At 38.5% G+C, this 65,555-nt stretch overlaps 2 protein-coding genes across 14 annotated transcripts; one reads left to right on the forward strand and one right to left on the reverse strand.

Annotated features, from left to right (window-relative positions):
• The first annotated feature begins 4,157 nt into the window (after positions 1-4,157).
• On the forward strand, positions 4,158-30,398 carry LOC129775603 (gamma-aminobutyric acid type B receptor subunit 2). Of its 13 annotated transcripts, XM_055780521.1 has the most exons (9): positions 4,164-5,175; positions 13,724-13,894; positions 14,097-14,606; positions 26,790-26,933; positions 26,998-27,273; positions 27,581-27,646; positions 27,708-27,893; positions 27,949-28,493; positions 28,551-30,398. In XM_055780521.1, exons 3-9 carry the CDS (start codon positions 14,181-14,183, stop codon positions 30,211-30,213), a joined length of 3,306 nt encoding a protein of 1,101 aa, XP_055636496.1. In that variant the 5' UTR covers positions 4,164-5,175; positions 13,724-13,894; positions 14,097-14,180; the 3' UTR covers positions 30,214-30,398. The 13 variants fall into 13 exon arrangements, with proteins under 13 accessions (XP_055636507.1, XP_055636496.1, XP_055636498.1 ...); XM_055780532.1 differs by lacking the exon at positions 13,724-13,894 and having other exon boundaries at positions 4,158-4,259; XM_055780523.1 differs by lacking the exon at positions 13,724-13,894 and having other exon boundaries at positions 4,164-5,024.
• Positions 30,399-38,414: 8,016 nt separating this feature from the next.
• Positions 38,415-39,173, reverse strand: LOC129773075 (proto-oncogene c-Rel-like). The gene has a single exon (XM_055776625.1). The coding sequence runs from the start codon at positions 39,171-39,173 to the stop codon at positions 38,415-38,417; it is 759 nt and encodes a 252-aa protein (XP_055632600.1).
• Between the last annotated feature and the right edge of the window lie 26,382 nt (positions 39,174-65,555).

Genomic DNA, 65,555 nt, shown 5'->3' on the forward strand with positions numbered 1-65,555 from the left:
AAGTTGGGTGTCAAGAAACAAATTGTAGAGCAGTTAGAGAGCTTTAATCTGATCGATAAAATCAAACAAGTTAAGTACAGACGTAGCCAGTAGTTTTCATCAAATATGATCCTCTATAACCCAAGAGAATACAGATTTTTCAGATGTGAAAGGTGTTTTCTGACTTGAAGAGGATGAATCAATAATTTAATTCTTCTTTTATATTCAGAAACAAAAAAAAATATATGTATATCAAACAAAAAAAAAATGTTTTGACTCGATTATATACAGTCAAACAACTTAAGGGGGTGGTACACCATGAACATCATAAAAAATATGTGATTTTCGCGATTTTTTTCAGCGAGAAAAAAAATTACTATGATTAATCTGATATCACAGTTTTATAAGGTATATATTACTTAACAAACAAAAAATAAATTGGTGTCAATTGGACTGTCCCCTGAATAACCGTAACCGGTTTGTTGAGCCCTTGTAGCCAAAAACATGTTAACTGGTGGTAGTTGTATAAGTTTTTCTAGATGACCGATTTCAACCAACGATTTTTTTCACGTAATCTTGGATATATTTCCTTACATCGTACGTAGGATTTTTTCAAAATATTGATTTTTGACGAAATGATGACATTTTTCGTAAAAAAATGCGTTTTTGCCTCAAAAACGATACAGAAACATTCACCAAAATATTATTTTTTTAAATATCAAAAAGATCCTACGTACGATGACAGGAAATTCTTTCCTCCTGGTGTTTATACATGGTCTTGCAGAATTAAGCCTGGATGTCGTTCGGCAACTGTATTCAGGCACTTTTCCCCGGATAATAACAAATAACTTCGATTTGATAGTTGCATTCACAGTTTCTGACGGTTTCAAACTTTTGGATTTGTTCGCATTATATTGCGAAATGATTTTCATCGCTACTATGCACTCTGTCCAACTTCTATAAGACCAGACGAACAATGTTTCAGTTTATATTCTAGTGTGTAGGTATTGGTGACTACCATACATTGCATAATTTTCATATGTGTGTGTGCAAGCGCTGAGCGTAAACGAATGTTTTTGAAATTTCCAAGTGTGAAGTTTCTAAGTATTTTCCATTGTTTTAGTTGTTTTTATCAATAAGCAGGAAATAGTTAGAACAGCTTCGAATACCTCAAAATCGCTTATGCAAATAAAGCAATATTTTAATTTGAATGTCAATTCAAATTAAAATATTGCTGACAATTCGTCAAGTTTTGGTAAAAAATCCTCACATAAAATGGAGGTTTAAAAGGTTAAAGCTCCTCATCTCACACCATCTCACATCGGGAAAAAGTTCAATTTGGATGGTCCTGATGGTTTCAACGGATACTGGCATGATTTACGGAAGAAGAAACGGTAATTTTCAACCAGTAATTTTGGTGGAGGCTCGTGCATGGTTTGGGCGCGATTCTATGCAACCGGAAAGCTCAAGATAGCTTTCACATCATTCAAGGATTACATACATGTTCTGGAATTCTCTCTCCTACCATTTTTGCCGTGGATATCGGATATCACATTTCAGCAAAACAATGCTACTATTCATACCAGCATGGAAACTAAGCAATGGATTAAGGACCAAAAACTTATTTTTTGGACTGGCTGGCTCGCTCTCCAGACAGCTGTTGAAAATCTTAGGGTGATCTTTGTACGCAAAATGTACACTGAAGGAAAACGGTACACCACGATTGAAGAGCTCATGGTCGCAATTTTTGAAACATGGAAAATTATGGAGAAATCCGTTCAGCAGGATTTGGTAAATAGTATTCCTACACGAATTTTCCAGGTTATTAGCTGAAATGGCATGTTTGCCAATTATTGACATGTAAATCAGCCGATCATTTTAAATTTTTCATTGATAATACTTATGAATTTTGAAATGGTCTTATAGAAACTGGACAGCTGAAATTATCGTATTTAAGCACAATAAATAAACATACAACTCTTTTGAACGAAATTGACGTTGAATATATTTTACTAGCTGACCCGACAAACGTTGTTCTGGAGGCGATCTGGCGTAGTGGTAACATCCATGCCTCTCTCGCTAAAGGTCACGAGTTCAATTCTCACTCCAGACATTCTTCCAAAAATGGAAGTAAAAGTGACGAACCAGCCAAATGAGTTGAAAGTCACTATAATACAGATAAAAAAAACGTTGTTCTGCCATATAATTTATTTTTAGAGAATATTTCGGTTGGTAAAAACAAGAGAGTTTCTATGTTATCGTACAGATCTGTAAAATTGATCTAAATGATGATTTTCACAGCGAAACATAGATATGCGCACCTCTTATTTTCGAATTTTCCCTTTTTATTTTAAATATCCTTCTTTTATATACAATAATATGCACAGTCAATTTTTTCGAATTTTTCTAATCATCTCATGTACTCTATCATATTAATTTGGGTGAAGACAAACTCAAAAAATATACTGACCGTGTCGATCTGATCAGCCGTTCTCCTGTGATGATATTTTACACGTAGGTGGGAAAATCCTTCTTTTATATATAAAGATATGCATAGTTAATTTTTTCGATTTTTTTCTAATCATCTCAAATATTCTCCAAAGTAATCCATCATTGTAATTTGAGTGAAGATAAGCTCGCAAAATATATGGATGGCGTAGATCTAATCAGCCGTTCTCCCGTGATGATATTTTACACGTACGTTGAAAAATCTTTCTTTTATATATAAAGATTCTAAGCATTCAACAGTGTTTGAATGTATCTTGTTGAAATGAATGTATCTTGCTGAAACTGTTTGTGTTGCAATGAAATAGAATCAGGTTGGTGTTATAGAAGTTGGACAGAGTGTATTTGACACATTTTGATGGTAGCAAAAATAGTTAAGTTCAGTACTGTTCGAATTGTCTGATTTTGTTTGTTGATTGTTGCGTAAAATGATCAAATATTTAAAAATTGTTATTGTTACAAAATCTGTATAAAATCTGCATGGATATCCAATAATCTGTTATCTGTATATACAGATTCTTGGCCAAAAAACATGCAGAAAAGCATTACAGAAAAATCTGTATATGTGGCAACACTGGTTTTGAGCCAAGGTATACAAGTTTAGATACCGCGTCACTAAAATTGCTTTAGCACGTTGAGTGCCACGGTTTTATAGCGATTGGATGGACAAAATGTGTTAGGACCATCGTTTCTTGTCGTAGTGGAAGGTATTTCTGTTCGAAAGGGGATGATTATGAGCTTATGTGCTTATATTATTTACCTTTATTATCATATGTTATACTGTCAGTCTACGTGTTAACTCGGTAAATGATGTAGAGGCGAATGAACTGAAAAGTTTAAACACTCTTAAAGCCAAGAAAGAAGAAGAAGAGGTAAATGATGTAAATTTTGAAAAATCCAAGGGTACAATTTTTTTCGAATGTTCAGAAGGTAATAAGATAATTCCACGCATCAGATTTGCATAAAATAATTTAATAATTAGTTCGCAATTGATTTTTTTTTTCTTTATTAAAGAGATTTTCAGCCAAAGGCTGGTTCATCTCTAAAGAGTTCGCAATTGATTAACATCAATAACGTGTGAACCGATTTCCCACAGCACTGTATTACTTCAATGGTATTATATTTTTGATACGACACAGAACACAAATAGCTCTTCAAGCGTTTATTTCTTTCATTAGAGTTTTATGATCGTTTATAAAAGATAAAATTAAACCCGGGTTGGTAACCTCTGGAGCAATACATCGAAACTAGAATCCAGCTCCTTCTTATATTTTCATCCCACTGACCGACCGTAAATATTTCAACGTTTTCTCGTTTCAAATCAGCTGACCACGCTTACGAAATATCCCGCCCGCTGGCTATGTTTACAAACAAACCTGTATGAATCCCGCCGGCGGGAGTTGTAGCAACCTGTCCGTAGGCATTTCCCCACCCACCTAGAGAGAGAGGCGCCTGCGCATGCCTCTCCGTTAACTCTTCCTCAAGGATGCTGCTGAATAGTTTATCGCTGTAAACGAGAGCGGATAGTGCGAGAGTGCATCTGGAGGTAAACAAAAAGATGTAGAATTAATCACAATAGACGGGGGAGAAATATTCTCCCGGAGAAAGAGAGACATCGAATTCGTAAGGATTTACTCCAACACGGAACGGGTGATTGCGTTCCAGTTGCATTGAGGAATTCGGTCGCTTCGGTTTGGTTTGAAACTGTGTTCGCGAGCTAATGGTGCGCTTCACGGTTTGGCCGGGGTTTGGCTGAGACTCAAGTGGATTAGCAAGTGAGGCGGAAGGGCGTAGGCTTCCGGAGGACATCAAGTGGTTCAACTTTAAAGCTTCAATTTAATGGTCATTACGGCTGAACAAGTGAAACTCAAGCGTCCTCGTGGGAGCAAAAGCCAATTTGGGTTTGCCTGTGGGTGGGAAGAGATTTGGTGACAGTGGAAGAATGATGAACATTCGAGTGTCTTTACCAGCACATTTCGGATATATTGGAGTCGAGTCCCTGCTGGGAGAATTGCTTGTGTGAATGTAATCGTGATGTGCATGAAGAGTGACAGATTCAAGATAGAAGCATTAAAGGCTATAAATAAATCAAATCATTTCGTTCCGTTTTGGAGGGCTTTGATGGGGAGTCGGAAAATCGAAGAATGTGAATAAAGTGAAAACTCCGGGGGCTTAGTGCTTTGCACTGGATGCACCTTTCTGGATGGTAGAGATGGGACAAATTCTAACTCAAGTGCGTCTCTATCGTACACCAAGCGGATGGGTTTAACGAGCTGCACTGGAGAAGTGTAGTATCTGACGAAGGCATTAAATTAAAATTCAATTACAGAGGAACAGACATTGCTCAAGGGTCGATAGTAAAATCGATAGCCGGTTTTATCGCACTGTAGCTTCATCATTTTCGGTTAAATCTATGAATGATTCATAATGCGGGCCAGATGGGACCAACAGCTGCACAGCTGCAGCGTAACCATGAATGTGTGAAGCATCTGTGAAATGATTTCACAAGAGCACAAAGGACCACCCAGAACCACCCCCTGGTAAAATTATCTGCTCGTTATGTTTTCGTGCTTGTTTGCTGATTGAGGAAGCTGTGCATATTTTGTTGCCGACCGACATTCACTACCTTGAAACAAAAGTTTTCTACAGGAGCCATTACTTACCTGGGTGGGGACGGCAAACGTGGAAAAGGTGCGCTGGGATGGCTTCTACACTAGTTTATGTTTTAAAAATAAAACCCTTTTCTGGTAAATCGCGCGCACAAAAGAAAAAAGCCGATGCCGATACTAGGAAAGTTGATGGACGGAAGGACGGGTAGATGGAGGGATGAAAGTTCGCCGCATCACGATCTTGTATCTGTTATTTTTACCAACTCAAGCAACCACAACAAAGAGAACTGAACTGAACTGTGGGCTGCGTTGGGACTGGGGTTGTGGAGACGCCCATCAAATATTTGATATTTGTGTTACCCATCAAATATCTTCCTTTGTGCATTTCGTTTTCATTTCATATTGGATTGGAATGTTATGTTAGCCTCCTTATTCTAGGGCTCCGTGCTGAAATGTTCGAAAGTATAGTCACAAATTTCTTTTCACAGACAATCGAGGAACGTTTATGAGGAGTAACATCCCAACAAAGATGAAATGATTCATATGTTTGAGATTTCTTAAAGCAAATCAATGCTCGTCATATTGCACTTGAGGACATAAAGATTGAAATCTACAGGGTTCGTGCAAAAAGCAATTTAATTACTTTTTTTACTGAATAGAGGAGAAGCGTCCATTTATTTCACCGAAAAGGTGCAATAGCTGCATCCCAAATGTTGTGAGTACATCCCAATGGCGTGAACGCGTGTCAGACATCTTCGTAGGAAATTTCGAGAGTCATAAACGGTATTACCATCAAAATGTAGTCAAACAAGAATCGAATTGATTATACACTCTGTCCAAATTCTATAAGACCACCCTGATTCTATTTCGTTGCAACACAAACAGTTAGAATTTCAACAAGATATATTCATACATTGCAGAAGGCTTAGAATAATGTATATTTAACATCAATTTCCTTCAAAAGAGTTGGTTGTTTATTTATCTTGCTTAAATATGATAATTTCAGCTGTCCAGTTTCTATAAGACCATTTCAAAATTCATAAGTATTATCAATGAAAATTCAAAACGATCGGCGATTTACATGTCAATAATTGGCAACCTTGGAATTTCGGCTAATAACCTGCAAAATTCGTGTTGGAATACTATTTACCAAATTCTGCTGAACGGATTTCTCGATATTTTTCCATGTTTCCGAAATTGCGACTTTGAGCTCTTCAATCGTGTTATACCGTTTTTCCTTCAGTGTAGATTTTGCGTACAAGGATCCCCCTAAGATTTTCAACAGGATTAAAGTCTGGAGCCGGCCAGTCCAAAAAATTATGTTTTTGGTCCTTAATCCATTGCTTAGTTTTTTTTTGCTGGTATGAATGGTAGCATTGTTTTGCTGGAATGTGAATGTTTTGTGACGATATCTATGCAACTACGGTAGGAGAGAGGATTCCAGAACATATATGTAATCCTTGAATGATGTGAAAGCTGAGCTTTCCGGTTGCACAGAATCGTGCCCAAACCATGCACGAGCCTACAAAGTTCCAGGTTGAAAAATACTGTTCCTTCTTCTGTAAATCACACCAGTACCCGTTGAAACCATCAGTACCATCCAAATTGAACTTTTTTCGTCACTGAAGATAACCTTTACATTGAAAACTTTTCGTTATGGTATATAACAAAATGTATTCTTTTAGAAACATTCTGTGTCTTAACATACCATGCCCCACTGTCGGTTCATGTGAGCTTCAGCAAAACTCAGACGTCTTCCGATGTGAGATGGTGTAAGATGAGGAGCTTTAACCTTTAAAGGCCTCTGTGAGGATTTTCAACCAATCATGCAATGTATGGTAGTCATCAATACCTACACACTAGAAAATAAATTGAAGCATTGCCTGTTTACAATGACACGTGGCAGCAAAATCATCACCTGGTCTTATAGAAGTTGGACAGAATGCTGTACAGCCTTCTCGTTATAATCGGTATGAAATTGAATTGACTTCCTTTGTGTGCACGCAACTAGTACACACAACCCTATGTTCGACACGTTTTCCGACGTGTATTGGCGATAGACAACATGCTTAAAGAACCACTGTTTTGAAAATTCGAAGCTTCGTCGAATTTGTACAATTTGTTATGCCCGAAGAGTGAGCTAAAGGGATCGTTCATTTTTCATTTTTTCGTGACTGATTTTCGTAAGATCTGTCGTTGTTACGGTTTCAACCAAGCGATGAACGTCTCTGGTTATCCCGAGTCAGCCGTCATGAGAAGGCTGTCGCGAGAAGGCTGTCACGAGCAGGCAGTAATCGTAAAACGCATTCTTACGCAGTGTATGCATCCGTTCTTTTTCGGCAATAAGCTTCGGGAAGTGTATTGAACGTATGATTGTGAGTACTTATTGCGTGCACACAGAAAGAGTCAATGAGAGAGCTTCAGTCAGTACGAAACTGAAGCGATAAAGCTGTACTATTCGGACCGTTCATAGAAGCGTTTTTTCCACCCGCACTGAAGAAGCTGACATAGGAAAAACAAGGTGACAGACTACTGTCATGAAGCAGTGCTATCTGAGATTTTCTCATCCGGTTGCCGTAAAAAACTCCTGCCGAGGGATTTGATCTGTCTGTCTCGACGTGAATTTCGTCATCCGCCACCACCCCATCGAACCCACCAGCATGGTCGTGTGTTGGAAATCGGGAATCGTATCTCAACCATCTTGTTTGTTTTGAAATATCGTCACGATTTTGGAATCTCTACCATCTTATAAGTCTAGGGTCTGGGTCATTTTTCAGCTTGATGCATCTTCCAGCTTGTTTGTAACACCTCGGACTGGAGGTTGGAGTTCCGCTTGAAAACGCTGCCCACTCATTTTATCGACTTTTGGCTTTCGATTTTTCCTGATTCAGGAGACATGAGAGTAGTTCTGATTTTCGCAGTACGCAAGCAAAATTTTGATGTGTTGCTCTTCTTGATTGGACGCCATTCCGAATCTTGGTAAGCCGACGATTCATGCTTATGCCTCGCCTACAGTCCGATCGCGGCTGATAATAAATTTCAAGAAGATATCTTTCGTAACAATCATATATCTCTTGGGTACATTATCTTTCAAATGAAGTTCTTCGTTCAGTCGGCAAACAGTTTTTAACACTTAAAACCTTGCACCTCTGACGTAACACTTTTCGAAACTTTGAACTTATATCCCAGTACAGAAACGAAGGACATAGTCTTAGAAAAAGTAGCAACGCAATAAATACTGCCTCTGCTGCAGCCTCGGGATGCGCAAAATCGCAAAATGCCATCTCAGTATTTGCACAAAGCATGGTCAGTGCAGAGCTTTTTCTATATACCACTGCGAAGCAGGCACGCGATAATAGCTCGCTCGAAATACTGTGTCCGTTCTACGGACACTGAGGAAGAATGAAATAAGCACTGCCCCACTTTTTCAACTTATTAGAAGATGTGAAAGTATAAAGCATTGTGATTGCAACTTCGATTATACAGTCTCGCTCCAGCCGGAAGTTAACAGTCTGATATCATACACAGCGGCTTACTTGATACAAAGTGCTGGATGAAATGATGGATATTGCTTGTGTATGTTTACACCACAAGCACACATTGTTGTTGTTTTTATACGTTGCCAAATGTAGATTAAAATAGCTAGCATTAAGTGGTTTTAATGTTTTGTTTATTAGTAATGAGGAATAATGATAGTGGTGAAACAATCATATTGCTACATATGGCCGGCTTGTATATTGTTCTTGCGAGGACACACGCATTTGATGCGTTCTGAAAATTTCAACTCAATGGTATATTTTCGTAGTCCTGCGTCAACAATGCGGTTTTGTCCTGGACACAACCTTCTACAATTTTTCTTTGACAAAAACCGTTTCGTAGCGATACTTTCCACAGAGTTTATCATTGCAACCAAATAGAAGCTGTTGTGCATTTGGTAGCAATATTTTATTATATGTGGAAAACAAATTAAACTCTTTGGCTTCAAAGCAATTCAAAGTTCTAAGAATTGGATTCTTCACAGTAGCTGTTTTCTTCACCTCGTTAGCAGCGATGACAAGGTTTCGGTTTCTTCTTGGCGGCTGTCTTCTCGCTCGACGCTCGACGCCCGCCGGCAATCGATGCTGGGGAGGAGGCGATCTGGCGTAGTGGTAACATCCGTACCTCTCACGCTCAAGGTCACGAGTTCGAATCTCACTCCCGACATTCTTCCAAAAATGGAAGTTAAAAGTGACGAACCAGCCAAAATGTGTTGAAAATCACTATAATACAGAAAAAAAAATCGATGCTGAATCGATGATTACCAAACGAAAAGAGTATCGTGTGTGTGTGGCGGTTGTCTCATTGTCCAACCTATATCTCCTTAAACGGAAATTCCTTTTGGACTTATAATCAATAATATAATTATCAATAATATTGAATATTTTGAATATTTTGGTTTGCCAATATAATTGTCGTCTAGAGGCTTCAGTCCTAATCCCTCTTTTGTTTGCAGTTGTTTGCTGCACACAACTCCCTATAATTTTTTTAGGCGTAGGACTACGTCTTTCATCTCTATACTGGGGTGTAAGTTCAAAGTTGTGGTATTGATGACTTTGAATTACGAAATTGTTCTACTCAAATATCAGTTCGGATATTTTTTTTTCTCTGTATTTTAGTGACTTTCAACTCATTTGGCTGGTTCGTCACTTTGCTTCCATTTTTGGAAGAATGTTGGGAGTGAGAATTGAACTCGTGACTTTTAGCGTGAGAGGTATGGATGTTACCACTACGCCAGATCGCCTCCACTGGTTCAGTTCGGATATAATTAACTCTTATATATCAGTTCGGATATAAATTAACTCTTTTGTCGAAATTTTGGGGGTTCTGAAAATGACTGATGGTTTGTGTGACTTCTTAGAATCAGCAGAAGAAAATGGTTGATTCACAATTCTTTCTTGGCCTCGCACGAACAGTACAAAAGCTGTTAATTATTAGAAGACGATTTGTCAGTGAGAGTGACTTTGTGGAACCCGAAGTTCAACACCGGATTGTTCTTACTGCGCTTTCCATTCAGTCCACATCAAGAGCATTTGTACAACATCGATGTCGGTCCCCGAACCCAAATATATTTATTGTATGATAAGAAAACAGCCGGGAATTCGACTAGAAAGTAGTCATATATCGCAAATCATCCGAAAACAAACCATGTTCTTTTTTATTTCTTTATTTTGTAATTGTCAGTCTCAGTAATTAATGTTTTACTTACAAAAAGTTCTTTATCAGTCCCTAGGGCTCAACGTGTAGCCGAAACATTTTTTATTTGAATTATTGAACTGGCTCCCTGGCCGAGTGGTTTGCTTTACTTTTACCGGTTTGAGAGTTTCGGGTTCAATTATTCGTTAAAATTCTTCGTTGAAGTTTCATGCTTCACTAGCTGACCCGGAAAAGTTCGTCCCGCCCAAAATTTGATTTTTTGTTATCAATACCTTCAAACATTCACGTTTTCTTACTAATCGAACGTTCTTGGGTCCAATCGCAGAACTATTCATTGATTGATCTTCTAATTGACCCTTAACAATTTCCATTTAATGTAAATTTGCTGATACTTATACCAAAACTCGTCATCATAATATAAAATTATTTTCAGTCACAATTCTCGTTCATGATTCTTCAATCACTTGCGAACAACATGTTTCTCCGTTACATGGAATGCATGTTTGATACAGGACATATAATAAAAAACAACAGCTCAAATTGGATGATTGCTTCCTCGAGTTTTGCGCTCACTAACACATTTGGCGATCCATTTTTTTATATTGTAGTAAGACATAAGAGTGCGTGTTTTCGCCTGATTACCATTTCCATTTTGAACAAAGATTAATTTCGTTAGCGCAAACATCAAATGGATGCTTGTCACGATGTAATTGTAGAACATATGGTAATTAAATTTCAGAATTTTCCCATTTTTCTTTTCCGAAAATTTGTAATTGTCATGTTTGATTGGAATATGGTTGGAGAGGAGGAAGGGGCGTCAAACCACCTTAAAAACATTTTTTGTACCCACAAACCTTCACATGCCAAGTTTGGTTCCATTTGCTTGAATAGTTCTCGAGTTATGCAGAAATTTGTGTTCCTTTTTTATAGCAGCTTTCCTTCAGGGCAGGGGGAGCGATCTCGAACTTTCGTAAGAACTTTCCCCGGCCCTTAAAACCTCTGCATATAAATCTGATGATCGGTTCAGTAATTTCCAAGTCCATAAGAATCAGACAGACAGATAGAAATCCATTTTTACATAAGAGAAGGGTGGTAAAGACGGACACCTTAAGTAAAAGTTGATTTGTGAAATGTGAAATTCACATTTTCTCTTTTTATAATAAAATTCGTTTTCGAGGCAGAAATTTTGCAAAATTAATGTGCATCTTTAAAAAAAAAGAGTCGGGAAAGATGAACACTTGGAGGGAAAGATGGACACTTGGGGTGGGAAACATGGACACTAACTGAAAAGTTAAATTTTGGAATTCAAATTGATGTACTCAATAATTTTTGGAGGTCATCAAATAAGCCTTAAAATTATTCAACAAAAACGCTTGACTAAAATCACCTAGAAGATCCTTGTAATTTTTTTCATGCCTGATATCTGTAATGACAGATTAGGATTACGTTTTAAAAACTGCTAAGCCAAGCTTTCCCAGCCATCTGAGTTGGTTTGTTGAACGAATTCTTCAGTCCGTTTTCCGCTAGTTCGAAAGTCATGGACTTCCCATAGAATATCCCCTCTTGGTCGAGGGGATGTCGCACTAGTTCTTGTTCCTACTGTTGACTGGAAACTGTCGGGAGTGGTCCTAGTTGTGGTGAAAAATTTGAATTTTTAGTTGTCGTATGAGTGTTGTTCTTGGAATGCTGAAATTCAACGCAATTGTGCTCCCTTAACAGCTTTATAGCCTCTTCTACCCGTTGGCTTGTTCATGATATCCAGTAGCTCTTGCAAACGAAGTTAGGGGGTATCTGTTAATAAAAAAGGAGGAGGTAATCAAATTGTTTTCAAAACAAAATGATCGTCATTCCCTTCGTTGGAGTATCTCCCCAATTTCTGGAGTGAAAAGGAAAAAATTACCGCTGACTCGATAAAATTTAAGGAAACGATAAAATGATGATAATACACTGTCGTAACGAAAAATACCCCAAAAAATTACTCGATAATAATGAGATCCTTATTTTCTGCAGACGAAAATTTACATCGAGCTGCTCTTTGTAAGTTACTTTTTTGTCTTTAATTATAATTTTTACAGAAGGTCACCTAGGTGTGTACAGTATGTACACACCACACCTTTCTGTTTCGAATTTCTTTCGAATTATCTGTTTCGAAAAACGTGATATAAACGAAACATTTTCAGTGATAAAATCGAGAGTGATATAAATGAGACGTGATAAAAACGCCCAGTGATATAATTGAGACTTTACTGTATTATGCAAAAATCTAGATTTTAGGAAAAATATGAAGAAATATAGCGCTCTCTAGCCTAAAGCCATGAAAACGGAAACAAAATTCAAAAGTTATTATTTAAGATTAGCTAATTAGCTTCAATTTGATATGTCGATCATCTAAATCGGTTCAGTAGTTCAAAAGTTGTAAAAAAACATTTTTGAAGAAAAGTGAATTTTTCGGATCACCCTAAAATGGAAATGAGCATTCTAATGAAAAACTAAAAAATACGGGTCTAATATTTTTCGATAAGGCAAAACTTTCAATTTTAACAAACATCTCAGAACCACTATATCGGTTTGGCATGGAATGGCTGTGTATATAGATTTGTTTTATGGAAATTGTTATATTTTGGAATGATGGAAGTTTTGAAAAAGACAATTGTTGTCAGTTTTTGATTCTGGAATAACTGGAGTCATGTTCTGTAAGAATGAATGTGAAAAGTTTAGCCTCGGAGCGCAAGAATAGATGGCTATTAAGACATAATCTCCTGTAACGACATCCTGTCCTAGCTTTAATCGCCCTGTTCTGAAGAAAGCTTCCAATCGCGAGGGAAAGTCATGGCCACCCTGACCTAATTAGACGTCTTTTAGCGTTGCATGGAATACATGCTTTCGGTACACCCACCATCGTATCAAACGTTACAATTGTGTGTAAATGACGCCTCTCCGCAAAGGTTTCAAAATTTCCCATCTTAACCCTCCACCACCCACAGCGGTGCGGTTGACGGTTGACAAGCAAACGAGCGAGCGAAAATCAACCAGGCAAACGGCACACGGATGAAGGGTTCATCTCAAACGCCGTGCAGAAATAAATCGCATGTTTCAGCGGAACCTTTCACTAAGGAAAAAAAAAATTCTTCATCGCTCGCCTCCCTTCCTCATCCGGTATCCTGGCGGATCGCGTTTCCTGCATCGCGCATCCGATAGTGCCGCTCGAAGCAGTTTCCAGTTAATAACGGGCAACTCTCATTTCTCATATTGGTGCCCCGTATTTGCCTTACGCCCATCCGAACGTCCTTCCGTTCGTTCGTTCGCTCGTCTCAATGTTTGCTGGAGTGCTAAGCCTAGACTCGTGGATTCCAGAACGGCTATCACATCGTGCTCCTTACAATCCCATTAGAGTCGATTTAATATTTACTCTATGACATATTTCCAATCTATTGTAGTAGTCACGTACGGGCCGAAACGATGGGTTGGGAACTGGGAAAGAGCACTTGCCCGGAAGGTGGTTGTTTGTCCTCCCGTATGTGAAATAGAGGTCAGTCCGGAAGCAATGGCACAGATCATATTTGCTGGCTTTGTTCTCGTGGCGAAGCGGGATAAAAGGTTCTCCTCCGGTGAGTTAGACTCGACAAACGCTTACGCTGTCGAGTCGATGCATCTCTCGAGCGTAAGCACGTGCTTTTCGGTGGCGTTTCGGGAGAACTGATTCTCTCCGTGGATCTCTTCTCGGCGATGGTTGAGTGTTTGTGGCGGAGGCTGGTTCTATCGCTCTGGCGCCAAAGGCGCACAGTTTAACTCTATCGTTTGTGTTGAAAGGATGCTCCTGTGTTTTGTTATCAAAGTGAAACGTGCCTGTGAGTGATAATTGAGTGGAGGAACAAGGGTCAAAGAATCATTTCGATGCCGACAATGCCTTTGCGGATAGCATTTATCCTCTTATGGTTGGTGTGGTTTACGGAGCTTATGGGTGGCGCGTCGGCAGTGTCGTCCTCGTGGGAAAATTTTGAAAATTTCACCCGTGGGATGGAGTATGTGACGAGAGGCAGGACACTGCGAAGCATTGATAAGTCCGTACTGCTGGTGAATGACACCAAGGTGTTGAATAGGAATTCTATTAATACGTTTTACGAACGTACGAGACCCGCCAGTGGGAACAAGCGCCTGCGGGAAGTATCCATTCTGGGACTGTTCGAGCTTAGCACCAGACACGGGATAAGAAGGGAAGGATACAGCGAGCTAGCGGCTGCTCAGCTGGCCGTTCAGCACATCAATCGGAGAGGATTGCTGTTGGGATATACGCTGAAGCTGTTGACGAATGATACCGAGGTTTGTATTTCGTTCGAATTGTTCTGTTTGAAATCCGATGTTACACATTCAGAAGCCAATTGTTCGTATCCATGAATTGTCATTATTTCGCAGCGCCATATACAGATTGGGAAACATGACACCGCTTAGTGTATTTGAGGATTCCCTGTATTTTTAGTTCTTGTTAGTAGGGACCGATTTTAGATACATATCTTCTCTATTCATTCATTTCTAATTTTGTCATTCATTATGCACGATGAAATTTCATTCAATATTAGGAATAATCAGATATAGGTAAAAATAGTAGAATTCCTTTATAAATTAACAATAGAGTAATTCCAAATGAAATCGACAAATGACAAAACATGAGTATTTTTGATTCGAATGAAAGTGTGTATTCCGTTTGGGTTAGAGGAAATATGAGTTTTCCACAGCAATTGGGAATTTTTTTGACTCAAGCGTAACTTTTGAAAAGGGCGTATCGTTTTGAGTAAGAGAAATCTTTGATAATATATATTAGGCTGTCAAAAAAGTCCTGCGGTATTTTTTTTTAATTTTCATTTGTTCATAAAATTAGTTACAATCATCTGTTTTAAGTCAAATATGCGCCGTTTTGTTCGATGACTTGTTCCCAACGAGATGCCAACTTCATAATACCCCTATTATAGAAGCTCGCTTCCCAATTTTCACAGGCCTCTTTTGAGGCTAACATCTGACTACCTAGCTCGTTCGCCATGGACAAAAACAGGTGGTAGTCACTTGGTGCAAGGTCCGGACTATACGGCGGATGCAAAAGAACCTCCCATCCGAGCTCCCGGAGCTTCTGGCGCGTCACCAAAGAAGTGTGTGGCATGGCGTTGTCCTGATGGAAGACAATGCGGCCTCTGTTTATCAAAGATGGCCTCTTCTTCATGAGTGCTACCTTCAAGCGGTCCAGTTGTTGGCAGTACAGGTCCGAATTGAGCGTTTGGCCATAGGGAAGCAGCTCATAATAGATTATTCCTTGCCAATCCCACCAAACACACAGCAGAACCTTCCTGACCGGTCATGAGGGCTTAGCCACCGTCTGAGTCGCTTCAGCGGGCTTCGACCACGACCGTTTGCGCTTCACGTTGTCGTAAGTGACCCACTTTTCAACGCCAGTCACTATCCGCTTCAGAAACGGGTCGATTTTGATGCGATTCACATGCGTCGATACGATCAAAGATGTTTTTTTGCGTCAACGTGTGAGGCACCCATACATCGAGCTTCTTTGTGAATCAAAGCTTCTTCAAATGGTTAATAACGGTTTGATGACTTATCCCCAGCTCTTGTCCGATGCTACGGCTGCTACTATGCCGGTCTTTCTTGGTTAATTCAGCGATTTTGTCGCAATTTTCGACGACAGGCCTTCCGGAGCGTGGCGCATCTTCGACGACCTCTACACCAGAACGAAAACGTTAAAACCATCGTTGTGCGGTGGAAATGGAAACTTATCGGGTCCATAAACTGCACAAATTTTATTGGCAGCTTGAGATGCATTTTTGCCTTTGTCATAGTAGTACTGTAAAATATGTCGGATTTTCACTTTATTTTGCTCCATATTTGCGACACTATAACTCACGAACGACTTAACCAAATAAAACACTGTCAAGGACTATATTATAGCGAGGACTCAAAAACTATGAGTCGTACCGATATAGTGTCTTAGAAAGAGTTCTAGAGTATTGATGGTTGAATATGAAAAAAATGTACACTGAGAAAAAAAATTAGTACTCTTTTTTTAATTCACAAAATAAAAATTCAATTTGCAAATATCCAAAATTCATATTTTTTAGTATTTTTTTAACTTTTTCATACATAATAGAAGTCATGCAGAAAATTAAAAAAATGGGCCCTAGATGGTAAAACTATTTTTGACGAACTTTGTGGAGCATCGAATTTTTAGGAATTTTCAAAATTTCGAATTTTTGTATGTTAACAATCATTTTTAGCCACAAATTATGAATCCTGATGTGATCTAAAACAAAAAAGGTTATTATCAATCTCCTTCTAAATGTAGCCATTTTCGAAATATTTAATGAAATATTTCAAATTTATTGTTTTTTTTTATAGTAAGTAATCCCTTTTAATATGTTTGTCGTGTTATACCGTCATGTTCATGAAATTTTATGAATTTGCTTATAATTTTCAACAACTTTTCCAAATACAACATCATGGTACATTTTTTGACTCAAGCGTAACTTTTGAAAAGGGCGTATCGATTTGAGTAAGAGAAATCTTTGATAATTTATATCTCAAAAAAATATGAGTCGTACCGAAATTGTGTGTTAGAAAGAGTTATAGAGTATTGTTGGCTTAATTTGAAAAAAATATACACTGAGAAGAAGAATTAGTACTCTTTTTTTATTTACAAAATAAAATTTTAATTTGTGATATAAAAAAATATGTATTTTTTCAATTTTTTTCAATTTTTTAATATAAAATAGAAGTCATGTAGAAAATTTAAAAAATGGGCCCAAGATGGTAAAACTATTTTTGACGAAATTTGTGGAACATCGAAATTTTAGGAATTTTCAAAATTTCGAAATTTTGTATGTTAGCAATCATTCTTAGCCACAAATTATGAATTCTGATGAGATTTAAAACAAAAAATGTTATTATCAATCTCCTTTTAAATGCATATGTTTGTCGTGTTATACCGTCATGTTTATGAAATTATATGAATATTCTTATAATTTCCAACAATTTTTTTGATTTATTTTTTTTTTCCAAAATATATATTTTTATCAAGGCTCATATGGCGTTAGCCTGACGGGGCCGGAGTTCAATATTTTAACAATTTTTCTTATTATCAATGTTAGTAATATTTAACCGATTACTCGCGGTCGGCTCGAGGTTAGAATTACAAGTGTTCTCGTAATTGGGATGTTGCTGTCTCCGATGCTCTGTACGTGTGCCCGACACGGGATACTTCCTATTGGGATGCAGCTGACCATTAATCAGCAACGCCCCCTAGTATGTACCCCATATCTTGCGTGGTGCGTCTTCTCGACTCGAGGAATCCGGGATAGAATGGTCACTAGCCGGCGCAATCATCAGTTCGTGTAGAGTTGTCATGAGCGGTACAACCTTTGGCTCTTATTGAATCATCAGTGGACTGCACATCCTTTGGCCCGTGTATCTGTAAAGAGTGTGTGTATGTATTGCCGCGACTAAGTAAAAGTTTATATATCGGATAGGAGGGATATGAAACAGGGACACAACGAAGGAAACATCATTAAACGTTGACATCGGCGTTTCTGAGGAATAGGTATAGATGAAGCAGAAGATCAGGATCACGGCTACCTAAGATATCCCGGACGGGGATATCCGATTGTCTGCCTTGTGCTCTCAGTGAGATGCATGGAACCGGATACACGACCAGACAACATGCTCGATGTCGTGGTAGCCATCGCCACAATCACAAAGATTGTTTGCTGCGATGCGATAGAGATGCGCGTTTAGGTTGTAGTGATTGGACATGAGCCGAGATATCACGCGAATGAAATCACGACCTACATTCAATCCCTTAAACCAAGCACTCGTCGAAACCTTAGGGATAATCGTGTGTAACCAACGACCGAACTCATCTTCACTCCACATGCGCTGCCAACTAACGAGTGTGTCCTGACGAGGAATGTGAAAAAATTCATTATAGGCAATTTGCCTTTCAAAAAGTGTACCTTCTGAAGCGCCCACCATAGCTAGCGAATCCGCTTTCTCATTCCCCGGAATCGAGCAATGAGAGGGAACCCATGCTAAGGTAATCTTGAATAATTTTTCGACCAAAACACTCAATAGATGTCTTATTCTTGTTAGGAAATAAGATGAGCGTTTATCAACTTTCATTGAGCGGATTGCCTCTATTGAGACTGTCTGAAAAAATAAAATAATGGTCGATGGGCAGTGTTTCAATGATCCCTAGAGCATAGTATATCGCACCCATTTCCACACGGAACAAGGATCTTTGAGTTTGAAAGAGGCACTGGAATTTTCATTGAAGATGCCGAAGCCAGTGGACCCGTTTATGTATGAACCGTCAGTAAAGAACATTTTATCAGATCCAACTTTCCCATATTTTTCCGAAAATATCGACGGAATAACATTGGAGCGTAGGTGATCTGGTATTCCATGGATTTTTTGTCGCATGGACAGATCAAAAATGACAGAGGAATTGCAAAAGTATGGGAAGCAAACTTGGTTGGAGATGCCTGGTGAAGGGTGCACGTCGTGGGTAAGGTACTCATGGTATAAATACATAAAACTTGACTGAGGAGTCAGTTGTAGTAGATCTTCGAAGTTATCAATCACCAATGGATTCATGATCTTGCAACGAATGAGAAATCTGTAGGATAATTCTGTGAACCGAAGAGTAAGTGGGGGTACTCCTGCCAAAACTTCGAGACTCATCGTATGTGTCGAATGCAAACACCCCATGGCTATACGCAAGCAACGATATTGTATCCTCTCCAGCTTGAGAATATGAATCCTGGCAGCTGATCGGAAGCAAAAACTGCCATATTCTAACACTGACAATATCGTTGTTTTGTACAACTGAATGAGGTCTCCTGGATGGGCACCCCACCATGTTCCGGTTATTGTTTGGAGAAAATTGATTCTTTGCTGGCATTTCTGTTTCAAATACGCAATGTGTCTCCCCCAGGTACATTTATAATCAAAATATACATCCAGGTATTTGAAAAACATAGAGTGTTGGATCGTTTTGCCGGATAGGTAAAGCTGGAATTGGGCGGGTTCGTGCTTCCTAGAAAAAACGACCATTTCAGTTTTCTCCGTAGAGAATTCGATACCCAGCTTGAAGGCCCACGTGAACAGATTGTTCATGGTATCTTGCAACGACTTTTGCAGAGCGACGGGATTAGTACCCGTGATGGAAATAACTCCATCGTTTGCAAGTTGTCTCAGCGTGCAGTCTCTAGTTAGACAATCATCCATATCATTGACGTAAAAACTGTACAAGAGGGGGCTTAGGCAGGAGCCTTGCGGTAGGCCCATAAAACTGTAACGAGAAGATTTTGAGTTGCCATGAGAGAAATTCATGTGCTTTTCTGACAGTAAATTGTACAGGAAATTATTCAGAATTGGTGAAAGTCCACGATTATGAAGCTTCTCTGAGAGAATTTCCATGGAAACTGAATCAAATGCCCCTTTGATATCGAGGAAAACGGAAGCCATTTGTTCTTTGCGAGCAAATGCGATTTGGATTTCAGAAGATAGCAGCGCGAGACAATCATTCGTCCCTTTACCTCGGCGGAATCCAAACTGCGTATTTTTTTTTGATTGATTGAAGTTTGTATTAAGATAAAAAAGATTTTTTAGTTTCGCTGCGTTTTGTATTAACCCACATGTTTTCCAATGTTTCGTAACTTAACTCCTAAACGTATGTCTTTACCATAACGATGTATTCGGAAAAGTTGTTGAAAATTATAAGCGAATTCATAAAATCACATGAACATGATGGTATAACACGACAAACATATTTAAAGGGCCTATTTACTATTAAAAAGACAATAAATTACATATTGCAGTCAGTTATAAATTATAAATTGCAGTCAGAGCGGATCATATACCATTTAGCATGGCGAAATGGCTCTATATCATGTGCAGACAGAGTGGACCATGTGACAATCATTTGTATATTGAACTTAAATAATATCCAAGCGCCGAATGCAAACCAACAAAACATTTTCTTGAAGCTAAAAGGTACCTTGTCAAAATGTGATTGAACCCGTTAGGCTGTGCACATTCTGAGTATAATTTTCATAGCAGCTCTAATTTTCATAGCAGAATGGCCCACTTTGACTCACAAATGTTAATTGATTGAGAAATATTTCAAAATTGTTCAGTCATAGTGAACCAACTCTTGAAAAATGCTTCATTTGGTTCAGTCAGAATGGACCATGTACGTATATGCGGCCAAATAACTGCCTTTTTTGGGATGATACTTGATTCTTTTTACAACTATCATACGTCAAAGTATTACCAGAGAGTAGCTAACATTTCTGAGAACAATACTGAACGAAAAAATTAAATGCTTTGAAAATTGCTGAGCATTAAACTTTATGTTCGTTTTTCTCAAAATCATAAAAATGTCGCATGGTCCGGTCTGACTTAGCACCGACCATATGAGTCTTGATAAAAATATTAGGTTGGGGAAAAAGTAATCCACTATTTTTGGGTGAAATTCAAAGCTATTTTAATATGCTTCGGATTTTCCGATTTGGGTCAAATATGAACCGTTTTGTTGTAAAATTTGTTGCCATTCTTAAGGTAGCTTCATACTATCTCTATCACAGAGGGCTCGGTCCTTGTTGGCGAAAAACTATAGCAATAGGTTTTTACAAGAAAAGGTGGTAATCGCTTGGTGGCAGGTCTGGACTATATGATGGATGCATTGAAACATCCCAATCAAGCTCCCGGAGTGGTCTTGAGTTGTCCTGATGGAACACAACATCTCCTCTATTGGTCAATTCTGGACGTTTCTTGTTAATCGCTAGCTCCAAACGGTCCATTTGTTGACATTAGAGATCTAAATTTAGTGTATTTCACTAAAAAAAATTTTTTTTAAAAGAATTTTTTTTCAATATATTAAATTGCATGTATTTTACTGTTGCCAGTCAACGCGAAAATAATGAATAACTTTTTCCCCATCTTAATATATATTTTGGAAAAAAAAACATAAAACGATGCCTCTTAAATAGAAGAATCTTCAATAAGAATTAGCTTACTTGCAAAAAAAATCTACGCCCTTGCGAGTGGCCTTCCGGCAGTTGACCGGAACATCCACCATGGCGTGTAGGCATGTTTTTGGGTTATTTCTTCGTTTTATTTATCAATTCCTTCTTAGTTTTCGTGATAGAATTGTTGAAGTAGATCTTACGCTTCAGGTTTGTCCAGAAATTCTCGATGGGACGGAGCTGGGGGACGACGCCAGATCCGGCCAGAACACCGCGTCTTCTCCCTTATGGTAAATCTTGATAAAAGGCGAAACTTCCGGCACGTACTTCGTACTATAAATTTCCCCGTTCACGCCCAGTTCGGAGCTAAAGTAGAGCGGCTTTGACATCCCATTCTGGTTGATTGTCAGCCACAGCAGCTCCTTCTTGGGGAACTTGGCTTGTGAAATAAACTTCATTTCGGAGCTTACTTCCTTCGTGAGGGAAGTAAAATACGAAGTACCCTACCAGTCGTTGCCATCCAGGGTGAGATAGGTCTCGTCGTCCATCACCACCGCCACGGGAAAATTGACTTGACCTTCTTATGCAGCCGCTGCCGCTGCGTCATTGCCTGCAGCTCCGAGATCAGTGGACTAGACTTCCGTTTCCTGACATGTATTCGGCGTCCACAAAGTGCCGCACGATGTCCGTTTTCGGAGGTACCGTTCTTCTAACGCGCACACTTCTGAACGGAGTAGCTTTATTGTTTTCGCCAGCACGATTAGAGTTCGACTGATAGAGCTGTCAATTTTTTTCTTCTGGCTCATGGGTTACTAGGATTGATGCTGCATGGGTAGTTTTGTCAGTGCGTGTGAAAGTAAACCCATGAAAAATCGGCAGTATTTGTCCATTGTTTTAATGCAAACGTTAGGTTTGTTGGCTGCAATAACCACAGCATTCAATTTTGTTTTCAGCTTGTTTGGGACGGCCTAACAGTTTTTCAACAGAGTTGCATGGGATGGAATCGCAATCAGAGAATGAATGAAGTGGCGCTCTAGCATCGTTTTCCTGAACTATATCGCTCGAATTGATCGTCATGGATTGCAACATATTGGAAGAAGCAACTCGCGAAGAGTTTTTCGTAGCAATAGAAAATAGCGTTGACTGCGACAGAGTTTTTGCTCTCATGACCAATGACATCATGTTCCGATTACTTCTTACTGTTATGAGTCTATTCCGGGCAGTATTGAATTTGGGCTGATTGAAAACGGTGAGAAGAATGTGATTAAAAGAAACCTTTCTCTTTCATTCAAACAGCATCTGCAGCAGTAAAACAGATGTGATAACAAAAAGGTTCAACGGAGGTTTGCGCAAATAAGCGCAAACGCAACTGTTCTGACTGTTGTTTCCCGACTTCTATCTGTGCTACTACCCAAGATTGGATAAAGACTAATAACCTAATTAAGAAAAATTAAGAATCTTCGATATTTGAATTCGAATGTAAGGGTATTGGGTTCAAATAATAAATAGGAAGAGACATTCGTGCTTCCGCTCATCCACCACATATGCAGAAGAGACAAGCTCAGATTTCTCCAAGTGAGTTTCTGTTGGATCAGAACTTCGAATTATTGAAACACATGGCTTTCTTAACAATCGCAATCAGTACCGTGCTTATTGTTAGAACGGTTGTTCGACCTACACTTTGTCAACAAGTTGCCACAGAGTGCAACAACAATTTTCAAATATTTTGGAGGTAATGTAAATTTGTAAATTTGCATCCTAGAATTTTGTTGTTGACACAATGACACTGCATCACAGAATGCAGATTATAACCGGGAAGCTTTATCGTGAAGAGAAACATTGAAAATAAAACATCAACAACCATCATAAGGCAGGTGTGGGGGTTGGGAGAATTAATGACGACTGATTCATACATTCACATTATGAAAGGATACCCAAGACAGTCTTCGCGATTAAAAAAAATATGCTCAGTTGCAATTCTAATACCTCACGTTCTTCTTCTTTTTCTTCTTCTTCAGGGGTACTAACTTTTATAGAGGAACTACACCCAAAGTTTATTTTTAGCACATGTTATGGCATCCCGATTTATTACATTAAATGAGCCGAAAATTAACATAAAATGTTCTACTCCCCAATACGGGTATATCGTTTGTATTATATATATGCTAGAGCCAATATGAGCAAGCGAAACAGGAGACACATTTAAATGAAAGCAAATGAAAGCTTTTCGTATAATTTGCCAAATACACGGCCCAGACAGAGAAAGATATATTCTCGTTCATGTTCTTCTTTATCCTCTTAGAAAACACTTTCCAAATTCATTTTATAATGAGGTGTTATATTATCACGCTTTTATATATCAGGGCTCGCAGTTATATGGATAACGTGGTTGTGTGAAATATCTTTGCATTCCAGCCGGCCTTTGTTCGATCCCCGTTGACGTCGTATGGGCTTTTTTTTGACACAATCCCAAATTAAATGGGAAAAGAAAACAGAAAGAGGTGTTTGCTCACATACATACAAACCTTTTTTAAGCTTTTAAAATATCTCATTATATGCGTATTTGACCCTCCAGCACACGAAATGGCATTATTTCTGCCAACGATGAAATGTTTTCAACCAACGCTAGTTTGGGTGTAGTTTGGGTGTATCTTTGATTGCCTACCGCATCCATGTGAAAATGCCATTTTCAGGAAGTAATTTATCAATTGAAAACGTACATTTTTTTAGAGTTCCCGCTGAATATAAGACTAATGTGATAGGGTGCAATGAATATTTGTGAAATAACGTCGAGAAAGACGGATAAAAGTGATATTTCCATGCGCCATTTTCACTCACCCACGTTCATAGAAACAAACGAAGTTTCATTATTTTAACGTTATGAGAGAATAATTGCCAATTATTTAAAATTTCACCGAAAATGATACTGCTTTCGAGAACTAAGCATAGGACTGCTCTCTGGCCTTTTTTACCACATAAATAATCGAAATAAGACGCGATACAGTTGTCATCTGTTAAGAAACAAACAGACATGCAGCCGTGAGTTTTTTTTTTTTTATTAATTCGTTTATTTTTACAGGCTCAGTTACTTAAGTTTAAAGGAGCCGAATTCTTAAATATCATTTTAAAACTATATATATAAACAATTTTCTTACATCTATGGTTAGTAAGGTGGGAACCGTGAGTACTTTTAACATTGTTTTGTTTCTTTCATATACATTCCATATTGAATGCAAATAATTACGACACGATATTTTGCTTGCCAATACTGATATACTTTGCCTACTGCTCCACCACGATATGTATCTCATTGAGAGAAGCGTATGATAGGCTGTTCAATATAAAACTGTTATACTCAGTTATAGGGTGCTTCAGTTGGGATCTAAATTGCGCTAGTAGTTCAGTTATCGCTCGGGAAGCTGCTCGGAAATTCGTCGCATTGTCGCATTCGATAATCGTTGGCTTCGAGCGTCGCGTGATGAACCGCTATAGAGCCGAAATAAATGCATCAGTGGTTAAATTTTGCCAATAATTCGATATGAATAGCCTTTGTAGTTAGGCACACGTGAATGGCGACATAATATTTAAACGGAGGAGTTTTGCGGCCAACGTGACGATAGAAAAAAGGTCCACAGAGGTCTAAACTTTATCTCAAAAAGGGGTAAGTTGATGTGACGCGTTTTGCTGGGAAGATCTTCAATTAGTTGATGACAAATCTCAAAATGTGCAACTAAAGACACCAGTTTGACGTCAGAGGATCGTAAACAAAAAATGGGAGTAATAATGCCGATTATAGCTCCAGTAGAACTAGAGAGATCCTTTTCTGTTTTCGGGTATTTCCCAGTGGTGCTAATTTCGATTTTGGAGTTAGAAGTTTCTCAGAGGTGTCCCCACTGGTCGACACGATGCATGCCCAGTAGGCTCTTTCAGAGGCATGGGACAGTAACTGTGTCCACTTTGGCGAGTTGAGAGCGAAACTGTAGCCAACTTTGTTGGATTTCATTTTCTAGGGGTTCATCACAGGAATGTTTGCTTCGCCATAGATCCTGGACGAATATTTTGGATTTCCATTATCCACAATTAGCGACTTCATCATATGTCCCACGATTTTATTTTAGTCTTATCGATGCCCTAGACTAATGAAGGAGAGGTGTGATAACTGCTAACTGATACTTGAACAATTATTTTATTATTTATTATTATTGAGTCACTGTATATTAAATTTGAATATTCTATGCAGAACGATACAGGCTGGTTGGATATGGAAAATTTTCCAGTTGTTATGAGATTATATTCTAGAGAAATACTTACACAGTTTGTAACTTGGTACTTTAGAAACTGAATATGGTCATTTATTTATTTTTTTCTGTTGAAGATTGAGCGTATATCCACCGATTTGTTTTCTTGGTCTCGTAAAGATTTGAATCATTAAGAAATTTGCAGTCCGTTCTTCTGTAATCATAGATATTATATAAAAACAGGAAGTGTGTTATATCTATGGTATAACCGCAAGGGTGACGTAGGACTATCGTTGATTTAGAGATCATTTGTATGAAGTTGAATCTGAATTCATTCTGAATGAATGAATATTTGGAGAACTTCGAAAACGAGAGCGTCACGTTGGAGGCACAAGGTTTTATGCATCCAATATTGGATACGGAAATATCCTACTGATGGGGAAGAATAATCTTCAGAAGCTATCCTGTTGATTGCGATTGATTGAAAAATCACAAAACCTAATGTATTTGGTCACAGTGTTACATGGATAGAAAACATTCAAATAAACTCTTTCACATGAATGTATTTCTAAATTCCTAGAGGAACTGGCAGATTATTTTCCGGATCTTTCTCGATCCAAACGGAAAGAATTCCGTGCGTGTATGTGTGTGTGTGTAGCGGCAGCTTCGAGATCTTCCCGGGGAACCGTTTGTAGCATCACTCTCCTCCTGATGGATTCCCTTCTGGCCTAAGGTGCACAAACAGGCTCTTGGTGACACCGTTCATCCGCGCTTTCATGATAAATGAAGAGCTTCACCACAACAGCGACAACATGCTCCAATCGCTGTTCAATTAGAACTGAGTGGATTTCTTCTTCTTCTTCTTTTTGGCTTTAAGAGGGTTTAAACTTTTCAGTTCATTCGCCTCTACGTAACTGAGTGGATTTCCGAGCGCCGCTCGCTTATATACCGATTGGTGATTTCAATAGCCTGTTTTGAAAGCAATTTTAAGACTATTGAAACAAGTTTTTGGATCAGAAAGTAACAAGTATAGAACGCGTAGACATTTTATCTTTCGAATGGAGTGTTTATCATACCATTTCGTTCAGTTGTTTAGGAGCTATTAACACTCAAAATCTCGGTCTTCGGCGTAACGCTTTCGTTTTCGAAACTTTGATTTTACACCCCAGTATAGAAATGAAAGACGTAGTCCTACGTCAAAAGTAACGATCTTGCTAAAAACTATTAATTTCGTTGTTCGTTTTCAGTCGGATCCTGGCGTAGGAATTGACCGCTTCTTTCACGCTCTGTACACCCATCAAGACAAACGAATCATCATGATACTAGGTTCGGCCTCTTCGGAGGTTACTGAAAGTTTAGCAAAAGTTGTTCCATACTGGAATATAGTGCAGGTCAGATGACCAGGCTTCAATTTCCATTTGGTAGGTTAATAATCTTTTCTCGATCATTTTCCAGGTCTCATTCGGTTCGACATCCCCGGCGCTTAGCGACCGCCGAGAGTTTCCACTGTTCTACCGAACGGTTGCACCGGACTCCTCGCATAATCCAGCACGGATCGCCTTCATTAAACACTTCGGGTGGGACACGGTTGCCACATTCGCGGAAAACGAGGAGAGCCACTCGCTGGCCGTGAATGATTTGGTTACTGAGCTGGAACGAGCCAACATTACGTGCGCGGCGACGATTTCCTTCGCGGAAACCGATTTCAAGGAACAGCTCAAGCTGCTACGGGTATTGTGTTGCACAGCCACCCCCTCTCCAAATTCATTCCTCCTTCTGAATAACCATCTTGAGTACCCGTGTCAAACACTCACCACTCAGTATGAATGCAGCAAAGTAGAATTTCCTTCCGAAGTAGACCCTTCTCAGTAGTGTTTTGTAGTGTGTTGTTCCCATTTCTGAACTGTGATGACACTCTGTTGACTTAGGTAAGCTCTAGGTTGTAAGATCCTGTATAGCTTGTTGTTTTCATGTCTAGAGATGCTTGTTGTTGATAAAGTACTGGGCGACCAAGTCACTGATGTTCGTTCTGTTTCAGGATAAAGACATCCGAGTGATCATCGGAAGTTTCTCCCACGAAATGGCGTCTCGAGTATTCTGCGAGGTTTGCTCTCAAGATTCCATTGTGATCTCTTCAAATCGCTAAACTGTTTTCTATCTGTTAGGCCTACAATCTGGGGATGTTCGGAGCTGACTACGCTTGGATTCTTCAGGATATGCACATCTCTTTCTGGTGGCTGACTCACACCGCCGCCTGTCCTGTCTCAACGTTATTGAAGGCCGTTGAGAATATGCTGCTAGTTTCGAGTTACAACAGTATCGTGGGGATGGGTACCACTCTTAGCGGATTGGTCAGTATTCACTCCATTATCTAGAACAGTTTTAAACCTTCGCAACTTATTTCAGACCAACGAGCTCTTCGGCCGGAAGCTACTGGAAATGAACGTCACCGACGGGATCTCGCAGTTTGCTCCGCAAACCTACGACGCGGTTTGGGCGATCGCACTCGCACTCCGTGGAGCGGAGCGAACTTGGACACAGATTGCGAACCCGAACCGCACTCGGTTGTCAAATTATGACTACACTCGGTTTGACATAGCCAAGGAGCTTCTGAGGCAATTCGATAGTCTCAAATTTAACGGCATCTCTGGACCGGTTTCGTTCGATGGTGCGGATCGCGTTGGAACCACCTCGTTTCATCAAATCCAACGTGGGACACTGCGATTGATCGCATTTTACTATCCCAAGAATGAGACGTTGGATTTCAGCTGTCCCAGGTGTGCGTCAGTTCAGTGGGAGTCTGGACAAGTGCCGATTGCGAAGAGAATTTTACGACTACGCGTGGATACGATATCTCCGCTGGTGTTTTACACGGTGTTGATTCTTGCGATCGTAGGAATTGGAATTGCACTGCTATTTCTGGGATTGAATCTTCACTTTAGGAAACTCAAGTATGTGTAAATCTTTTAAGAAATCATCATATGATATGAAATAAATTTTCGTTTCAGGGCCATCAAATTATCCAGCCCGAAGCTGAGTACAATAACAGTTTGCGGCTGCATTCTGGTTTACATGGCAACGATTCTGCTGGGTCTGGATCATTCCACGCTACCCTGGTCATCTGTAACTTTCTCGACGATCTGCATGGCTAGGATCTACTTTCTGTCGGCCGGATTTTCGCTTGCATTCGGATCGATGTTCGCCAAGACGTTTCGCGTGTATCGATTGTTCACGTACAGCGGAGGGGGAGGTTTATGTAGAGATAAAATTCTACGGGACACTCAGCTCATTTCGGTGATAGGGGCATTACTGCTGCTGGATGCATGTGTTGTGTCATTCTGGATGGCTGCAGATCCTATGGAGCGACATCTGCACAACCTTACACTGGAGATCAGTGGCACCGACAGAAGTGTGGTTTATCTACCCCAGGTGGAGTTGTGCCGATCGAGACACTACGAGAGTTGGCTCGGGATGTTGTACGCATATAAGGGTCTTCTGTTGATAGTTGGTGTGTACATGGCCTGGCAAACGAGACATGTTAAAATTCCGGCTTTGAACGATTCACAATACATTGGAGTTTCGGTTTACAGTGTTGTGATCACCAGTGCTAGCGTTGTTGTTCTGGCCAACCTGTTGTACGAAAGGGTTACCTTGGCTTTCGCGATCACTGCTGGGTTCATACTCATTTCTACAACCGCGGCCCTGTGTTTACTGTTTCTCCCCAAATTGAAGGGGATCTTCGAGCATGGTGAAGTGTATGACCCCGTGATCCACAGTATGGGTCTTAAGATAGAAAGCAATACGCGACGATTCGTGGTGGATGATCGACGGGAGTTACAGTTTCGAGTGGAAGTTCAAAATCGAGTTTACAAGAAAGAGATCGAGATACTGGACGCAGAAATTGCTCGACTGGAAAAATTGCTGGCCGAACGAATCTCACGATCATCATCGCGATCGTCCGATCTAAACATCAAAGTGTTGGGCTCTCCTGATAACTTCAGTAATGTTTCCTCCCGGAAACCAAGTACAACAGGCGCTCTCCCGATGCTGCTGCTGTCCGTCTTGCCACCCATAATACCTCGAGCTAGTTGGCCATCCGTTGATCCTATACCGTCGCCACTGAAGCGCAACCTAGCATTCGGATCGCAGCCAAGATTCGAAACAAATCGGTTCACTGCAATGCGCCCTTCTGTTGGCGAGGAAAATGGTAGCATAATTGGTCGCATAAGGGCATTTTTTGGATCACGCATTCGTAAAACCGTATCCGTATCGGCTCTCGGAGGGCCGAATCCCACATCACGTCCGTCAAATTTGACTATCTTCGCGGAAGTGGAATTCGAGGATGAGGTGTCGATCGAACGTGGTGCACCGAAGGTCTTCACTGTCGAGCAGCGGTCAAATGAAGGCTACCGGTTGGCAGGTTCGGAGCCACGGGTTAATTTTGTGCTTCCGCCGAAAGCAGCGAACGGTAGCCGACGGTGCTCGATGGCTCATCAGCAGTCACAACCGACGCTTCGCGAGCGGGTAAAAGGATCGCCGAGATTTCCGCACAGGGTTTGTCCCACCAGCAGCATGGTTAAAAGCTGCGAAGTTCTGCAGAGGCAACATATCGACCCGAAGGCGAAGTGGAAGTCGATGGAATCGTTTTCGAAAAGCAGTGGACAAGGTTAGGATTGCAAATTACTTGAATTGGGGAAGAGGAGGTAGACCAAAGTGAAACAATGACCACACGTTAATCGGTTAACATTAGGCAATAGATTAGTACTGCGTGCTGTGTTCGGTAGAGCAATAATGTCAAATTAACAGTCTATTGTACGGGTGAATGATTGTTCTATTTTCAAATAAACCTAGGTGTTGTGCCAACAAAGATTTGGTGGAACATTGTTTATTTATTTTGTGTCGAATTCCCACTTCCCACCCATTCTTGAACTTAATTAAAGGTTTTCGATATAATGAATGAATTCGGAATGACCGTAACCTATAATAATTGATATTGGTTCGAATTGGGTCTTTCGCAAAAGGTAATACTTCGTTGGAAACGTTGGTACAAAGCTACAACAAAGGCCGCATCCTAAATGAACTATACTCAGTCTGGCTTCCCTTGACTCAACATAGGGTCCATCCATGTTGATATCCATGTTTTAAATATGTCAAGGTGATGGTGGTAGACACATGACCTTGTTTTGGAGATAGGGTGAACTTGATTTGTTCATGAGTGTTACGCCGGACCAACAAGATTCAGAGCTTCAATAACTCCTAACCAATTGAACGAAATGTTAACCACTTCATTTGATAGATGTAATGTCTATGAGTAATATGCTTGTTAATTATCGATCCGAAAAACTTGTTTCTTAAAAATTGCTTTGAAAACAGGCTATTGAAAGCACACAAATCTGTATATATGCTGGCGCCCATTCGGCTATCCACTCAGTTGTAATTGTACATCGGTATGAGCATGTTATCGCTGAATTGGAAATTTCTTTGAAGCGAATGAGTTTTTCTAATACAGTGATGGAATACATTCTTTTGATAATTTCTTCAATCAAATGCGATCATCGTAAAATTCTGTCTTTCGAAAACTTAAAGACTGGAAGGAGCAAAAATTGGTCGACAAAAAATCGTTTATTTCAGTCAAAATTCATAATATAAAAATCCATGGATTTATCAGTTATGTTAAGATTCTGTTTGACCGAGGACCAATACCGTTCGATAGGGTGGAGTTGCCTATTCCCCATAGTGGCAGCTCGCCAAGACCGGCTGAAACAGCACAGGTCTATTACGTTGCTTTAGGAATAGTGGCAGTCGCTTTTCCAGGCACTCCTGGATATCTGGCATGCCAGACGAAGTATTTTTTTTTGGGAACTTCAACAGTTTGATGGTTTTGGAAACTTCGAATCTTCCCTTTTCCTGATGCGGTATAAAACACCTGTTCCGAAAGCTGCTTGAAATTAGCATTCACATTAGTTTCGACGTCCATGACGACACAGTCTAACTTTGTGAGCAGATTCATATACAGCTTTCGGGACCGCTGCTTTACCGACGTGTTTTGTTTGTAATCTCGATTCGCCACCTTCACCTTCTTAAATGTCGACAGCCCGGCTCGTTTCATGGCCCGATGCACGGTAGTTCCCAGCGACGTCCAGGATGAAGAGGTTAGGATTCCGCTTATATTTCGCCGTCATCTTCTTCGTCGTCGCTGCCACGTCCGGATTACGATTGCCGTCGCTTCCAAGCTTCTTGGCGCTCGATAGATGCTTCCCGAACCCTTATAAAACATTTGTCACGGTCGATTTGGCCACATCCAACAATTTTGCTCACTTGGCGTGCAAGAACGTCAGATTCTCTTGCTACGCAAGCAAAATTCTTGACACGCTGCTTCTCCTACTTGGACGTCATTTTGAAAACTGGAGAACAAACGGTGAAAACTAATCATAGCAACCATTGTATGGGAAAGACGGGCAGGGTAGGAAAGACGGACACCCCTGTATAATTGATAAATTACATTTTTCTCTTGAATTTCAATGATGTACAAACTTGCAATACAGTGTATCAATACCTTTGACACTTACTGTGTATACCTAGCTGGCTTTCTGTTAAAATTTTAAATAAAAACAAAAAAGTAATCTGCAAAGAGCAGCTCGATGTAAATTTTCGTCTGCAGAAAATAAGGTTTTCATTGTTATCGAGTAATTTTTTGGGATATTTTTCGTTACGTAAATGTTTTACCATCACATCTTTTCCATGTGATTTTAGTCTAGCCTTTTTGTTAGATCATTTTAAGGCACATTTGAAGATCTCCAAAACTTTTCGAGAACATAAACTTTAATTTTCAGTTAGTGTCCATCTTTCCCGCCTTTCCCAACTCAATCTTATTTTTTCAAAGATGCCGAACACAATCATTTTTCAAAATTTCTGCCTCAAAGATAAATTTTATTCTAAAGAGATACCTAGACTACGAATTTCTGGTGAAATAGCTATCTATTTTTTGTAAAATTCACGAAAAAAAAATCAACTTTTACTTAGGGTGTCTAACAAAAAGGCTAGACTAAATTCACCTAGAAGGGCTTGTAATTTTTCTCATTTTTTAATGTCTAAAATAGCATCCAGCATGCGGAATGACCGATTCGGATTACGTTTAAAAAACCGCTCTGCTGTTTCGTCCATGACATGTGGTTGCACTTGCAAACGTAGTTAGTGGGCATCTGTGGGGTCCCTGTATAGGATACTGAGGAGTTATTTCCAGAATCGAATCCTGGTATACAACACTGACAGTGGAAAGATGCCGATGAACATCTCGGCGGGAGTTCCACAAGGTTCCATCCTAGGTCCAACGCTTTAGAACACGATGTACGACGGTGTACTAACGCTGAAGCTACCCAAAGGTGTGGAGATAGTAGGTTTCGCGGACGACATTGTAGCAACGGTGATTGGCGAGATGCTCCAGGAAGTAGAAATGTTGGCGGCTGAGACAGTTGACACGATCGGTAGCTGGATGGACAGCGTTATGCTCAAGATGACGCATCAAGAAACCGAGGTGTTGTTAGTGAGCAATTGCAAAGCAGTGCTGCGAGCAGAAGTCTCGGTCGGAAGACAACTATCAACTGTTGCTCAGCATTTTTGCATTCAGCCGAGTAGAAATATTTACTATCGATTTATGTAAATATCTCTAAGAGCTATCGAGAAATGGCGAAGCTCAAATCACAGTAGTTCCTCTCTTCTTTCTCATTGCCCGTACAACGAACACTTTCGCATTTCATTCCATTCTTGTTTCGAGCTGTGTGTTAGGCCATTTCCATTTTTGTTTTTAAGAGACTTTAAACTTTTTCAGTTTATTTGCCTCTAGCCCTGAGAAGGGCTACCTGTCTTGAGAAAGGCAATCCACTCCAGCTCGACGTTCGCCGGCAACGATGTTGCTTCGATGACCACCAAAAGAGGAGTGATGTGTTTTCAAATCGCGAATGGCTTATTTATACGAAACTAGTTGACCCGGCGAACGTTGTTCTGCTATATAATTTATTTTCAGAGAATATTTTGGTTGATAAAAATAACGAATATATTTCGTGAAAGTTTGTATGTTATCGTTCTGATCTGTAAAGTTGACTTAGATGATTATTTTTAATACGAAACATACATATGCGTACCTCTTAATTCCGAATATTCCTTTTTTATTTCAAATATCCTTGTTTTATATACATACTAGCTGACCTGGCAAACTTCGTCCCGCCCAAAATTTATTTTTCGTTATCACATCCACGTTTTCTTACTAAGCGCATGTTCATGGGTCCAATCGCAGAACTACCTTTAAATATCATTTTTTACTATAAAATTTCAGTACTTCTACCAAATCTCGACATTATAATAATAGATTATATTCAGACACAATTTTTGTGCAAGATTTTTCATCCACTTGCGTTATTTGCGTTATGTTTCTCCGTTACATTAAATAAATTTTTGATACAGAAAATATGATAGAATGAAGACAGCCCTAAATTCCTTTCTCGAGTTTTGCTCTTATCAACACATTCGGCGATCCATTTTTATTTATATAGATAGAAGATTATATAGGAGTGCGTTTTATCACATTAAAATCCTTTTGCACTTTCGAACGAAGATAAATTTCGTTACAGCAAACATCAAATGGACTAACAACGCTTGTCAATATTTAATTGTAGATTATATGCGAATTGATTTTTCCGGATTTTCTCATTTTTATTCAGACTAGCCAGACTAGACTAGACTAGACTGTTTTCCAAAAATTTGTCATGTTTGGTTGAAATATGTGCATTATTTCTTATGGGATCCCCTCTTCTTTCCAGAGGGGAATGGGTGTCCTACCATCATAGAAACATTTCTCGCACCCAAAAGCCCTAACATTCCAAATTTGGCTCCATTTGCTTGATTAGTTCTTGAGTTATGCAGAAGTTTGTGTTTCATTTGTAGGGGAGCCTCCCTTTAGAGAGGGGGGAGGAGTGTCGAACTACCATAGAAACGTTTATCGATCCCTGAAACCTCTATATGCTAAGTTTGATTCCATTTGTTTGATTAGTTCTCAAGCTGTATTTAGCTATTTAGAAAATATAACATTTGAAATACGCTCTCAAAAAAATTTCAATTTTGACGTCAACAGTGGAAATAATAAAACAAGTGTGAAATTTAACAAATAAAAGTTTGTTAATTGGGCCGGAAAATCAATACAATTATAGGATTTTTATCGCTGACTTGTCTACAAAACAGCTAAAACAATACTTCAAATTGAAGATGACATCTATGATTGATACATAACTGCTTTGCAGTCCAGTTAACGTACGTCTTGAAACAATACTTCAAATTGAAGATGACATCTATGATTGATACATAACTGCTTTGCAGTCCAGTTAACGTACGTCTTGTTATAGATGAGTCCAGTTGGAGATGTATATGGCAGGGTGATTAGTTCTTGAGTTATGCAGAAGTTTGTGTTTCATTTGTAGGGGAGCCTCCCTTTAGAGAGGGGGGAGGAGTGTCGAACTACCATAGAAACATTTATCGATCCCTGGAACCTCTATATGCTAAGTTTGATTCCATTTGTTTGATTAGTTCTCAAGCTGTATTTAGCTATTTAGAAAATATAACATTTGAAATACGCTCTCAAAAAAATTTCAATTTTGACGTCAACAGTGGAAATAATAAAACAAGTGTGAAATTTAACAAATAAAAGTTTGTTAATTGGGCCGGAAAATCAATACAATTATAGGATTTTTATCGCTGACTTGTCTACAAAACAGCTAAAACAATACTTCAAATTGAAGATGACATCTATGATTGATACATAACTGCTTTGCAGTCCAGTTAACGTACGTCTTGAAACAATACTTCAAATTGAAGATGACATCTATGATTGATACATAACTGCTTTGCAGTCCAGTTAACGTACGTCTTGTTATAGATGAGTCCAGTTGGAGATGTATATGGCAGGGTGATTAGTTCTTGAGTTATGCAGAAGTTTGTGTTTCATTTGTAGGGGAGCCTCCCTTTAGAGAGGGGGGAGGAGTGTCGAACTACCATAGAAACATTTATCGATCCCTGGAACCTCTATATGCTAAGTTTGATTCCATTTGTTTGATTAGTTCTCAAGCTGTATTTAGCTATTTAGGAAATATAACATTTGAAATATGCTCTTAAAAAAATTTCAATTTTGACGTCAACAGTGGAAATAATAAAACAAGTGTGAAATTTAACAAATAAAAGTTTGTTAATTGGGCCGGAAAATCAATACAATTATAGGATTTTTCTCGCTGACTGGTCTACAAAACAGCTAAAACAATACTTCAAATTGAAGATGACATCTATAATTGATACATAACTGCTTTGCAGTCCAGTTAACGTACGTCCTGTTATAGATGAGTCCAGTTGAAGATTTATATGACAGGATTACGAACATCTTAAGCGAGTGTTCCCGGGATGCGGCCGCATGGACAAATTTACAGCGAAAAATTATATCAATCCTTAATTCATTAATTCATTCATTTATCATTTTTAGTTAAACAGTTGAACTTCCTGCCAGAAGCTTATTTTATTTTTTTGTTCGTTACAAACCGTTTGACGGTTGACGGTGAAGTTTGTAAGAGTTAAACTAACAGATTTCTGAACAATGAATAGAATTACATTTAAAGAATAACTGTTATGACCAATCACAGTCCTACGTCTAACTTCCGTCCGTGCCCCTAGGCTTAAAACAGATGGTACAAAGTGTATTGGTTTGAGTCTCTTAAGGTTATTTCCTAATACATTTACCTCTTATTCCGAACAATGTTCTGCAAATCCAAATAATAAACAAATCAGTTAAAATCTTAACATCTAAAGGGTTGTGGGGTATAAAATATTTTTTTATGTTTCATGTCGAACATCGTTTCAATAGACTCTGTTTCTTTCCTAAATAAGCAGACACTTAATGTTTCTACACACTAGTACACTATATGAACACTAGTAAAGCATATTGAAGCCAGTAGCTGTAGCATTTTAGACCACTTTGCCTATTTTCATTAGCATTATAACCGCGTTATATGAGTATGTAAAGTAGTAGTTGATTAGTAAAGTGTAGTTGATTTACGGCAATTGCTTTATGCCTACTGGTTATTTGAGTAACATATAGGTAGTGGAGAAGTCCTTACAAGGAGGAAAAGAACGGATATATTGTCACCAGAGATGCCAACCTTCCTGATTTTTCAGGATTTCCCAGACTTTAGCACGCTCCCTGATATCCTGACGAACACTCAATTTATCCTGATTTTTCTGAAATGGTCCTGATTTTTCCTGATTTTTGTACGCTTTACATTAATCGTAATAAATATACACCCATACCTCGCTATGCGGCCGCTCTTTATACGGCATTTCGCTATAACGGCCCTCTTCAATTAAGGCATGTTCTCGATTTACGGTCTAAAATGTTTCGCTATAACGGCAAAAAAAACTATTTTCGACGTCGACTGATTTTTTATACGGCTTTTCGCTTTGCGGCTAAGTTTCTTGGAAAGTATCTAGGCCGTAAAGCGAGGTATGGGTGTACTGGTTTCCATGCCAAAGTTTTCTGTTTTGGTAGTTCTCCGGTTCGCACTTGTATATATCATACATTAATTTAAAGTTCTAGACGCAAATCTGTAATTAACTTTTTTTAGCTGTACGCTCAATTGTTTCTTGGTTTTCCAAAATTACTCAAGAGAAAAGTTTTGAATCCACTGTCAATATAAAAAGATTTTATATATAATTTGTTCGTCTGATTCAAAGTAGAATCAACTTTAATGGTGGGACTATGGTAAATATATCTTTAACAGTACTAAATATCATAAAAATTAAGAAAAATTCAACAAGTCTTCCACTGCTGATATGCTTTCCTCATTTGTCGAGTAAAGATTCATTCCAAAGCATGGATGATGAATTCAGTGAGATTTTGAATATTGATTTCTCTGCAATGTGGTGATGCTGTAGGATTTTCGGAAAAAAATATCATCAAAAAGTCAGGTGCAACACTAGTATTTCCGCCTATGCGAGGATTTATACCATGTTTATTAATTCTTTTACATATCTGGTCTTCGCCCGAAGCAAGATATACTCTGTTTCTGGTGAGATTTGGAATGTATTATGTCATATGAGCTACTGCCAAGCAACTTGTTTCTCATATGTATAATTCGCAGCAGTCTTCTACGAGGAAGCAAACATGTTCTGGGAGGATAGAATATTTAAGCTGTGTGAAAGATGGCGAAAGATTGTGAAACTGAACTATGGATATAAAATTAAATTATAATGCTTTGATTGAAAATGATGTTTTTGTTTTCCCAAAAATCGACATTAACTTTTCGGACAACACAACATGAGCTATCCTGATTTATCCTGATTTTTATTTTCATTCTCCCTGACTTTTCAAAATTATAGTTGGTAACCCTGATTGTCACCGTAAATGAATCAGTATTTATTCAGTTAAGTAGATGCATGATAAGCCATCTATGATTTTCTAAAATTGTACCGCAAATTAGGAAACGCGTTAGCTTCACTTCCAGCTATGGTAATTTACGATGGGTGCGCATACGAACCCATGCGAAGTGCCTACAGTCTGTTTCTAATGTTTTCGAAGGATGGTAAGCCACCACCGGTAGCTTGAGTTGTTCCGGAGTGTGGCGATAATACCACGGTGGATTCCAGAGGAAAACGATGCTTTCGTTTGAGTTCCAAATCTGGGAATCGAACAATAGATAATCGATTGCATTTAATGTACGCTGTTTATATTCTTACCGTTAATGTTTGGACGAAATTCGAAGTCATGCGCCTTACTTACCGTTCCGTCCGATGTACGTTCGAGTTGAATCTTGACCTAGGTGATAGCGTCTTGTTAACTTTAATCAATCCATCAATGTTTTGAAAATACATCGGCTACCTACCTTCACTGACTGTGTGAGAAACTGGTTCCGAAATGGGGGAGTCATAAAACTAATAGCGACTTTCTTGTGTATATCGGCCTCCGGGTGGAATATTCCATAACCACACCACCCCTCTGATTGGTTGCTTCGACAGAGGGAAAAACGAACCTGGATATCGTTCTTATCAACCTCATCGCACAGCAAAGTAATATTTTTCCCACCTGACATAGGAGAGCTGCAGTCACTTAGTTCATGAATGATTAATTCGGGTCTCTTCTTTGCGTTGTAGATTTTCCTTGAGAACGCTCTCAGCGTTTGAGTCACTTCACCGGAAGCTGTCAAAAGAGAGGCTTCAAAGCAAAGTCTAAGCACGTTCAAGTTTACAACGTCGAGATCATTCGCGTGCTGTCTCCTAAGCATCTTCCGCGTGATGCAACAAATGCTTAGATCTTTGAAGCAATATTTCAGTGGATTGTTTGGCCCGATGATAACCTCGCATGTTCCTGAGAGCGTATAGGGGTGTAGACGAGGTATCGGATCCTCTGTGACGGAGTATACCGTTAGTTTAGCGCGACCAAAATAGTCCACAATCTCCACCGTTGGATAGGTCAAGCATTCTCGCGTATTTTTCGAGCCGCGTATGTACGAAGGATGCTCGCTGGCGTATCGGAAGCGGTGTCGCTCCGCAGGTTGTTCCGTGATTTGAATTCGTGGTACAAACGTTTGGAACGGTAACAGCATGTCGCCTGCGGGAAAAAGCAATAGAATTTAGGCATGGTTTATCACCGTCACAGGAAGCGTTGGAGTGTTGAAGAATTGAAAAAAGCATCGGGTTGTTTTAAAAACTCGCTAATTGATGAGCTTGTGAAGATTCTGGATGTTAGGCAACTACTTGCAGCATCTTTGGAAGACAACCAAAAAATCTATAAGCCTTCACACTCGTTTCGGGTGACTTTCGCATGTTGTGTTCTCCCGAACTATGTGAAAGTAAATAGTGTTTTTTTTCCGGTGCGCTTGTTTGTACCGCGGGTTTACAATGGCGCCAATTGTGAAAATTTGGGGCATTCTTCCAGCTATTGCGGCAACAAGTTTCGCTGCGGTAAATGTGGTGAAAAACACAGTGAGGATTCTTGTACACAAACCGTGGAAAAATGTGTCCACTGTGGCGAGAATCCTCACGCACTACAGGATTGCCCAAGGTACAAACAGCACTCCGATAAAGTGAAGCGTTCTCTCACAGGACGCTCCAAGCGGACTTGTGCAGAAATGCTCTAGGCCGCATCAGCCGCTCATGATGAAAATCAATTTTCGGTTTTGTCAACTCAAGAATTGGACTCTGATTCTGATGAGGATCACACTGTAAGGATTATACACGAAATAACTCTCGCAAAGGTGGGTGCCCAGGAAGGCGAATTGTTTCATAGACAGATTTCATACGATGAATTTTTCCAATTACTGCGTCAGAGTTCCCTCTTGAGTTGGCAAACCGATTTGGACACTGGAAGTCTTGGGCGGAGGTCATATTCAATTATTCCAAATGTTTCTTCGAAAGCGTGGTTCAATGGTTTGGACGTGAGTCGTGACTTCATTCGTGTAATGAGTAGACTTATGTCCAACCACTACTCGCTAGATGTGCATCTCCACAGAATAAATCTTGTTCAAAGCAATGACTGTCGGTGTGGAAACGGTTACGATGACATCGATCACGCAGTTTGGCAATGTACGGACAACTACGCAGCCAGAGAGAACCTTTTGAATGCCCTTAGGGCCCAAGGAAGACAACCCTATGTTTCTGTTAGAGACGTGTTGGAAACTCGCGACATCTGCTATATGCAGTTGATCTATATGTTTGTGAAACGGTCTAGTATAAAAATTTAATGCTTTTTTTTTCTTTTTCGTTATTGGTTTGTTTGTCTTGTCCTCTCATCTCACCGTCACCCACCATCAACAGATAGTCGAACACCAGATGCTATCCCTGGTCATTATGCACAATGCTACAGTGCGTGCGGCAATTTTCGGTTGAGACAACGATACCTCATATCCATATCCCTTATCTGACCCTTCCCACAAAAATTGTTGCCCCTCTAACCTCGAACGAATGAACCGCGAGTAATCGGTCGAAACCTACCAAACATAGATTTAAGTTGAAATTCTGTATAAACAAATCATGAATTAGTGGCTCCGCAAAGTTCATGTGATTGAGCCTTACAAATAAATGAATTAAAAAAATTATAATTTTCCGATAATGTCAAGAACGACTAGCGACAAACCAAGTAATCGATATAAGAGCTGCTGGCGCCAAGTGAATAATTTTTTACGAAATCTGTGGACGGTAAAGTTTTAATAGCTAAGCTTGGATGATAGTCGTCAATTGGTGGAACCTAGACGGAAAACAGTCTCGTCTGCCTGTGTGAGAGGGGTACTCGATAGCGCGCATGAAGGGTGCATGCGAAGCGGTCACCGACTGGTGGAAGCTAAGCGAAGCATCGTCAGCCTGCGTACGATAGCGATAGCGCATGATGGGCGCAGTTGCTCCGTATGAAAAGCATTAAGGTGGTGATGAATATGCCATTCAGCAGGGTACCAGATACTTAGGAGGCGATTGGCCATTGAGGGTAAGAAATTTTGAAACAATATAATATACTTTGCTTATATTACATCTGCACTGAATTATGAATGAAAAAACAGCATAATGAACTCCGAATCCTACGTCTCTCCGATTATGTCCTCGACATAAGCAGTTTTTTACCGGTCATTGCTTGTCTATCCTATTATATTATTCAATCCACTTGTTTATCACTTCAAATATTATTTTTGAATGCATCGCAATTTTTGAAATTACTTCTTAGAAGAATATTTTAGTGATGTGGGAAGAGTTATAGTTTCATGGAATCAACTGAAGATGGGTGAGTCATGATTCATTCTTTTCTTCGCGAGAACAATACGATGAGCACGAGAATAATAAGTAAGCATCGCAAACGTTATTTTTATTTTAAATGTTATAGCTTCAATCTTTGATCTTTAATCTTGATCTTTTTCCAGTTGACGTACACACGCTCATAGTCGATTAAATGTTTGATCCATCACAATCATCCACATTTACGACATTGAGCTTCGTTTTCCGAGTTTGAGAAGCAACAAAGCAATAATGGATTTTCAGGTGGAATGAACACACTATTAAAATAAAAATTGTGAATGAAAATTGATTTTTTCTGTACCGCATTTATTTTCTATAGCTGACCCTGCAAACCTCGTCACGGCCAAAATGGTTTTTTGTTTTGTAAATACTTTCAAACGTTCAAGTTTTCTTACTAAGTGAACGTCCATTCAATCGTAGAACTGTTCATTTATTAATTTTGACCCTTTACAAATTTCTTTTACTATAAATTTCCTAGTACTTCTACCAGAACTCGTCATTATAATTATTATAATTATTTTCATACCCAATTCTCGTTCAAGGTTTTTCAATCACTTGCAAATAACATGTTTCTCCCATACATGGAATACATGTTTGATACAGAAAATATAATGAAATGATGACATCTGAAATCGGACGATTCCTTCCTCGAGTTTTACTCTTACACCTTTGTTTGATTAGCTCTCGAATTCCGCAGAAATTTGTGTTTCATTTGTATGGAAGCCCTCCATAGAGAGGGGTGAGGAAAGTCGTATCACAATAAAAACATTTCTTATCCCCTAGAACCTCCACATGCCAAATTTGGTTCCATTTGCTTGATTAGTTGTTGAGTTATGTAGAAATTTGTGTTTCATTTGTATGACAGGCCCCCCTTGGAGAGGAGGAGTTAGAGCCATTTTAGTGATGCGGTATCTATCCGGTACGACCATAACAATGAATTTCAAATGCGTTTATCTCGAAACTAGTTTTTTCAAACTGGCGTACACGATATCTCAAATTCTACTGAACCGATTCATGTCGAATTTATATGAATATGCATCTCTCTATCACATGAATCTCTAAAAAAATGATATTTTATAAATTTTACTATTTTTAAAAAATCTGGAAACGTAAGAAAAAACGTTTTAAACCGCATTTCGTTTTTCAAACGGCCGCCATTTTGTCAAAAAATATGTTTTTTACTTGTCCGAGGTTCATGCGATAGTGGCATCTAAACTGATTTAGAATCTCTTCAATTTTCTTTGTTTCAGATAACCAGAAGGGCTGGAAACGTGTACGCCATGGCACAACTTTCTTTGAACCCTCTCTCTTCATCAACTCTTGACCATACTAGTTATATTTTTTCTCCGTTCAATATTTGTTCTATTGTTAAAAGATAGATGAACAATTAATGATATAATGGATAGTAAAAATATTCTTTGTTTTATTTTTACGGAGCGCGAAAAAACGTCCGAGTACCCCCTTAACACAAGAATTGAAAACTGAAATAGTTTCGAAGGGAACTAAACGTAAGTAGAAAACAAAGAGGAGTGAAAAAATGTTTATCGTCATGATTGTCATAATTATATTCTCCTACTGTATCTACTTATCGGATCTAAGTGTTTTCATTCATTTCCATGTGCTGCAGAGTTATTATTTTGGAAGTCTGTTGAATTAATTTCAACAGTCATATTCGACATCATTGGTAAAAGATAAAAATACGGGTCTAAAATTTTTGGGTACAAATGAGCATATGAAAACTGACGTGGTGCATCTTTTTCATCTTTCACCTCGGATTTTTGACTCTCACATGCGTCTGTCGAAAGTTCTATATTTGGGGCTATTGGAAAATGCGCTGCTTATGTTGCAATATTGCAATATTTTCCTTCTTTCACGCTGCATTTGCATTCCGGGCGAAGGGTTAACGGGTCACTAATTTGCACTGCAGACTTTGCAATGGTAGTGGTATGGTAACCAAACTAGAGTTAGGCAACGTTGTTCTTTAATGTGACGACGACATAACTTCCAAGGATACTGGTACAATATGACTATTGGGTACGAATAGACATTGAAGAAATTTATGAATGACTCTTTAGAAAAAAATGCTTGGTAGTCCTGACAAAGGCCGATGAATGCATGCATACATGCACTGCTGACGGCTCGCTGTCTAGAGTGACACTAAAATACTTTTTTCAGTTCATTCGCCTCTGGCCTTGAAAAAAGCTGATTTGGGAAATTATCCCTGAATTTTGCGGAAGACTATGTGAAAGCCGCGCTGCCACTGCCGTCGGGTGGCTGGTTGGATAACTGCTGAATCGTGAATGCTGACTGCTGGTAAAATACGGGAATCGCGAAAACGGCTTTTATACTGACTGCTCGGATACTTGTGCTCGCCGTTATGTTATTTGCTCCATTTAGACGGAAAAACTGGGGAAGCTGGATAATTCTCAACATTTAACAATAAAAGTAATTTTCTTCATCGGGATAGATGCGTTAAAATATTTTCAATCGACTGATGCAAACATTTTATTCCGATCTAACAAGGAATGATCATGTTATAAGCGTTTGAAATCATTCTTGTAGCAACAGTTTTTGGATTTTCATTTTACACCCTATATTTACCTGATAACATCCGCCGTTCGACAGCTGTACGTGTTTCTATTGATTTGATAGAATCAAATGTATCACGAGAAGGTTTACTCTGAAAAACTATTCGAAGAACCTATTTTGACTTGAAGCATTATATCTTTCATGTACGATTCCAAAGGTGATTAAAAAATTCAAGTTTGGCCAACTTTTTCAGAGTAAAATAGTGGTCAATTCGATCAAAAGAACTGTATCGAAAAATTCTGTTGATCAGTTCTCCGGATGAGTAGTGTCAAAAGCTGAAACAAGCAAAAAAAAGCGCAAAAAGTTGACGTTTAGTTTCGTTCGTCGAGGCCGCAGAGGTCCCATGTGACATCGGTAATCTTGCTCCTTGTGTTTTGATTTAACAAACAACCAGAATGTTCGAGGATTTCGACACAATTGCAGATGGCTCCTCCTCAGATAGACAGCATATCTCTGACCAAAGTACGCACGGTTAGCAGAACAAGCGAGCTCACGGGTGTTCAATAAAAAATGAGAATTATTTCAATACCTTTCTGTAAATTTTTTTCTCACCGAGAGAATTACTCTCTGGGCTCCCTAGAATCGGGTCAACGAATAGCTGATTTTCAGTCGGAATGAACGTTTTCAAAATTAAAATTATGAATGAGAATTAGCTTTTCCATATCCAATTAGTGTTCTATTTGAATTATGAACATTTTGGTTTGCAGGTGTTGAAAAAATCTCATACGAAAATTGTTTATGAAGACAAGTTTATATTATAATGAAAAAAATCAGCAACAATTTTGGAATTGTATAGCCATATAATTGAATGAAAGTCAGCAATACGCGTTTCAAGTAATTAAATAACATGATGTGAAAATTTTCATTCAAATTTTAAAATTGAAAAACCGACTTCGTGTCTTCTAATCTGATAGAGATTACACTAACGAGTTTGGGACACAAATTATGGCCATAATTTGAAGTCGCCACCAGACGTCGACACCATCGCGAATTACCAATTTACCACCATCTGACATATCGTGATGTCGATGATGAACTTTTGCAGCAGAGGGATAGTGAGATATGCGATGACGGTAGGTAGAGTGAGATAGCGATAATCGTGCCATACACCTGTTTTTTTCGCTCGGGTGCTGTCAGTTCGATCAAAGATGGCGTCGAAACAACAGGTACTCCGCGATCGCGTTTGTAGGGTTCTACGAAACGCGTGAAAGTCAAGGAAAACGTTTACAGTAGACCTCTTTCGATACGAAAATGTGCCGGTGAGTACTGTTTACCGGATCCTGGCATCTCGGATTGTCGAGCGGAAGACAGGCAGGCCGGCCGGCGAAGATCAATGCGAAAATGAAGAAGGAATCTCTGAAAAAAATTGTTCGACAACAAGGACGGTACGAGTTTGCGTGACGCCGGCTGAAAATTTCGCTGCTCCCATTCCTACATCCGAGCAGAGAGCGATCGTAAAATCACAAGAGTTATTTTCCGCTGTCAAAGTCCCACATTTCCGGTAATGACCGGTACTATGCCAGCGACAAGGCGTCCACATCCCCCGGGGTGAAGGACAGATACAAGCATAAGTTTGAGAAAAAAGTTATGCTGTATATTGCAATCTCCGACAAAGGGATTTTAAAGCAACGGTTTAACAAGCCGAGCGGACTTGTACCAGGAGGAGTGACCGAAGAAGATTCTGGTTCCGTTTTTAGAGGAGCATCATTCTGACGGGAAGTACGTCTTATGGCCGGACAAGGCGTCTTCCCATTACGCCAAGAAGACGTTGGCATACCTCGAGGAAAAACAGATACCAGACAGATACGTACCCAAGGAACGGAACCCCACCAACTTGCCCCAGTGCCGTCCGATCGAGTTTTTTAATTTAATAATTTTTTTAAAATTTTTTCACTATATCACTGAAGACATTCTCATTTTTTATTGAACACCCGTTATTTGTCAACTTCTTCTAGAGTACAACAATGTCCGAGATGTACTAAAGATGCTTTAACCAATGTATGACATCAAGTTGCCTGAAATTATAGTTTCACCAGAAGAAGTTCAATAACCGTTCGATATTGTTAATGTTTCTAAAGGCGCTGGAAACGATGGGTCGCCACCATTACTCCTTGATCAGTAAGGGAAGTGGGGGCATAGTGGTCACCCTAAGGAATATGCCCATTTTCTGCGTTCACATACATTTCAGATTCATTTCCCGTTTCTCGAAGAATATTATAGTTCAACTCATTGTTCATCAAGATAGCAAACGGCTTTTATTATAAAAATTCAAAATAGTACACTTTTCATCATTAGAAAAAAAAAAAGTGAAAACCCGACCTTATTTTTTGCTTGGAGGTAAAGTGGTCACCTAGTGGGGGCAAAGTGGTCACCCGCACATATCAAGCTAAATGGGATAGATTTATGCGTTTTTTTCGTCAAAATTTGTTCAAATAATATTTGATATAGTAGGTACATGTATGAAATAAGCTTGGCCTGTTCACCTAGAGTTTAAATTTAAATTTTCTCATGCATACAAAAACGTAGTAAGAAACACATAACGTTCCGCATAATGAGGCTTGGTTTAGCTGGAGTAGCATATTTGTCCAGGGTCAAAGCCACAAAAGGATCTTCTCCAAGAGCAGAATGTGATGAAATATATCAGCTTTAGTAAACAGAACATTGTAAGTCGTTATTGACCTATGACCACTTTGCCCCCAAACATCAAATTAATTTCTATGCTAATTAATCGCTGAGATTGAACAAAATATCTATTTACCTCCCCTAGAATATGTGAACAGTCGTCTAAACTGATGATTTGTCCAATATATCAGATTGAATAAACTAAATTTCACGAGAAATTTCTTAGATACCATGCGCACAGAACTACGGCCGAATTGCTATCGAAAGAGTAATTTCTGTTTTTATTTGTATTTTGACATGCGACAGCTCTACTGAAGTACAGGGTGACTCAAAAGTCATTAAATTCTTCAAACATAAGGTGACTATCAATACGGAATCTATAGGCAATAGTCATACTACCAAACAAGCGGGTGACCACTTTGCCCCCCATGATCAATTTGCCCCCACTACCCCTATGTCTTGTCATTAAATTTCCCTGTCTTTTCAATCGGTCGCTTCCCGGAAATTATAACTAGCTTTTGTTCACTTGATAAAGTTTTTGAATCCATGTATAAATCTTAACTGTATACGGTAACACACTAGCTGAGCACCAAAATGGGCACAGGTCAACCACAATTGACCTGATGTGTTAAATAAGCGTTCAAGGATGTCGGAAATAAAATCAAATTGACTCTATTTGCAGCGGTTTTTCCAAAGCCTTTGATACTATGCAGCTGGAAAATTTAAGCACATGGGATTTCCCGATTATCAGTTTGCTCCAGAAATTTTATCAACACGTCTTGTGTACCATAGGGGAGCGTGCATGGTTCACTCATTTTCATTCTGTTTGTGAATTGTTATTCTTTCGACTGAAGACGACTTCGAGGGTAAGTGTCCTAGGCTGTTTGGCTCTGCAAAGCAATATCAACGAGCTCATCCTGTGGTGTCGTGAAAATGCTATCAAACTAAACGCATTAGTGAGCACCGTGTTTCGGGATTTAAATAATATATGAACATACTCACGGTGGCTTCCTAAGTGCAACTCAAGTGTCGAAGTGGAACTGTGGTTAAATGTTATCCGGAAGATTATGGTTCATTCAAAATTTTAGATAATTATCTGACGAAAAGTTGGAGGAGTTAAGTAAACCATCTAATCGTACTCTCAAACATTATAACGGATATGCGGACAGACTATCTTCACTATGATTGAAGCATGAAGCATGAAGATTGAGCGGTTTGTCACTCTTCACTCGATCTCCCTTGCCTGTGTTCATCGGAATCACTACAATTTTAGGAAATTTCTTTAGCCTCTTAACATATCAACACATGAATTTGCTAGAGACTCGAAGGGATGCTGCTGGGATTTGTTTCATCGTTTGGTCTATTTTTTCGTATGTTGGGTATGTTGAGTTCAGCACTAAAACACTCAACATTTTCCTGTTCGCAAAATTCTAGGCTATAACAAAACTATTTGGTGCCCATATAAAATATTCCCACAATCGCAGGTAACAATTTATAAATAAATTCAAACTAAAACACTCCACACGAATTTCGAACACAATATTGTTACTCACTATCGGCGACCGGTTCCGTATGATATGAACGCTGTTTGTGCTCCACCACGGTTCGCTCCAACCTAGTGCCGAATTAGAACTAATTTTGGTCACAAATAGCAACGCTGCTGTAGGACGGAAATATTCAATCATGCGAATCTTTTCGAAATGATAAGACTCGTTTTATGCTTACACAGGTTCAGAACATAAGCATAGCTAGATGTCGGTAAGTTTTGCAAAAGAAATGGAAGTGCTAGTGACGTTTGAGCTTTGGGGTTCCCTAAATAATACAGATAAGACCAAATGATGTTTTTGGGGAATCTGTTTATGATTACTATTGCTCCCAATTTGGGTTAAATATTATTAGACTAGGAGATTTTCTGTTGGGAACAACTTTTGAACGAGCTTTCTTTTCCATCAGTCGTTTGATACACATATTCAGCATCTATTGTGAAATCACTTATGCGTTACGTTTATTGATGCGAATTGCTAGCGTTCTGAAGACAGGTAGGAGAGGCTGTTCCTTAACTAACAAACCGACTACCAACTAAACGATTTATTCGGACCTCCATAATTTTAATATAATTTTATCCAAAACTTCATTTCGAGACACTATTTCATGAGAATGAACTGAAAAACAATTACGTATTCAATTTTCTATAATTTTTTTTTTGACAAATGAAATTCGTTCATTTTGTTTAGATCTGGATAAATAAAAGTCAATCTTTAGGGGGTATTCTAGTGTAGAGGCATGATTTTGATAATATTTACAATAGCCATTATTTGTTTTTTTTTGTTTATTGATCTATTAAGAACACAAAAATAATCAAAAACAGAAAAAAATGAAAATTGAAACAGTTACAAGCGGAGGGTCCAAAACACCCAGCGCCCAGGCATCATGCCTTCTAATTACTCGAAACAAAGACAATCAACAGATTCTTAATCAGTAAAACCAGAGCTGCCGTATAATGAGAGCAGTCGTTTCTCATAAAAATTTACCCTAAAATGGAAAATTACTGTTTTGGTAGACGTTGCGAAGAATTTCGGAGAGTTTCACCGAGTTATGCAAGAGTACATTATCACTTGTCGTTGTTCGGAGACATAGCTTCCTCATCCGCTTTTTCATGTGCAATATACAGTCAATCCCAAGTGCTCCCGTGGCCGAGTGGTTAGCGTCCCACAATATCATGCCGGGGGTTCGGGCTCGATTCTCGTTCTGGCCGGGGAATTTTTCGTCATAGAAAATTCTTCCGTCTTGCACTGTAGTCACGCGTATTGTAGAGCTTGCCACTCCAGAGTACATCAAGGCGTGTTATTCGGCATAGAAATCTCAACCAAGTACTACTAATGAAAATTACGCAAGTAATGCTACGTTGAGAAGGTAAAAGTTCCACTGGAACGTTAGTGCCATCCAAGAAGAAGATACAGTCAATCCCAAAAATGAGGATACATATTTGGTACAAAATATTTGGAATACATTTCTTCTTTTGATGCATATTGATAACACACATATTTAACTAACTATGTGTGCAAGAAAATTTCGCGAAAAGTTTTGTGCTAATCATTTATTCCAAAAAATTAAAAACAATTTCTATTTTAAATATCGCAAAATTGAGTGTTCACCTTAAATTTCTCCAAACAAATCTTTTTAACCTTTTTAACTGAGCCTGTAAAAATAAACGATTTAAATAAAAAAAAATAAAAATCAACCTTTTTAGTGAGATCTTTGCGAAAAAGTACTCTAACTTTTCTTCGTCAGTGACGTCAACGCCAAACCACTGCTTGATTTTTGTTTTTTGTAATTGTTTGAAAATGTTTTTATCAAAATGGAAAGTAAGAGGAAATAAAAATAGATATTGTTACACGTACAATGATAATAGGTCATACATCAGCAAGCCGTGGAATAAAGGTTGCGTATAATTTTCATCATAACGATTATTACAGATTTTCTTTGTCATTTTTTTGTAAGCCATTTCAGTGTTTTGAAGTTTATTTCCGGAAGAAATAGTGATGAAATTTGAGCCAATTGTCAAGAGAGTGGAATTCCCTGAAGGAGATATACGAATTTTCCATTTAGAAGTATTTTTCGGTGTGTGAAGCTTTCCGCTGCATTGAACCTTAGAACAGGATTTCTGAAGATCTATTACCACTGGACAATATAAAACAGCTAAGTTTTTGTGCTGTGTTATTTTATTATTATTACTATTATTATAATTTTTTCTTGAAATCTTTTTTTTATAATACTTATATATTTTCTTTTTTAATATACAAATATAATTGGTTTATCTTCTGTGAGTGTTAGGCATTTTATACTCTTTCTGTTCTCAGTTTCGTTACGCATTTTTTTTCTAAATGGAGGGAAACGAACCCTCCGATGTTGATATGAGCGTCGTAGATTCTCCTAGTAACGGTTTTTCTGAAGTTCGTCATTCAAAGAAAAAGAAAAATCGTTTACAGTCAAATTCGACACCCATCCTAACGAACAATTCGACACAACCAACAAATCATCCTGTTTCACTCAGTTCGGTTCAAAATCCAATTAACTCTCCTCAACATCCAATCATTGAGAATGTTTCTTCCAAGAATCTTTCTCGAATTGGACAATACCAGAACGTTTCGGGATCATCGAAACAACGTTGGGTGGTATTCTTCCGCCCCAAAGGAAAACATTTAAGAGTGACTCAAATTTGTAAAAACCTGAAGTCTAAGTTTTCAAGTGTCTTGGAAATAACAAAAGTGAATAAAGACAAACTCTCGGATTGCAAAGATGTTAACGCGGTTGTTAATAATTCTTTGTTCACTGATGAATATCGAGTTTATATTCCGGCACACAACGTTGAAATCGATGGTGTGGTTTCGGAAAAGTCTCTCCAACTAGAAGATTTCGAAAAAGCAGAGGGTATTTTTCATGATATAAAACTTCCTCATGTGAAAATTTTGGAGGTGAGATCCCTGAATTAATTTATTATTGATGGCACAGCTCTTCCAAATTATGTGCTCATTGATAAGCTTCGTCTTCCAGTTCGATTATTTACTCCCAAAATAATGACATGCACTAATTGCAAACAGTTAGGTTACACTAAAACCTTCTGTTGCAATAGAATTAAGTCTAAATGTGGAGTCGACCATGATGAAAGCTCTTGCAATAAGGATGCTGATAAATGTATTCTTTGTGGAGGTGTTCCTCACACAGTTAAGGACTGCCCAAAATACAAATCCCGTTCGATTAAACTTAAACAGTCACTTAAGGATCGTTCTAAGCGATTCTTTGCTGATATACTCAAGGCAGCTTCACCTTAAGTATCCGAGGTTTCAGAAAATTGTTTCTCTGTTTTATCAGAGGATGATGAATCGGATACTACTTTTGATCCAATAATCGCGGGAAGAGCTAGAAAAAGAAAAAATACTTCCTCCTCCAAACCTTCTAAAAAAAGAGCATTATCCCCTAACCAATCAGAAGCTTCTTCTAATTTTTCTGCTCCTTCCAACAATAACCCTCCTGGTTGGGGATCCTCTAATTATGACGTTCATTTCCCTGAATTGTCAAATCATTCCAGATTTGCTTCTCAATCGGTTCCTGAACCCCAATCATTTTCAGCAGGTATTTCTTTTTCTTCAATTGTTGGATGGATCTTTGATATTTTCGGAATTTCAGATTCATTGAAATGTCTCATTTCTGCTTGGCTTCCTACTATCAGTCAGTTAGCTAAACAAATGGTTTCAAAGTGGCCCCTCCTCTCCTTTCGATGCCTTATTTATTGAATGAGTCAGAGAAATCTACTATTTTACAGTGGAATTGTAGAAGTCTTCTACCAAAGCTTGACTCTTTCAAGCAAATGCTCCATTTTCTGAATTGTGATGTGTTTGCTCTATCTGAAACATGGCTTCGTTCGGACATTGTGTTAAACATCCATGATTTCAATATTATTCGTTTAGACCGTGACTATTCTTATGGAGGAGTTCTCATAGGTATTAAAAAATGCTATCCATTTTACAGGATTCCCCTGCCTTTAGTCACAGGAATTGAAATTCTTGCGTGTCAGGCACGTATCAAGGGTAGAGATTTGTGCATTGCTTCTATTTATATTCCACCAAGTACAATGCCCAATTATCGAAACCTTGTGGATATAATTGAGCTTCTACCGCAACCTCATCTTATTTTGGGAGATTTCAACTCACATGGCATTGGCTGGGGTGCGTCTTTTGACGATCGCAGAGCTATCTCTATTTATGATCTATGCGATAAATTCAACATGACAGTTTTGAATACAGGTGATATAACAAGAATTGATCCATCAGGCCGCGCAAGTTCTTTAGATTTATCCATTTGTTCTCTTTATCATTAGATTGTTATTGGAAGGTTATCCAAGATCCACATGGAAGTGATCATTTGCCAATCACCGTTTCTATTTCAAGTTATTCTGAATCGTCTGGAACTATAAATGTTCAGCATGATTTATCTAGAAACGTTGATTGGAAGAGGTATTCTTCAATTATTTCAGAATCAGTGGCATTAGTTAATGAGTTACCCCCGTTAGAAGAATATAATTTTCTAGCTGGATTAATTCATGACAGTGCTATTGATGCTCAGACGAAACGTTTTCCTGGGAATTCGTTTCGCAGACGTCCTCCTAATCTGTGGTGGGATCAAGATTGTACAAATCTAGCAAATTTCGCTTCAGGGGTCAGATAGGATCAAATTCAACTTATTGAAAAACCTTCCTGATAATGCGAAGAAACGTTTGTTAAAATTGTTCAATGTTTTTCTTGAGCAGAACGCAGAACGTTGAGCAGTGCGTAGAGTAGAAGAAGCGAATCGGACACCACACCACCGCCACTCAACGCGTGGTGTGTTGGTATGTTGACATGGAAAAAATGCTTTCCTTTCATGACAATGGGTGCTTCATCAAAAATATTGGGCAAATAAAATAAACCTCTTTTTCTGTTCTGAACAAAATAAACATCGATTGATATGAGATTTTTTCACGTTTGATATCATTATTTAGTGCACGCATCAATTTATATATTGAATTCATGTAACATTCGCTATTATTAGCTATTTGAACAAGTACTAAAATTGAATTATTCAGCAGTGACATGTTAGGCGTGACGCTAACCACTCGACCACGGGAGCAACAATTTTGGCTGGATCTTTGAATACAAATGGCCAATATTGCTTGTTCGCGACGATCGCGACCCGAGCTATAAAACGAGCGGAGAAGAGGAGAAGAAAGTATGATGCAATCGCATGCACACATAGCATATGTAGTGCAGTGTAAGTGTAGCTTTTAGTTTTTTCCTTCATTCAGTTTGTGATAACATCGAGAAATTAATGGTGTGTTTTAGCCGCTGAAATTTCTCTGCTGGTTCTGCTGTGTGCCGCTGAAGGTTGCATCTAAAACTAATTTTTGGGTATTTATTTTTTTGGTCAGCATTTGTACGACGTCGCGCGCTATGCAGTCGGCTCCCCAGACTTTAATTGCCAACATGCACGCAAAAACAAATAGAAAGCTAGAGGCGAATGAACTGCAAAGTTTAAAGCCTCTTAAAAACAAAGAAATAAGAAGAATAGAAAGCTTCTTTCTATACAGAGAATGTTTTCTTTGAACGAAACCAAGGATTATTTAATCAGACTTGCAAAATGTGCATGAACGATCTATAAACTTTTACTTAGTCGCGGCAATACATACACACACTCTTTACAGATACACGGGCCGAAGGTTGTGCAGTCCACTGATGATTCAACAAGCGCCAAAGGTTGTACCGCTCATGACAACTCTACACGAGCTGATGATTGCGCCGGTTAGTGATCATTCTATCCTGGATTCCTCGAGTCGAAAAAGACGCACCACGCTAGATATGGGGTGCAGACTAGGGGATCGTTGCTGATTAACGGTCAGCTGCATGTCGCACATGTCGCGTGGACATGTGTAAGTGTTTTTCGGAAGACTGCTAGCGAGAATCATGTGCGAATTCAAACAAAAACATGGAATTTTCACATCGCGTGGACATGTGTAAGTGTTTTTCGGAAGACTGCTCAACAATGGGGCTGATTCTGATGCGTGAATGCGAAGTGACAGCTCGCAAAAATTGTCTCAATCAATTTCCGAAGGCGACTGTGGTGAGATTTTTACCTTGAATGAACTCTCATGAACACTCACTCAATTCTCGTGGGCGATTGCAGTGGAAAAACATGCCATTTTGTGACTTTTAAAGTCGTATCCTCATTTGTTATCGACTAGTACCAGCAATGATAGCCAAAAATAGGATTAGGCGTTTTCAAAGGATTTAAACGATCACTAATCATTCGTAGTTCCAAACGGGCAATTGCTGCTCCAGATTCAAAGATATAGTCATCATCTACATTGTGAAAATTTTCGGACAAAAACAGGCAGTTTCGAATGCAATCCAGTTAAACTGTACTTTTTTAAATAATTTATATTTATTATTAACAAGTAGTCGGTCCAAGTACTTGGTATGCTATTACGAATGACAAGAATATACATCATGTAAATTTACAATAGTTGACCCTAACTGATACGAGAAACTCAATTCAGCATACCGTTTCCTTACTCCAAAAACACAAATCAGACTTTCAAAAATTACAAAAAGCTACTTAAGTAGTTAAAAATCGTATATGTTTAATCAACTTCTTCCATGTGTGAGGCATCCTCGGTGTCATCCTCTAGTGTAGGAGCATCTTCACCAGTAGTTGCGGCTGGAGTATCATCTGTGCTCATAGCTTCGTCCTTATCGATTCTAAGACCCAGCTTGACCATAAGATAGATGCGAGATGCGTGCACACCTGACTCATCCAGTGAGAATCCAGACAATAACAGTGCAGTTTCGTACAGTAGAATTACAATTACAAATTACAATTTTGGGTAGAACAATTACATCCTCGACAGGTTTATCATTTTATCGGCTCATTGTCTATGGATAAAATTCAGCTTTTAAATGTATTTAAATGCGATAATAAATATATCTTACCCTGATGGCTTTTATGTAAGGCGACTATAAAATTAATTTTCACTGCAATGTTATGAAGAATAGTCAACCTTCCACCAACCTTTTAGCGTAATTATTACGGAATCAGCACCGGACACTAAGTCAACACACGAATGCGGAATCAAAACACGGATACGAAATCAAAACAATTGAAATAACGTACACTCATATTAATGCAAAGGGACTATGCAAAAACGGCAATAACAGATTTGAAAATATATATTTTTTTATCTTCTTATCCCAGTGATATTATTTTTCATCAATTATAATAAAAGGAAAACATTTATAAAGATAAACGAAATTATTTCCTGTACATGTTTGTAACAAGGAATGAAAATTTTCAAAATCAAAAAAAAATATATTCATGAAACACATTGAATGCATAGAGCCTTTGCAAAAAACACAAGCTTGGACATTTATTTCAATGAACACTGCACCATTTGTCATTCATTGGGTATTTTACTCCTAAATGAACCTCTCACGTCAGGGCAATCGCCTTCGGCGATACATTCCATTCGCGCAAGAGAATTCACATTCCATTCGCGCAAGAGAATTAGGCCCAATGATCAATCAACTGTCTCCGCTGTCCGGTGATCCAACTGGATAATGGAAGAACAGAAAGAATACTCTTACGCCTAAATGGCTACTGTGTGAATGTACCATATGTAATGGTATAGAAGAAATACTGGCGAATGGCAACTGTGTAATGTGCTAATTATAGATAATGATAACCATGTGACATGTACACGATTAAAATTCGGCTCTGATACAGCTAAAATGCTAATAAGCCTTAAATAAATAAATGGGATAAAAAAAATAGCAATGCTCTCTTGCATTCGCAAATTATTAGAGAAAATGATTCTGTCGCTTAGACAGCTGGATAGAATCCAATAACCTTCTTTCACCTTCGCAGTTCGGGTTTCGTAGAGGCAAAGGAACTAATGATTGTCTTGCTCTGTTTTCATCAGAGGTTGACATCGCCTTGTGTTCAAAGCAACAAATGGCATCAGTGTTTCTAAATATCAAGGATGCGTTTGATTCAGTTTCCATTGAGGTTCTTTTTGATAAACTTCATTTAAATGGGTTTTCTCCAAAAATAAATAGTTTTCTGTTTAACCTATTGCGTGAAAAACATATGAGTTTTTCCCATGGTTCTTCGTCAGTTTTACGGATTAGCTACATGGGTCTCCCTCAAGGCTCATGTCTTAGTCCAATCATTTACAACAGTCCATTTTTTATGTAAATAACATTGATGTTTGTTTATCAGGTAACTGCACTTTGAGACAATATGCAGATGATTGTGTAGTGTCGGTAATGGGCAAAGACAGTATTGATCTGTATAATCCCTTGCAGATTTCTCTTGATAAGTTGGTTGATTGGGCTTGTAAACTGAGTGTTGAATTTTCTTCTGAAAAGTCAGAGATGGTTGTGTTTTCAAGAAAACACCATCCTGCTCAACTGCAACTTAAACTTTTGGGTAGAACAATTAGGCACTCGTTGTCATTCAAGTATTTAGGAGTTGTGTTTGACTCCAGAGGCACATGGGGTAAACACATAGGCTACTTGAAACAAAAATGTCAGAAACGAATAAAATTTCTCCGATCCATAACAGGGACTTGGTGGGGGGCCCATCCTGACGATTTGATTAGGTTGTATAAAACAACCATTCTCTCTGTTATGGAGTATGGAAGTTCTTGCTTCAGGTCCGCTGCCCGTACTCATATTCTGCAACTGGAGAGAATTCAACATCGCTGTTTGCGTATTGCTCTAGGATGTATGCAGTCAACACATACAATGAGCCAAGAAATTTTAGCTGGTATCCTTCCTCTTTCTGTGCGCTTTTTCGAGTTATCATTCCGTTTTTTGATACGTTGTGAATCTCTCAATCCGATTGTGATAGCAAACTTTGAAAAAATGCTAACCTTAGGCACTCAATCTAAGCGAATGTTGTGATATCACGAATTTCTGACCCTGGAAAGCCCATCTGCTTTATCTAGTTTCCAGTCCATTCCTTCAATTTTGTTCAATCCTTCTATTAATTTTGACTTGTCAATGAAAGTTTATGTGAGTGGTATTTCAGGTGATCTCCGTCAAATAGTTATGCCTGCAATATTCTTGTCAAGATATATAAATATTGACTCAACCAAAACTTTTTTTACTGATGGATCTAGTCTTAATGGTTCCACAGGATTTGGGGTATTTAATATTAACTTCTCCACATTTCGTAAGCTTAGTTTACCCTGTTCAGTGTTTGTTGCGGAACTGGCTGCAATATACACTGCTTTACAACATATTCAGTATTTGTCACCCGAACATTTTTACATGTTTTCTGATAGTCTCAGCTCTTTTGAGGCACTTCGTTCGGTAAGGTCTAGATATTTTTCGTATTTCTTGTCTGGAATCCAACAGTTTTTAAATGTTTTGATGAGTAGATCATTTAATATCACTTTTGTATGGATTCCCTCTCATTGTTCGATACCAGGAAATGAAAAAGCAGATGTTCTTGCTAATAAGGGCGCTATGGAAGGAGACTTATTTCATAGGCCCATTACTTTTGATGAATATCTCCATATTCCTCGTGAACGTGCACTTGAATCTTGGCAGACAGGTTGGAATAGCAGTGATAAAGGTCGGTGGCTGTATTCTATCATTCCAATAGTTTCTCTCAAATCATGGTTCAAAGGATATAATTATTCTCGTGATTTCATACGGGTAGTGTTTAGACTCATGTCTGATCATTATTCCTCGAAAGCACATCTTTTTCGAATTAATAGAAGTGATGATAACCTATGTATTTGTGTCACGATATTGATCACATTGTGTGGTATTATTCTGAATTTTAAAATAACAGGTTATCTTTAATAGAAAATTTTCGCAAAAAGGGAATGCCACCCAATGTTTCGATCCGCGACGTTCTGGCTACACGTAATCTCGATGCTATTTCGTTGATATATTATTTCCTCAAATCCATACACTTTCAAGTATAAGTATGTGTGTGTTTTTTCTGTTATTTTTAATTATCGTTTACATCTCCATCTTTTTTCTTTTTTGTTATAAATAATTTTATTATTTACCAATAATCTATGGTTTTTAACGTTTTCATTTTTCTCCAGCTATTAAAAATACTCAGATGCACGCAATCGCACGCAATCTTCAAGGAGGTGGTTATCTCTATCAAGAAATCCACAAGAAGAAGCCTTAAATATTATTTTATTATGAATTGTTATATAATTATATATATTGTACCATTTCTTGAAATAACTATAGGGTTTTTATGCTTTTTTGAGAAAGAACATTTGTATAGTTCTACTCACAGAGGCTTTTCACTATTCATATACACGGCTCATTGATGCTTAACGTTGCTGAGCCAGTTGAAAAATAAATGAAATTAAAAAAAAATTATAATAGGTAAACATGTCGAGGAAAAACAATGCGGGATATAGCATCGTTGATCGTTGTTTGTTTGATGGGTTCTCCGCACGCTGCACGTTCTCCTCCTCAAGATTATAAGGATCCTTTGAAAGCTCTGAACCGACCCTGTTCGCAAGGAAAGTAGGAGTTACGCACGGACTTTTTTTAAACTTGTACCTTTATTAGGTACATACTTGATTCTTCCACACTTGCGGACTCACAATATTTTTGAACTACTAATTATTTTGTAGTGCCATCAATCTAAATCTTTCTCGTTTTAAAAGTATAATTTTCAAATATAATTTTCTGTGTACTTATTTCCAGCCTGTGCGATAGTCGATGCTGCCAGGAAATGAATTCTTCTGGCAGTCATTTTTTCATCTGCCCTGTACATTGTTTCTCTCTTTCTTTCACTTTGCTCGGTCACTGCTTTCAACTTTTCCTTACTTCATCTATTTACTATTGTTCATTCTTATCCCCATCTCTATTTCCGCGCAACACTCATTCTCTTTTCCAGCTTTCATATGTTAGTGTAATGTTGACTTCACCTAATCCCTAACACTGGGTAAGTATTTTTTACATTTTCCTACAAACATAATATTAAATAATTGAATACTCGAACAAACACGGTGAATAATAAAAACGGTAACAATTGATTTTTGTTATCTGTTAACATTTCTGAACATTGAATTTCTGATTTCAATTTTCTTTTTTTAAGAAAAACATGAACTGTACGCTCAATTCTGCCACCTCTTAATTGGAGATTTTTTGTTTGTATTTTAAACATGAAGTAAAAATGTGACCTTTTTTCCGATATATGGCCCTTATACCTCTAGGTAATTGAGGGATACAACAATCATCTCGAGTGATTTTTTATGGGGATACATGCGTTGTATGTTCATAAATGACAATTTCCTTAGAAAAAACCACTATATTGATTGATGAAACTTTACAGAAAATAATTCACTTATTTTTTACATTTTTTAACAATAAGTAACAGATAATTATTTTTATTTTATAGAATAATTTATCATTGTATATTTATTAGTATGACCTATGTTTTTACTTTAATCAACACGTTGAGCCCCACGTCGGTCTCGAGGGGACGACGTTGAACTTTTTGGTAGGAAGGTGCTAACTGATTGGGACTGACAGTTACAAAATAAGAAAATATAAATACATACGGTTTATTTTCGGATGTTTTACAAAATCCGACTACTTAACAGTCGAATTGCTGACTATTTTCTGGTCGATGTTAAGTCAGACCGGACCATGTGACATTTATATGATTTCGAGAAAAACAAATTTGAAGTTCAGTGCTCTGCAATTTTCAAACCATTTAATATTTTCGTTCAATATTGTTCTCAGAAATTTTAGCTACTCTCTTGCAATACTTTGACGTATGATAATTGTAAAAAACATCTAGTATCGCGCAAAAAAGGCAGTTATTTGGTTCCCTATACGTACATAGTCCACTCTGACTGTATCTAATGAAGCATTTTTTAGATTTGGTTCACAATCTGAACAATTTCGAAATATTTCTCAATCAATTAACAGTTGTCAGTCAAAGTGTGCCATTGTGTTATGAAAGTTAGAGTGAGAAGGACTGCGTAAACATTTTGTTGCGTTCAGCATAACAGTCTCTGCCATTTGCTACAAGCATGAGTATGATTGCACGGCTTGCATTATGAAGCATACACTTCCCATTTTCAATCATATTAGGCAGTATTCCTTAACACTTTGACGTCCGCACGTTTCGTAAAAAAATATTCGCGCGTTAATTCGGATTACTTGGCTTTTCGCCGCTTATGCTTGACATTTTCGGGGAATTATAAATTGTTATGTTTTATTATTCTCATGGTTAGTTTAAATAAGTTCTCATACCTGTTCCCCTACTTTCATGAAATTTCGAAGGTATACATATGTAAATGTTACAAACCTGGCCATATTCCCCCCACTATATGTACATGCGAGTAATTATCGAAAAAATGTTCTACTTTTCGGTCAATTTTATTTTCAGTAAAAACATTGAAAAACATTCAGCCGATTAATTCGAAAAACAGTGTACTTAAATGCAAGAAACTGTATTTAAGTTTGGAGAAACATGAGTTTCGAGAGATATAATTGAAGTTCTTCTTAATATGTCCGTATTTCCCCACCTCCCCTGCTTATAAAAACTTAAAACATGTTGGTATGTGTAAGTTATTGTTATATAAATAAAAAACCCAACAGAATACAAACTATACTAAATTTGTGTCGCCAGCCACAGAGATACTACACTCAGGTAACCAGTGTGGTGTCACCGGACGGCAAAGTGTTAATAGAATCGTCAAATTCAAATTCATTGTCATCACTAGAGTCTAAACCGCACTCTGAAATAGCACATTTTGCGAACATTTACACCGAAGACCAGCACGGGTTCAAGCTCATTTCAACTTTCAACTATTAACTTCAAGAAATTTTTTTGTTGGTTTGAATACGGCGCCTGAAAATGGTATAAATTCAATATACAAATGATTGAAACATGGTTCACTCTTTCTGCACATGATATAGAGCCATTTCACCATGGAAAATGGTACATGGTCCGCTCTGACTGCATTCTTTGAGGGGTTTCCGTTGATCAATCATAACAATTTCGATCCGTTATTGCTGCTGTATGCGAGATGTTCCAAATCTGATAAATGTGGTGCGTAGTTTACATAATGCTTAACCAAATGTAATCAATAACTCTAAATTTTCAATTCTGCGACTTGGTCCCCTTTGACTTAACACCGACCTTCTATTCATGCAATAAGTATTTTTGGGAGTTGGGACCAACACTGATTTTATGCAAACGCTCTTGATGGGGGTTGAATGAAAAGCGCAGCAATAAAAACTAGAAGTGGGTTATACCTTTGATATAACTGCAAGGTGGACGTAGTACTAACGTTGACTTAGCAATCAATAAGTAACAAGCATATGAATCATAGACGTTCCATCTTTCGAATAAATTGATTGTCATACCACTTCGTTTAGCCGGATTGTTAACGCAAAAATAAGAAATGTTGATTTTCCTCAGGCTCCATGGTTTCGAAGTCTGTGTTAGGGGAACATTCCAATTTCCAGATGCGCAAGCGAGTACAAAAGTACCCATCGCTTACATCTATTTTGCAATGCCGATTTCCCTTGGCTCCGTGGTTTTGAAGTCTGTGTTAGGGAAACATCCATCCATTCCAGCGATCGTACCACGAACGTTGCGCAATTATAACTGAGTGGATTCCTGAGCGGCACTCGCTTATATACCGATTGGTGTGATTTCAATAGCCTGTTTTAAAGGCAATTTTAGGGCTATTGAAACAAATTTTTGGATCAAAAAGTAACAAGTATATAACGCGTAGACATTTTGTCTTTCGAATGAAGTGTTGATCGTACTATTTCGTTCAGTTGTTTAGGCGCTATTAGCACTCAAAATCTCGTTCTCCGGCGTAACGCATTCGTTTTCGAAAGTTTGAACTTACACCTCAGTATAGAAATGAAAGATGTAGTCCTACGTCAAAATTCGGGGCTCAACGTATTAACTCTCCTATACGCATACAGTTTGTTGAAGAGTTTTCTAGGCAATTTTCTAAGCCTTTCAAGTTTTTTGTTCCACCAAGATGCATCATAACTTGAAGTTTTTTGCTTCAGTGGACAGTTTTCTTCGAAGGTGGACTTCAAATTTGTTTCAAATTCTGATGAAACTATTTCAAGCTGTTCAATGGAAGAAGTACTTTCAACTGATATCAAAATTTTCTCCTGAAGTTTGGAATGATAACTATCCCAATTTGTCTTTGCGCTATCGAAATTGATCTTTGTTCGTAAGTGGAAATGGATTTTCAGGCGAAATAACGCATTTCCATATCTTATATCTATATAAATAAAAATGTAAGGAAAAATCTGTTGGTAAGCGGAAAACCCGAAGAAGGGATGGTCCGATTCTCTTCCTCGAGTCTCTTCCCGTAGATCAATATAGTGGAGACAAAAACCGCAAAATTTTCAGAAAACTCTAAAGGAAGGACGGAAAATTTGGAAAATTAAATTCCCACATGTTCGAAAATTACATCATAATAAGCGTTGTTAGTCCATTCGATATTTGCGCTGTCGAAATTGATCTGTGTTCGTAAGTGGAAATGGATTTTCAGGCGAAATAACGCATTTCCATATCTTATATCTATAAATAAAAATGGAAGGCCAAATGTGTTGGTAAGCGCAAAACCCGAGGAAGGAATGATTTAATTTGAGTCATCTATATTTCGTTGTATTCGTCTCTTCCCGTAGATCAATATAGCGAAGTGAAAAATTGGAAAATTCGGAAAATTGATGTTCTACAATTAGCTAAACGTTGTTAGTTCATTTTGATGTTGGTGCAAACGAAATTGATTTTTGTTTGAAAGTGAAAAAGGATTTTCGGACGGAATAACGCATTTCCATATCTTATATCTATAAATAAAAATGGAAGACCAAATGTGTTGGTGTGCCCTAAACCCGAGGAAGGAATGGTCCGATTTGTGCCGTCGTTATTTTGTTATATTCTCTGTATCAAACATGTATTCCATGCAACGGAGAAACATGTTATTTCCAAATGCTTGAAGAATCTTGAACGAGAATTGTGTATGAAAATAATTTTATATTGTAAAGACGATTTTTTGTAGAAGTACTAGACAATTTATAGTAAAAGGAGATTGTAAAGGGTCAAAGGGTTATTGTTGGGGTTTCACAGTGTTTACCGGTATCGAAGGGATTTCTTTTCCGTGTTAAACGGCGATCAAGTTCCAGAATGGGTGTAACTTGGGGATTTAGATAATTATTCGGGATTGTAAAAGGTAAGCCGACGCGGTCGAGTTCTCTATTTCAACTGGCTTTATTCTGTCCTCAATACTAACTACATTGGCAAATTTGGACAAATTAGGGATGCTCAAAAAGAATCTTCAAAATTCTATAATCGCTTCAACATTCCCGGCCACTTTGGAATAACTGATATTCCAAGAAAATACTAACATGTTTTATTTTTTAAGATTGATTGTAGCTGCATTGTACATATTAATTCAGTTAAGTTCGGTACGCTATCAAAATTCACAGCCAACGTGGCTTCATACTAATATTGACCTGAAGTAAATGAAGGTTGTCACGACTCGGACGATCCCATCCTTGCCAGGGTGTACCTTTACAATTTTTCCGAGTGGCCATTGAGCTGGTTGTAGGCAATCATCTTTTATGATAACGACTTGCCCAGGTTGAAGAACAATAGGTGCCTTGTTGGTTTTGACTGCCCGAGTCTGTAGTTGTTGGAGATACTCAGGGTACCAACGGGACCAAATTCGCTGTAGGTGCTTCTGGGTCTGCTGCCAGTGGTCAAGGCGATTTTCTGGAATATTTTGGAGGAACGCTTCTGGAATAGCTTGAAGGTTGGAGCCTACCAGGAAATGTCCGGGCGTTAATGCTTCTAGGTGCGACGGATCTGATGATAAAACTGTCAGTGGCCTCGAATTTAGGCACATTTCAATCTGTGCAAGCAGAATTAGCATGTTCTCATAAGTGATGCTAACCTTTCCGATTTCCTTCAGCATATGTGTTTTGGCTGATTTGACGGCGGCTTCCCAAAGGCCGCCAAAATGCGGTGCGCGAGGAGGTATAAACTTCCAGCGTATTTCATTATTAGCACACCAATTAAACAATTCGTCAGCTTGATTAAGTTTCAGCATTTTGTATACACGATTAAGTGCATTTGATGCACCTTTGAAGACTGTAGCATTATCAGAATTGATCTCTGTCACCTTTCCTCGGCGTGCCACGAAGCGACGTAGTGCAGCCAAGAACGCAGATGTTGAGAGATCACTTACTAGTTCAATGTGAACTGCACGTGTTGAAAAACACACAAAAATCGCCACGTACACCTTTGTTGGACCTCGTTTGCGAATTGGCGATTTTATAAAAAATGGACCGCAGTAGTCCACGCCACAAATTGAAAAAGGACGCGTGGGAGTAACACGTGATGTTGGCAAGTCAGCAATGCTCTGTTGTATCAGGATTGGCTTGTTACGAAAGCATACATGACACTGGTGGTAAATGCGTCTCACGAGATTTCTTCCGCCAATTATCCAGTATTTTTGACGTAAACTAGATAGCATCAGTTGTGTGCATGCAACAACATTTTGTGGAAATATGATACTAATAGTATGGCCAATGGATGCTTCGCAGACAATACTATAGGGTGTTTGATAGAGTAAGATATTTCTGCATTGTTCAAACGGCCTCCAACACGGATGATTCCATAAACATCGAGGTACGGTGTTAACCATTTCAAAACACTGGACTTAGGAACGAATTCTCTATTGACAAGACTTTCTTGTTCACGGAGGAAATTTTCACGTTGTGCTATACGACAAAGAATTCGATCAGCTATTTGCAGCTCTGAAGACATAAGTGGTTCTAAGTTCTGTACAATAATCTGTGTACGCAGATGAGTGTATATTTCAGGAGTGGTGCGGTGGGAAGTGGTGCGAGCTCGTAGTATTTCAATGTATCGTATCCAATACGCAATCGCTCATCGAAGCCGTGGGTAACTGGAGAACCGCGTGAAAATTCGTTCGCTTAAATCAATTTCAGTCGTTGACATGGCTACTAATGAAACCTTTTTTCCTTCTTTGATTGTTTCTGCTAAATCTTCTGCTGGTAATGCCCCGATAGGCCATAATTCCGCTGGTTGGGAAAGCCATGGTGGTCCATTCCACCATCTTGTACGATTAATAATTTCATTTGAGTTTAATCCTCTAGAGATGTCGTCGGCCGGGTTTTCAATACCTACTATGTGTCTCCAATCGTTGATATTTGTAGCAGCTTGAATTTTTAAAACACGGTTAGCTATAAAGGTTTTCCATCGGCTGGGTGGTGATCGAAGCCATTGTAGCACCGTTGTAGAGTCGGACCAAAAATAAACAGGTGGGGATATTTTCACTGCATTAATCACCTTCTCATAAAGATGTGTGGATAGTAAAGCTGCGCATATTCCAGCCTGGCAATTGTATG

This window comes from Toxorhynchites rutilus, chromosome 3 (genome assembly GCF_029784135.1).
Source record: "Toxorhynchites rutilus septentrionalis strain SRP chromosome 3, ASM2978413v1, whole genome shotgun sequence".
Classification (NCBI taxonomy): Eukaryota; Metazoa; Arthropoda; class Insecta; order Diptera; family Culicidae; genus Toxorhynchites; species Toxorhynchites rutilus.

Excerpts from the sequence above, each read along its gene's own strand:
- LOC129775603 (XM_055780532.1), top strand. The coding sequence starts at position 14,181 with ATGCCGACAATGCCTTTGCGGATAGCATTTATCCTCTTATGGTTGGTG. Across the intron at positions 27,274-27,580 it reads AACAGCTCAAGCTGCTACGG|GATAAAGACATCCGAGTGAT; the intron begins GTATTGTGTTGC and ends GTTCTGTTTCAG. Across the intron at positions 28,494-28,550 it reads CTTCACTTTAGGAAACTCAA|GGCCATCAAATTATCCAGCC; the intron begins GTATGTGTAAAT and ends TTTTCGTTTCAG.
- LOC129773075 (XM_055776625.1), bottom strand. The coding sequence starts at position 39,173 with ATGCTGTTACCGTTCCAAACGTTTGTACCACGAATTCAAATCACGGAA.